The sequence below is a fragment of the Alnus glutinosa genome, chromosome 5, assembly GCF_958979055.1.
Source record: "Alnus glutinosa chromosome 5, dhAlnGlut1.1, whole genome shotgun sequence".
Classification (NCBI taxonomy): domain Eukaryota; kingdom Viridiplantae; phylum Streptophyta; class Magnoliopsida; order Fagales; family Betulaceae; genus Alnus; species Alnus glutinosa.
Genome location: NC_084890.1, coordinates 4,206,492 through 4,278,580, shown reverse-complemented (window position 1 = coordinate 4,278,580; position 72,089 = coordinate 4,206,492). Strand labels below are relative to the sequence as shown.

Here is a 72,089-nt window from a genome sequence, read left to right as displayed (position 1 = left end):
TACACACACAAAGTCAGGGTACAGACCAGTATTCGCAGATGATCACTCGAGCTACCAGTATGACATGCAAGATGAAACATTTGATCATTTGCGTCCTTTGCCGCCGACGATGAGCCAATTAGGGTTGTGTTTTCTTGGTCACGTGGAATGCCTATTTCCCTACAGCATGTCGAGTATTGATGATGGCGAGACGCAGGCTTCGAATGATATGGATGCGCAGGCTCTGAACGATAACGAGGCACAGGATTTGGAGGGCCTGTATGATGCACATCCCAAGGACGAGACTACTACACAGGCGCTATGCGAGAATTAGGTCCGAACAATAGGTAAGTATGTATTTTTATAAATCTAAAGGGTATATACATATTTATGTTTTGTAGTTAATATTCAATCAAAATGATTAACATCGGTAACTATTAATGTGTTAGGTACTAATCCGGATGGCAGCATGCACTTGTTTCGAAGTGCTGACCATTACATAGCCGCACAAGGCGTGGGAGATACTCGTGGGGAAGAGGGTCGTGATGGAGTATAATCTAGGCTGGCAACCCGTAGGATTCAGCGCCAATAAATTTAGATGACAGACCGGGAAGCTAATAAGGAGCAGGAACTATGTGCATTTATGGGACAACTAGGCATATGTACCGGCTCATACAAAGGAGGATATATAGGAAGCCTTGATGGTATGTTTACAACGTATTGTGTGTGTGTGTGTGTGTGCGTGCGTGCGCATCTATATATATATATATATATGCACATATTATTTCTTGTTATGTTTTTTTTTTTTTTTTTCTTTATATTTATCAACTTCCAACTTGTTTAGGTGGACTTTTACATCCCGCCAAGTTACAATTTAGAAAAAGTAAAACGGGATCCATTCTGGGATATGGGTGTGAAGCTCAAGAATTGGAAACACATCGCAAAAAAAGACCTGGGCATTCGGCAGGGCGATACTCCTGAGACAGTACGAGCAAGAGTAGGGGAAAGAAAACTCTCCAACTACCACCCAGAGGACTTGGCTTCGTTGTTGGATAAATGGTGTGATGATGAGTATCAAGTTAGTCATGAATTATATTCCTATTTTATGTAGTTTCATTAATTTCATTTAGTTGTGTTAGTGTTCACATATTAAGAATGTTAATTTGTGTAGGAGTATGCTAATCATATGAAGCAATTATAAGCATTGCAAAATACTCCTCATTGCACGGGAACCAAAAGTTTTGCAAGGTTGTCACATGAAGAAGTATGTGCACCAATTTATCCCGTACATATAGGTGTAAACATTATGTGTTATATATATATATATATAATCCTGTGTGTTATAATGTTTTATTCTTTCGGCAGGCTGTCAAGAATGACACTTCTCCGACGCGAGCAAAAGAGTATAAAAACTTAAACGAGGAAGGATGGAAGGTATCCAAATGACATAGTGAAGGAGAGATGTGTATGCTACTCAACTTTTGTATATTGTTTTACTTATATGTGTGATAACTTATTTACAATGCACATTTGTTTGACACACCAACATTTAATACAACACGCAGTAGAGGATGGCAGAACTAATGCCAACCGACCCTGCTGAATCGTCAAGCGTGGCACAAGGAACAATACGCTGGAGACATGATGATGAGTATGCCCAGGCGCTCAGCAATAAGCCGGAGTACGTAGGCAAAGTTCGGCAGGTTGGGCCTAGGGCTGGCAATTTTGACACGACTTGATAATCTGATACGAAATTAGCGGGTTTGGGTTTACCTTAAACAAGTTTGGGTTATAAACGGGTTGACCCGTTTATCTTGACTTGGCGGGTTGTGTCACGGGTCACCCACAAGTGACCCGCCAGAAACGATTTTTTTTTTTTAATTATTATTAGCTGAATAGTGAAAACACAAAAAAAAAAAAAAAAAAAACCCTAACTTCTTTTCTTTTTCCTTCAACGCTGCCCCCTTTTCTTCTTCTTCCATTTTCTTCTTCTTCTCCCCGTCTGTCTATTGCGCCGTCTTCCTTGTCGTCTTCAAAGCCCCACGGCCTCCCCAATGTGTCTGTCTCTGTTAACTCCCCTCGCCGGTCGTGGACTCTGTCCTCGTCGAACTCGTTCAAGCTCAGGCCCTGGTCTTCTGTCCTCGCGCCTGATTCCGATCGCGACACGAAGAACTTGGAGGTCAGAGGCTCAGGGCCACCTCGATGCCCGACAGCGCCAGCGAGAGCGTAGAATCCAACAGCTTGTTCAAGACGTTGGAGACTTGGAGCTCAGGGCGTTGTTTGGGCTCTGGAACCTCTTGGTCCTCTTTAACATCTACTTCAATATCTACAAGAAGCAAGTAAAGTTTCTAAAGGATTTTGCGATCTGATTGTCGATTTAATTTTGTTTTGATTGCTGAAAGTGAAACATTTAGTTGAAATTTGAGGTGTTGATTGTGGATTTTGATTTGGTTTTGAGATAATGGCTTGCCCTTAGCTTTGAATGTTCAAACGGGTCGTGTCGGGTCGTGCCGTCCCGATACGACCCATTATGCTAAATGGGTTTCACGGGTCGTGTCAGGTGACCTGTGAAATTGTCGTGTCGTGTCTGGAGCGCTGACTTGTTAACATAAACGGGTCATGTTTGGGTCTAGCTTAAACGAGTCGCGAGTCTTAACAGGTCATAAACAGGTCGTGTCGGGTACCCATTTTGCCAGCCCTAGTTGGGCCAAATATTTGGCCTGTGCGGGGGGCCATACGCTCATACCATACACCCTCATAACCACAATCACAGAATCAAAGGCAACCTAGCTTCTCGCAAGAAATGGTCACTTCTGAGATCAATAAAGCACTTGAGGGTGAGAAGGCACGACACAAGGCACAAATGGATGAGGTGTTGGCGGCACAGTCTCATATTATGTCCCATAGCCAAATGGAGTCATTTTGGCGCCAGTCATTATCCGTGCCCGGAGTCTAATGATAACGCAGCGCCAGACAAAAATTCTACGCATTAGATCAATGTGATATCATCTGTTGATAGGGGATCAGGTAAGAATTAATGGTTTTTTTTTTTCTTGGTATGATTACGTTTGTTTAAATTCACACATTGCTCAATGCTTAGGACTGATTATGAGTTGATCATATTGTTTGCTAATTATGTTTGTTTTATCACTCGCAGTTGCTGCAGAAAATGTTGTGCAGTTACCTGGTCATGAAAATCTTACTGACAACTGATATTGGGTAACATTTGGGGTTATTTTGTTCATATATTGTAATCTGTATAATTTGTTATGAACCACTTGACAAAGATTGATAGAGTATTTTGTTTGTTGCAACTTTTATTTTGATTGTTATGACTCTATGATATATATATATATATATATATATATATTATATGTTTGTGATTCATTTCCATCGATAAAAATGCAAATTGTTGTGATTGTGTTGATCATGGATTGATGGAAATGTAATAGATTGTTGAAACTTTTGTTTTGATTTTTTAGTAGTTGTGATTGTGTTGGTCATAGATTGATGGAAATGTAATAGAATGGATTGTAAATGGATTGGCTTGTTGTTATTAAAATGCAGGCTTTTAATAGATGGATTGTAGATTTTTTTTTTTCAAAAAAAAAAAAAATTGCCTTAATTAGTGGCGTGCCAAAACAACACGCCACTAAATCTTAAATACTGACTCCCTGATTACTGACCTTCTAGAAAGGCCAATAATTAAAGGTCACTATTGTTTAGTCACATTTCAGACATCTTAAAAGGCCACTAAAACTCAGTTACAAAAATCATGTTTTTTTGCAGTGCTAGGCAATTAAATAGTTGTCACTTTTAATAATTTATCTTATATTTTATTGAGGAAAATACACTTTATCCTCATGGAGTTGGACCCATTTTTTGATCTAGCCTCAAATATTTAGAAAGTGGCAATCGACTCTTAGAAGTTTCAGCAATCGACATGCTTGCTTATCCATTAGCCTTTTCTGTATTTTCTAATGGAAAATGACCCACGTGTGTGGAAAAAGTTAACATATATATATATATAGACAAATTTGCCAACTTGTTAATTAAAGTATGTGGGAAACAATTGCAACTCTTTAAACGTCGCCAAATCAAAAAAGGGCTCCAACTTTGAAAAAGTTAATGCTCTGTTTGTTTCGGTGTATAATGGTTTCCATCGTAAAATATTTTTTGAGAAGTAATTTTTTAGGAAAGTATTTTCCACCGAAAACATTTTTCGGTGTTTGGTGCGTACGAAAAATCACAAATATTTTTTATATTTTCATCCAATCATATTAACTTATAAAAATCAATTTTTATTCATAACATAAAAATATTGATGTAAAATAATATAAAAAAAAACAACTAAAAAATTATGTTTAACTAAGATATACATATTGACTAACAATAATCATACATTTTACAAATTGGGATTATTTTAAAATTTTATTTTTAAAGTAGCTAGAATCTTGCCCTTTGTGCCGGATTCCGGCAAAGAGGCCCGAAATCTAGCCATTTGTGTCAGATCTGGCTGGAATAGCCAGATCCCTACTAGTTCTGACTAGAACCCGGCTAGAACTAGCAGGGATTTGGCCATTCTGGCCGGATCCCGGCCATCCCAGCTGTTCTGTTAAGGATTCGACCATTTTGGCCAAATTCTAGGTAGTTTGGCCAAAATCTGGCACAGTATTGCCAGAATCTGTCGACAGTGACCAGATATCGCCGGATTCCGACCAGTGCCAGAATTTGGTGATGGTCGACTGCTTGAGTATGAAAGTCGACTGTGTCATTTAAAAGAGGGTTGACTATGTGTGCCGTCTAGGAAAAATGACTTACACTTTTAAAAAGCGTAAATCATTTTCCAAAATTTACAAAGTATTTTTGGTCAAACAGAAATCATTTTTCGGTTGACTATTATTTTTAGCCCACCAAACACCAGAAAATGCCGAAATCATTTTTGAGAAAAAATTTTATTCCGAAATAAACGGAGCATAAATGTGTTTTCCTTAGTTTATTCTGTATCGTTTTTCTTCTCATGGTAAAAGCAAAAGTTAAAAGTATTCCTTTTTTCTAACTGCTTCATGGGTATAAAGCGATACTGTCATATTTTGTTCCACGTATAACTCCAATTTATTTTATTTTTTTAGAAGAGAGTTATTTTGCAATCACCCAGTACGTACTAGTAGTAAGTATGTAGTCATTAACTATGTATTCCGTGAATTATTATATAAAAAGTAAGGCTAGAAACTGTTAAAAGTATTAATTAAATAATTAAATTACATATTTCTATCAATTTAAGCTTTTGAGATAATTGGTGGTTTAACATAAACTATATTTTTATCTCACAATTACTTAACAATATAATGTTGATGTGACAGTTTTAACCAAATATTGAATAAGTTCTTGTTAAAAAAAAAAAAAATGAAATCAAGGATTGGCCGTTGGCCGAAACTGCCATGTACATGACAGCACTGTGGAATACTTGTGGGATCAAAATATGGTTTCAAGTATTTCTCTTATATAAATATATCAATTAGGAACAAATGCATTAGCGATAAGAAATGCTATATTCAAAATTTTTATCTCATCCCAACTAGCCTTAAAATTTATTTATTTATTTTTTTTAACAATTACTAATTCAATGGTTGGTTGAGACTGTCATGTCAGTATTGTTTAGGGCTATACACCGTCCCTTACAGGCTGAGAACATCTCCAAACCCCACAGGCCCGGGTGGTTATTTTGGATATCTGCCCAAGAAATTGGTTGGGAGATGAAGGCGATTTCAAACAACAACATCAACAATTAGCTAGCTAGACGTGCTTTTTCTTAACTTCAAAGCAAGACTAAGCAAAAAAATTACGCAAAGAGTATCCACAAAACTAAAAAAGTCCTTCGATTTGAGAGTAAGAGGCAAGGCCAAAAACAGATTGGTTCCACGAAACTCAAAATAGTTATCAAATATGAGATACAAACAAAGAGAATGAGAGAGACAGACCAATTAAGAACAAATACAAAGAGAGATTGGCAGTCTGCAAAGGTGACGAGAAAGAAAGGGAGGAACGTGTATGGCTAATTTATTTATTTTTAATATGTACGTAAATGGGTATGCGGGTGGGTGGATAATATCTACACCTGCATACCCATATACTGCTATCCATCCATTAATGTGTGGATAGCGAAAGTGGCCGGTGCCCAACCGCCAAGGTTATTGGGCCAAAAATTGCCCGTAACCCTAACTTAAGTACGGCCAATAGGTAGATTCATGTGTTAATATAATGTTATATATGCTATATAGTATATACATTAGAGTCAAAATTAATATAATGGGTTTTCATGTGTAGAAATATATTAAGAAATAGAGAGCGGACTTGAAGCAGAGAGAGAAAGAGATCGATTAAAACCGTTAAAGAGTTACATCTCCACTATTGAAGTAAACCATTAAAGGGATACAGCAGTGATGAATAAGAAAACTGAATAAAGACCTAATAAAGATAACATTCTAAAATATTGTAACAATATATACGCGTTCATGCATGCATTCCAGTTTCACACTCAATATTATTAGGTCATAGATTGTTTTATCACACTACCGAGAGTGTAGATCAGTAATAGTCACTTCGTTAACAGACGATGACATTGATTTGCTTGACAATTGATCTGACTCCTGCTCCTTAAATGCTTTGTTTGGCTCGATTCTTGTATGAGGTGATGGAAGAGCAATGGATAAACTGTTTAGCATGAGAACTATTGATGCCATTGTGGGTCTGTCGGCTGGATCTTCCTGAACACATAGTAAGGCAATATGGATACATCTGACGACTTCATTACTTGAGTAAGCGTCTTCCAAAGTTGGATCCAAAAACTCCACGAGGGTTCCATTCCTCCAAAGCTTCCAGGCCTACATAATTTGTCAAAATTCTTGTCATGTCACATTCTCTTCATCTGAGTCAGGGGTGACGATTTCACTGATGAGAAAAATTACTATATTTAGTTCATACTTACATAACCTTTGAGGTCCTCAGAAATATTCTTCCTACCACTTAAAATCTCAAGAGTTAAGACACCAAAACTATATACATCAGATTTGACAGAATATTGTCCATATATTGCATATTCTGGAGCCATGTAACCACTACAAATCACCAACACAACACAACAATGTCAGTAAACTAAGGATACAATATGAAACCTCGAAATTAAATATATTACCTCTATTCGATCATATTAGAGCTTTGCATTCATGAAAATTTGAAAGAACTTCCATCACTTTGTTTATTTTGACAAATTACTTTTGAAAAACACTCTACATGCACTCATTCTTTATTCCATTAAAACATTCAATCCCATTCTTTTTTTTTTTTTTTTTTTTTTTTTTAAGAGAGATAAGAGTTGGAAGAGCTTTTTGTTAGGCTTAAAGAGAGAGAAATAAATAAAATAAAAGATGAAAGACTGTATTGGATGAGAAAGAACCGGATATATATAGAGTGATTTTAAGGTGTGGTTCTAAATTTTTTTAAAGAAAATGGTGTTTAAATGATCGTATGTGGATGCTCTTAGTTACCTAAAATATGAAATTAGCTAGCATATAGAGATATAAGAATGACCATATTTTTCTCCTTTTCTGTGATGAAGTTGTTTGGAAAAGAGAAGATCAATTGATTCAGTATCTAGATTATGCAAAAGAATAAAAAGAAACATTTAATTATGTGTTTGTGCATGTGTGCATTTGTTTTTTGTATTATTATTATTTTCTTTTCTTTTTCCTCCGTTCAAAAGCACTATCGTGTGTAAATTCCTATAGGCTAGGCATCTACTATTTTTCAAGAGAAATTATAATTTTAAATTTTCTCAACATCTCCGGTACATCTCTTTCTTAAATTAACTATGTGAATTCTACCATTCTAATGCTTAATTTAGAAAGAGATATATAGGAGATCTACATATAACATGTCTCATTTCCCAAGCCATTTCTTTAGGGCTTTTTTTTTTTTTTTTTTTTTCCTAATGGCGAATAATTCTCTGAATATAGTGAAACAAAAAAAAAAAAAAAAACATAATATAGTTTAGAACTTACTATGTTCCAAAGATCCTACTTGTATTCGCTTGAGTTTGGTCAACTTCAAAGATCTTTGATATGCCGAAATCTGAAATTTTTGGATTCATATCCTCCTCCAACAATATGTTGCTAGCTTTAAGATCACGATGTATGATTTTAAAATGAGAATCTTCATGAAGATAAAGAATTCCTCGAGCAATTCCTCTTATAATCTTGCTACGTGTTGTCCAATCCAATAGTCTTTGTTTACCACAGTCTACATATACATCAGAATCAATATTTGAGTTAGAATGAATTAATTAAAGGCACGAGATGCTTTAAGTAACTAAAATCAAATAAAAAAGACAAATACAAAAAGAAAATCCAATTTTAATTTTCTCTCTGGCATCTTCAAAAGCTACGCAATACTCAATAAATTTGTTGAGGTTAAGCAAAATGAATGAACCTTCTTAGATTACAAGAATTCATCAATCGAGTGAAAAATATATTGAAGTGAATGTTTAATAGAAATCATGACACAAGAAAAGTCATACAAATGCTTAGAAAAAAAGCATACCGTATAGAAAATGGTCAAGGCTTTTGTTGGCCACAAATTCGTAGACAAGTATCTTTTCCTCTCCTTCCAAGCAAAATCCCAAGAATCTCACAAGGTTTCGATGTTGAAGCTTGGCTACCAAGATAACCTCATTCTTAAAGTCTTTTACATCTTGTGTAGTGCTTCTCAACAGTCTCTTCACAGCTATTTTTTGTCCATTCAGAAGTATACCCTAATAATATATATGCTTGGACAATTGTTAGATCACAGTTTACTTCGTAGAATATATATGTGAAGGCTTAACATCAAAAGCTTCGGAAAATTTTCATATATAATATATCTTAAAATGTTACATAACATGAAGGAAAAAAAAAAAAAAAAAAAAACCCCCGCCTTGTACGAGTTTATACAAGTTTATCCGAGTCTAGCCGAGTTTATATGAGTATGTCTCGTTTAATATTCGAATATATTATTATGTTCATGAACGGCTCATTTATTATTCAAACAGAGATCGAATCAAATTTAACCGAACCGAGCCAAGCCGAGTTCACGAGCGGCCGAACTCATCTTACACCCATACCCTAACCCGAGCCTAAGTGTATATACTATATAAACACAAATATGTTTTAGGGTTTACATAAATTTATATAAACTCTAACTCATAAAACGACACCCTAAACCCTAACCCTAAAACTAAATCATAAACCCTAACCCTAACCCTAAGTGTATGTACTATTTATAGCCATAAACCCTAACACTAAGTATACTATTTATATATAGCACGGAACCCTAAAAATAAGTGCATTTACTATATATAGCTATAAACCCTAAGGTTATGGTATATACAAGTCATTATGAATGTATATAGTTTCTAAACCGTTTACATGCATGCATATGTTATGCATATATGTATATAGTTTTAATTATAGGTTTTTTAACTTTTTTATGTGTCTATTTTTTTTTTTTTAACGTAGAAATGTTCAAGGCAATGGTGTACAAAACCAAACCTTAATTTGGTGTTATATATATATATATATATATATATATATATATATATATATATATATATATATATATAGAGAGAGAGAGAGAGAGAGAGAGAGAGAGAGAGAGAGAGAGAGAGAGAGAGTTAGGGTATATATATATACATTAATATATATATATATATATATACTAATATATAGTGTATATATATAGCTAGGGTATATATATAGCACCAAATTAGGTTTAGTTTTGTATAATATACACTTAGGGTTAGAGTTTACTTATAAGTATACCATATATAAGGAACTTGACATGTAAACCCTAACCCTAAATGTATGTATTATATATATCCATAAACTCTAACACGAAATGTATGTACTATATATAGCTCTAAACCCTAACACTAAGTGTATGTACTATATATAGATATAAACCCTATATATAAAGCATAAATTTAAGGTTAAGATATATATAGTAATAATATTAAGATTGTAGATTTTTTTGTTTGGATTTAAAAGAAAAAAATTTAAAATTAAATATAAGAATTTATATGCATAGCGTACATTTTGAGTCATTATGTATGTATATAGTAATATTAGTATGCATAGTATACAAATTTTTTTTTTCTTCTTTCTTTTCTTTTTTATTTTATTTTTTATTTAATTTTTTTTATTTTTTTTTTTTGGGGAAAAACATTTAGAATGACACGTAGCCATTCAGCCACACACAATGGAACACGTGTTCATGTGGCCACGTGGATTACTTACAAGCGGCCACATAGACACGTGTAATAAATACACGTGTCCGAACGGCCACATGTATACAGGTGGCCAGACAGACACGTGTATAAATCCACGTGGCCAGAGACATGGACACGTGTAATAAATACATGTGCCCGAATGGTCACATGTATACATACACATGTCCGAATGGACACGTTCATAAATCCACGCAGCCATTCGGCCACGTGTAATTATTACACGTGTCCATTCAGACACGTGTATTTATTACACGTGTCCGTTTGGCCGCGTGGAGTATTTACACGCGGCCATATGGTCACGTGTAATAAATACATGTGACCTAATGTGTCCCAGATTCAGTTTGCCACGTTATCACTATGACACGTGGCTAACTATAGTGATAACATGGCAAACTGGACACGTGGCTACAGTAACTGTTACTGTAGCCACGTGGCGACTTGTATGATTTCTTGTAGTGAAAGTTAAAGTTGTAGGTTTTCGAAAGTAAATAGTGAAGAATAATATCGACCAGCTAGCTTTCTTTATTCTATATTTATATGTATTCTTAGTACTATTACTAGATATTCACATATTCATATCGTGAATCCAAAAGATAGTAATTAAAGCTAGTTAATAACTACCTTTTGGATAGCTCTGGTTTTGCATCAATTAAAATTGATATACTTATATCGAAACTATCCTTTGAAAAAAAGAAAAAGAAAAAAGAGAAAATATAATATTAATCTCTTACCTTGTAAACGTCACCAAATCCACCTTTACCTAGCTTGTTATTTTCCGAGAAGTTGTTTGTGGCAGCTTCGATCGTAGCCAAATCAAATTGCAAGGACTCTACAGGTTCCTCTACGGTTGAAACATCATTCCCAGCTGCACAAACCAAACAGTAAATGTGACGGGAGTGTAGACATGAGGAATAAAACATAATATAAAATCAATCAACTTTATTCTTTACCGATTTGAATATCCTTTCCGGCAAGTCTCTCTCTTCTTAGTAAATAGAAGCCCAGAACCAATAGCACCGCCGCAGCAGGAACGAGAGTAGTACTAACGGTGATTTTTAGAACTCTGATTTTGTGTTTTCCTGTATAATCAATAAAATGTTCGTTGACATGCTAATTAAACGAATGAATACGAAAAATACTCATATACTGGACACTCGTTATGAAATTTAGTCGTGAGAAAAGAGCTATTGACCCGAATCCTGCAGTGATGAACCTGAAGGCGGAGGAGGAAGAATTGATGGCATAGGCGTTGGTACTGTCATTGCATTAAGCGTTCGGTAAAATGAGTAGATTTCGTACCTAATTCTACAGCTAGAAAACAAAATTCTTGCCCCTGGGCGTCCACTACAACATGTCGACAGTAGCGCTATCGCTTCCTGTATGCACCTACTGCAATCAGAGCTGGATATGTCAGGTGTGCACTGCTCAAGAGTGTATAGTGTTTGAGACCCCGAAAAATTCGCTTCTTTCGTTGCAAATTTTTTGGCACCGGTTCTAACATTTGTACCCTGGCTTACCAAGTGGTCGTTTATCGTCGCCATCAATACCTCGTTAAACAGATCTGGATCAGAAATATTTTCCCGACTAGGAACGTAAACTCCAGGCAACGTGTTCATGGTGGAGAAGAAAGATTGGTCTGAGTAACGTATCATGCACTCCTCGTACCAGATCACGGCCGTTTTTTCTATGGGGCAGTATGGATTAATCACCTCTTGGGTCGCAATGTCCACGCAGTCTTGGCATTCTTGGGTGGAAAGGTCGCCACGACAGAGGAAGAGTCCGTAGACAATGTCGGAAGCGTTTTGTCCTACGGTGGTGTTGTAGAAACCATCTTCATGTCCGGCGTTGGAGGAAAGGGAGGAAAGGAGTCGATAGAGATTGGACTGATAGGTGCTGTTGGGAGTGAAAGTAAGGTTAGTACTGTTTGAACAGAAATGGTATAAATACTGAATTCCGGCAGCCTCTCTGCTCATGCAGAGCAACGTAAAGACCACAAGAGTCATGGAGACATTGACGGAAGCCATGCCCATTTTGATGATCAATTTCTTTTTGGCAAAATCTCTGGCAAACTTGCTCTTCCTTGGGGAGGTTATTAAGTATGTTACACTATAATCCTGTTCTTCATCTTATCAATATTATATTTTCAAAACTTATTATTATAGAATTGTTCTTCAGAATATATTGTTTATTATTAGAGAACTAAAAATTAAAAAGAAAACACTGTTATTTGCTTTTAACTTAGAAAAAATAAGTCTTGTAAATATCATGTTAGTATAAACTTTTTCTCTGAAAATAATTTGACGACAGGACCAAAAGAAAACCCTTGTTTTTTTCTGTGTCGGCTTTAGAAGAGGAATAATTGTGGAAAAGATTCCAGACAGAGTTGTAAAAAATAAGGATAAAGTTATAAGTCATGGACATTGGATTGATGGAAAGTCACTTGTTTTTCATTTATTACTACTAGACTTGTAGGAGTTCTTCACCTCCAGTTCGATTCTTCCCCTATGGCGCAAGGCAACAGCCAGACATCTCTCACATCCTCCTTAAGGTCAATTTAATGGAAGGAAAGATGACCCTTCCGCACATTGGTGCGCCGTTCTTAAAAAACTTTCTTAAATATTTATAGATCCTTGGTTGAAAAAATTGTTACCAGCAATTTATGGATAGCTATAGCAAAAAACTAGTCATTTGCTAGTTGAATGCCACAAATTTAATTTCCCTTGCATAAAATTAATACAAATATTAATTGTACGTAACGGCCCCTCATTATATATCCCTCCTATAAATAATTGGAAGGACCACCAATTCACTTTTTTATCTATGTTTGTACTAACATATATATAGCGGGGATAAATATCTAACATGTAGCGGAATTTAAATTTTTTTGTTAAAAAAAAAAAAAAAAAAAATTTAATCATCAACAAAAGACATTACCAAAGCACTAAGTCACAAACATATATAATTACATATCTTAAGATCGATCACATGCAAGATTTACAACGTAGTTACATGCCAAGTCTTACCATAATTTTACACGTAAGGTGACACATCGTGCTGTCTAAGTACTGCAGATACATGTCACATGAAGCTATAATCCCCAAGTCAGACCAAAATTTGTACATTCAAAATATTGTAGGGGTTCACGTCTATCTATCCCTACTTTAATTGGCCCCACATTTCTTAAGTAAGCATCTTCTGTAAAATAATATTTTAAAGGTGAAATGATAAATTTACAGCTCAGTTAAGTAATTAGCAACCCATGCAGTGCTAGTGTGTGACTGTGTGAAAATTTTATATAACTATATTTATACATACTATATATGACTTTGCTAAAACCATTTCGACATTTCTCTGACAACATTTACAACTTTTTACTAAATACATAAAAGCGTTTAACACTTTACAGTTTACTGTAAGTTTTCTTTCATAAATCACTACAAGAAATTTGATTATTAGCGGCCACTAATGATCATATTATTAGCGGCCACTTTTAAAAGTGGCCGCTAATAATACACTATTAGCGGCCAAACGCAATTGGCCGCAAATAGTTGCCGTTATTTGTAAACTATTAGCGACCACTTAATTGTGGCCGCTAAAAGTGGCCGCTAATAACTTGGAGAGGAGGTGCGGGAAACTCCGGAAAACTTTTAGCTGCGACTAATGTCGCCACTAATAATAAAACTATTAGCGGCCATATAATAAAGTGGCCGCTAATAATCAATTATTAGCGGCCACGTTTTTGGCCGCTAATAGTTTTATTATTAGCGGCGACATTAGTCGCTGCTAAAAGTTTCCCGGAGTTTTCCGCAACTCTCCGCCAAGTCATTAGCGGCCACTTTTTTAAATGGCCGCTAATAATATTTTTACTTTTTTCTTTTTTCTTTTTTTTTTTTTTTTTTTATGTTTTCAAAATTTTCACTTTTTTGTTTTTATTTTAAATATATATTTTTCATTCTTAATTTTTTTTTTTAGTTTTTCTTTAATTTTTTTAATTTATTTGGAAAAAATATTTTTTTTAAAAAAAAATTGGTTTTTTAAAAATAATAAAAAGAAAAGTTAATTCTTGGTTTTTCTATCAACAAAAAAAAAAAAGGAAAAAGAAAATCTTCTTTTTCCCTTTTTTTTTTTTTTAAAAAAAAAAGATTAATAGAAAACTAGTTTTTATTTATTTTTTTTATTTTTTTCGTTTGTTTTTTTTTTTTAAAAAAAAAAAAAAAAATAAAAAAATAAAAAAAATTGTTTTCCAAGAAGCTATTAGCGGCCAAAAAAGTGGCCGCCAATAATTTATTATTAGCGGCCACGTTTTAAATGGCCGCTAATAATATTTTTCCTTTTTTCTTTTTTTGTTTTTTTTTTTAATGTTTTCAAAATTTCCAGTTTTTTTTTTAAAAAAATTATATATATATTTTTCATTTTTATTTTTTTTTTGTTTTTCTTTAATTTTTTTAATTTGTTTGTAAAAACTAATTTTTTTAAAAAAAATTAAGTTTTGGTTTTTCTTTCAACCAAAAAAAAAAATGGTTCTTTTTTCTTTTCTTTTTTTTAAAAAAGTTAATAGAAAACTAGTTTTTCATTTTTATTTTTATTTTTAAAAAAATTGTTTTCATAATTAATGCATTATGGTCAATCAGATGGTTTATCAATCATATTAATCGATCAATCCTTCATTGTGTGAAGTCTGATTAGTCGACCTCTATCACAATCGATCAAATGATCTATCGATCCTATTGGTCTATCAAGATTGATCGAATAATCTATCGATCATATTGATCGATCACGATCAATCGGATGATTTATTGGTCATATTTATTGATCAGGATCGATCGGATGATCTATCATAATCGTTCAGATGATCTATCGATCTTATGGATCTATCACGATCAAGCGGATGATTTACCATGATTGATCGAATGATCTATCGATCTTATTAATCTATCATGATTGATCGGATGATCTACCATGATTGATCGGATAATCTATCGATCCTATTAATCGATCAGATGATCAATCAATCCTATGGATCTATCATGATCGATCATATGATCTATCGATCCTATTGATCTATCATGATCGATAGAAGAGGTATGCTTTGTATTCTAGCGGTCTTATGGATCTATCACGATCAAGCGGATGATTTACCATGATTGATCGGATGATCTATCGATCTTATTGATCTATCATGATAGATCGGATGATCTACCATGATTGATCGGATAATCGATCGATCCTATTAATCGATCGATGATCAATCAATCATATGGATCTATCATGATCGATTATATGATCTATCGATCCTATTGATCTATCATGATCGATCAGATGATCTACTGATGTGGTCTTTTGTTTACCAAAATATATCAATAATAAATAACCACTCGCAATAAGACGAATCCTTGTAGGATAAGGCTATAGAGTGGGTGTCGAACCTCAAGGACTGCAGGGGTATTACTATCAAGTTTTTCGAGATTAAATATAACTTAATTAAAAAGATGTTTGATTTGGTTTTTGTTTTATAAAAAGAAATACATAAAAGTAAAGATAGTAGGGATGAGATAAAGAATAGGGGATTGATTTTACCACTCACCGCATAACAATGGTCAATCATAAATTAACAAGGGAAATTCATACTATGCATGATATGGGGCTCGTCTCACTCGAGTAGTCAAGAAATTACCTCTAAAGAATAAGTATAATCCATCTTCGGTTGGCACGGACCGTCCACCTAACCACTAAGATGCGGTACGACCCGTCTTTCCTAGGCATGGACTAGCTACGTCTTTAATAGGATATACACACAATCAATGGAATAGTATAACCCATCTTCGGTTGGCACGGACTGTCTACCTAAATTACACTAAACTAGGGTGTAGTACAATCCGTCTTCCCTAGGCATAGTCTATCTAATCCTCTTGATCATATATCAATTAAAACCGTTGTATAACAATCATTCACATAATCACAGAAAATATGAAGGATTGAGTTCAATCAATATAAAAGACTTTCTAAGACAAGATAAGAAATTCACAATGATTGAATATAAACATTAAAATCAATTCTCACAGTTATACAACCATCATGCATAGAGAAAATCACAAACTAAAATACAATTAAACCATTGTTACTTGGAAAACGGCTACATCAACACCCTATTAGGAATTTAGCCACTCATCGTAGTGCTGGGATGGCCTCCTGCCATGTTCTTCTCCTCTTCAACTTGTTAAGCCTCCGAGAAGAATTTTCTGTCTAAATCTAAGCACAAGCCCAAGCACCAAGCACACCTTCTCTTGAAGCTTAGGGGTCTATTTTAGGGAGCACACAAGTCCTAGAAGCCCTTGGAATTCCAGAAAAATCGCTCTTGAGTCTTGTTGTCCAAGTAGGAGATTGAAACTTCAATCCAAGTAGGAAAAGGATTCCAAATTCGGCCAGAATTGCGGTATTTTATTGCGGGGCGATTTTAACATAGTAAACATTCGAATTAGAGAAAAGCTATTTCTGACATATTTGTTAAATATTTTATTAGCTTTCCAACACCACCAACTTCATTGCAATCCGATATCTGACGCAAAAGTTATGATCCAAACACTGAGACATATGCAGAATCCAAATTTGAATCCAATCCGATTTTGACTCTTAGTGGAGAAATTCCGATTTAATCATTCACTTGATTTGATTAAACTTAACCACATCATATAGGTCTTTTATTATGATTGGTTAAGCTTAAACATATCTTCCAAGTCTTCTCAAAGTGTGCTTTAAGCCCAAAATCAATGAAATTAATTGCATCTTTATTTAAAACCTGAAAACAATAAAACAACACAAAATCAAACAAATAACAATGCTAAGGAATTAACATATATAAGTTAAGGGGCTTGAATGTGCAACATTCGACGCTTATCATCTACCATGATTGATCGGATGATCTAACGATCCTATTGATCTATCCTGGTCGATCGGATGATCTATTAATCCTATTGAACTTTCATGATTGATCGGATGATCTATCGATCCTATTGATATATTATGATCGATCGGATGATCTATCGATCCTATTGATATATCATGATCGATCGGATGATCTGTCATGATCGATTGAATGATTTACCATGATTGATCGGATGATCTATCAATCCTATTGATCTATCATGATCGATCGGATTATCTATCGATCCTATTGATCGATCAGATGATCTATCGATCCTATTGATCGATCACAATCGATCGGATGATCTATCGATCATATTGATCGATCACGATCGATCGGATGATCTATCGATCATAGTGATCTATCACGATCGATCGGATGATCTATTGATCCTATGGATCGATCGCGATCGATCGGATGATCTTTCGATCCTATTGATCAATCACGATTGATCGGACGATCTTTCGATCATATTGATCCATCACGATCGATTGGATGATCTATCGGTCATATTGATCCATCACGATCGATCGGATGATCTATGGATCCTATTGGTCTATCAAGATCGATCAATAGGATCGATAGATAATCTGATCGATCGTGATCGATCAACAGGATGGATAGATCATCAAATCGATCTTGATTGGCCAATAGGATCGATAGATCATCCGATCGATCTATAGGATCGATAGATCTTATTGATATATCATGATCGATCGGATGATCTATCATGTCGATCGGATGATCTACCATGATTGATCGGATGATCTATCAATCCTATTGATCTACCATGATCGATCGGATGATCTACCATGATTGATCGGATGATTTATCAATCATATTGATCGATCACGATCGATCGGATGATCTATCGATCATATTGATCGATCATGATTGATCGGATGATCTATTGATCCTATTGATCGATCACGATCGATCGGATGATCTATCGATCCTATTGATCTATTACGATCGATCGGATGATCTATCGATCATAGTGATCCATCACGATCGATCGGATGATCTATCGGTCATATTGATCCATCACGATCGATTGGATGATCTTTCGATCCTATTGATCAATCACGATCGATCGGACGATCTTTCGATCATATTGATCCATCACGATCGATCGGATGATCTATCGGTCGATCGCGATCAATCAATAGGACCGATAGATCATCCGATCGATCGTGATCGATTAATAGGACCGATATATCATTCGATCGATCTTGATAGACCAATAGGATCGATAGATCATCCAATCGATCGTGATCGATCGATCTTGATAGACCAATAGGATCGATAGATCATCCGATCGATCTTGAGAAACCTATAGGATCGATAGATCATCCATAATCGATCGATCCTATAGGTCTATCAAGATCGATTGGATGATCTATCGATCCTATGGATCGATCGCGATCGATTAATAGGATTGATAGATAATTCGATCGATCAATAGGATCGATAGATCATCCGATCGATCTTGATAGACCAATTCGATTTTGATAGACCTATAGGATCGATAGATCATCTGATCGATCATGATAGATCAATTCGATCTTGATAGACCTATAGGATCGATAGATCATCCGATCGATCGTGATAGATCAATAGATCGATAGATCATTCGATCGATCGTGATCGATCAATAGAATTGATAGATCATCCGATCGATCTTGATAGACCAATAGGATCGATAGATCATCCAATCGATCGTGATCAATCAATAAGACTGATAGATCATCCGATCGATTGTGATCGATCAATAGGATCGATAGATCATCCGATCGATCGTGATCAATCAATAAGACCGATCGATCGTGATCGATCAATAGGATCGATAGATCATCCGATCGATCGTGATCGATCAATATGACCGATAGATCATGATCAATCAATAGGACCAATAGATCATTCGATCGATCTTGATAGACCAATAGGACCGATAGATCATCCGATCGATCGATCTCGATAGACCAATTTTTCGAAAAAAAAAAATATATTTTTTACAAACAATTTTAAAAAAATAAAGAAAAACAAAAATGAAAAAGATTTTTTTTTTAGAAAAAAAAAAAAAAACAAAAACAAAAAAACTGAAAATTTTGATAACATAAAAAAAAAAAAAAGAAAAAAGAAAAAAGAAAAAAATGGTAAAAATATTATTAGCGGCCACATAAGTGGCCGCTAATAATCCATTATTAGCGGCCATATAAATAAGTGGCCGCTAATAATCAATTATTAGCGGCCACATAAAAAGTGGCCGCTAATATCTAATAATCAATTATTAGCGGCCACTTTTTTGGCCGCTAATAATATTTTTGCTTTTTTCGTGTCGCGCGGGACACAAAATTTTTCGCGTCCCGCGCGGCCCCTGTTTTTTGGAAAAAATTTCAAACTTTTTTAAACATTATTAGCGGCCATATAAAAAAGTGGCCGCTAATAATATTTTTACTTTTTTCATGGCGCGGACACAAAATTTTTCACGTCCTGCTCCCCCTGTTTTTTGGATAAAAATTTCAAACTCTTTTTTTTTCCTCTTTTCTCTTCCTTTCTCCCTGGCCTGCCCTTTCTTTCTTGTTCTTCGTTTCTTTTCTTCTTCACTTTTCTTTCTCCCGGCTTCACATAGAGTGGGTTTGAGAAAGAGAGTGAAACAGAGAATGAGAGGGATCGAGAGAGTGAGAGATTGGAAGAGAGAGAGATGCCGAGAGAGGGAGAGTGAGAGATCGGGAGACAGAGAGAGATCGACGGGAGAGGAGAGAACCAGGGACGATCCGGCGATCTGGGGTTTGTTTGGGGTCAAATTTGTTTGGGGTTTTTCTTCTTCACGACCAAAAGGTAATTTATCACCGATCGATTTTTCATTTTCATGCATAATTTTTCTGGGCTCCTTACATCCACGAAATTTACTGTATTTTTGTTCTCTGTTCTTTTCGTTTTTGTACCATTACATCCGTGAAATTTGTTTTCTTTTTCTTGTTCTTGCTACAGAACCGAAATATAGTGTATTTTCGCTTAAAATTTCAAGATTGTAGTGATACCTCATGAATTTAGTATATACCCATGAATTTTGAGATTGTAGTGATACCCATGAATTTAGTATACACCCAGTTCTGTACCTGTTAGCAAAATGCTACTCGAGGTCTGTACATAGAAAGTGAATGGATAATGTATTCCAGTTGGAGGATAGAATATTGAGAGAGAAGGATAGAGGAACTGGGTTAGCTCTAATGAGGGCCAAAAAGAGCTTTGATTTGTTTGGCTTTCAAAGTTCACTTCAGTTTTTTCATAGACAAATCTGGGTTTGGTTAGTGAAAGATGTTTAATTGCTGCTAGCTTTGTGTTTTGGTTTCATCCAAAATTGTCTATTGTACTTTGATTTGAGTCTGCAGCTTGTTGAGCATTATTTGCTATATATTGTTGGCTTTTGTCGGTTTTCATTTCTTTGTTGCTGTCATTTGCTTCTGGTTTAAAGCATTGAGTGATGATAAATGCACTAAGTCTGTGCATCAAAGCCTTGTCATGTTGAAATGGTGTTGACTGTTGAAACTGGTATATTTGAATGAGTTGTTGATTTTTTAAAGACATGCTGTGTTCTTTATTTTTTAAAGACATGTTGTTGATTTTTTGAGAACATGTTGTGTTCTTTATTTTCTACTTACATAAAATATAAACCTGATTGTATGTATAGATGCTTTAGGATGTTTCTAGAGATGGGCATTTTTAGAATAATTTTCTTGAAACTGTTGGAGGAGATGAGACCTATTTTTTGCATCTAATTTACTTGATTCATTAGTGGAAGTGTTTCTCAAACATGCCTTTCTGCTTCAAATTTGGTCATCCTGAAAGCTTTAGTGGTGTGTTTAGCATATGAAAACCGTTGGGAGATATGGTTTGTAGTACTGAATTTTTTTTTATTAATCTTATCATTCTGGCATGTTGCCTCTTTTACATGTGGTTTCTTGGTTCACTAACTGATTGTCCACAAGCGGTTATGGGCTTTTTATATGTCTTTCCATAGGGTTTATCGTTGGGATTGTTGTGCTATTTGTCCAATGATATTTAAACTTTAGGAAGAATGCATGCAAATCACTTGGGAGAGTTTCAGGGATTTGAGTATTGGAAGAGTAAGGGGTGAGTCCAAGGATAATGCTTGTCAAGCATCATTGCAGAATCATATTGTATTGACAAAGTTTTAATGTATTGTTCATAGCTTTTTATTGTAATATTGTTGGTAGATTTTTTGACCTTTTGAATTCTAGATTGCAATTATTAGGAGCAGGTCTTGCACACCTTCCTTGTAATTGGGTATTCTCCCCTTTTTTCCTTCGATGAATTTCTTTGTTCCTAGGTGCTTGTGGAAGTTTCTTCACTTCTACTATGGTCAGCATATTATGTATCGTAGTTGGTGGATACTTTTGTTTTAGTATGATTAATTATGTCTCATGGTTGTATTATCTGCTTGTAGTAGCTATACTAACCTATGGTAGGTTCTTTATGATGTACTTGTATTTAGTTTTATTTATCACTTAACATTGTTGCGAGGATGTCTGAGCAAGGCTTCGTTAAAGACAAAGGTAGAAATGCATTGATTGCTTCAGATGATGTGCATAATATAGGAGTTAGACCTAGAAACGGAGACAAAGTACACAAACACACACACACACACACACACACACACACACACACATATATATATATATATATATATATATATATATGTGTGTGTGTGTGTTTTTTTTTTTCATTTTTTAATAGTATTAGTTGCATATAGAGATTTAATTAATGCAGTGAAGATAAATGGATCTATTTTTTTTTAATATATATATATATATATATATATATATATATATATATATATATATATATTTATTATTATTATTATTTTCAATTTTTTAATAGTATTAGCGGCCACAAATGTGGCTGCTAATAATTAAAACAATCGGGTATTATTAGCGGCCACACATGTGGCCGCCAATAATACCCGACAGTTTTAACTATTAGCGGCGATTTTAGACTCAGTTAACAATTATTAGCGGCGGATAAAATTACTTTTAGCGGCGAACTTGGTGGCCGCTATAAAACAATTATTAGCAGCGAGCAAAAAAAGTGGCCGCTAATAGTCTTTGGCGTCGGACTATTAGCGGCCACTCTTTAGTGGTCAAATTTGGCTGCTATTGCTCATAACATCATTAGCGGCCAAATTTGTTGGCCGCTAATAAGCAATTTTTTTGTAGTGAATGGTTTCTCATTTCACGGTGAACATTTCTCTTTACTTCAAAACTATACTGTAAACATTTTATCATCTCATAGAAAAATATTTTAGCTTTACCATAAAACTATATATGTTATAAACTTTCCTTTCATAAATACTTTATCATTCCATCGAAAATATCTCTTTTACTATATTGTTAAAACTCTTTTCACTATAACACACAAAGTTGTAAAATCTCCTTTTTACTATAAAAATATGTAGCTAGAATCATGTTATTTTGGTAGTAAGATCTTACACGCTTTGTTACTCTTCATTGAAATTGTTTCCATATTTTGGTAGTGCAGGTTATATGCTAGTTTATCTTAACAGCTTGATGCAGGAGAAAATCAGACACAAGATTTGAAAATTATTTCTTGAATAAGATCAGCCCGAAAATGGAAAGAATTGTACAAAATATTTGAAGAATACAAATATCTACCAAGTTGTCAATATCCATCAAGGGAATGAAGGAAAAAAGAGACTATTGACAAATCCATTGATTCATCTTTTAAAGAATTTCCATATTTCTGTTTACGTTGTCGTCAAGTAATATTATAGTTATTATATTTTCCCTAATATGATAATTCTTTGGCACCAAGTATTTCCCATTAATTTGGAGATATTCTTTGGCACCAAGTATTTCCATAATATTCTTATTTGTATTTATTTCAAGTCTTAGGAGATTTATTAGGGGTTTCTGGATTTTGCTATTTTTTGTAATTTTTCAGCTATATTAGCCCGGCTTGTGGGCGTTTTCCAGCAGTTGTTGATTATTGATAATTTTATCGAATTCAGAGTTTCTCTCTGTTTTTGGGGTGATTTTCTTGTTTTCTTCTTTGCAAACTACTTGTTGATTAGCTTACAGAATAATCGCTATTTTGTTCCGGCATCAATTGGTATCAAAGCTTCAGCACTTTCTTGAGACGAGTTCTTTAATCTGTTTCGATGGCTGGTGGTCGTGATCGTAATGGTCGTCGTGGGCAGGTTCCGAATGAGGAACCTCCGCACCATGATCGTAACGTTCAGGATGTGATGATTGAGAATTTGCAGAAGCAAGTTGTAGAGTTAGCCCAACGCCTAGAGGCGCAGGAAGTCGGCAATCGTGAGATGAACTCCGATTCCGATTCCACTTTCGACAACCGGTATAATAATCCTGCTCCATACCGGGGAACAGCGTGGTCGGGATGAAGAATTTGTTGATGAAGAGTTCCAAGAAGACGAGTTCGTTGATGAGGAGTTCATACATGGAGATGTTCATGATGATGTTGAAGATCCTTCACAAGGATTCGTGAATTGGGATTTTCAACCAATTTATGATATTGATATCAAGGATGAAGATCTTGTGAGAGATTCTTTGTCATTTGATCAAGAGGAAAAATCTGTAGTAGATTTAGATTGGGTCTCTCCAACAATTTATGATGACATTTATCCTTACGAAGATGATTTATTAAATGAGGTAAGTTTTTTGGTTGATGCAATAAATTTTATTGAAGAAAATGATGATTACCATGTGTTTGATGAAAGTCTACATAATGAGGGATTTCAGTTGAGTAATGAAGAAATTAGTTATGTTGATTTCATTGGCATTGAAAGATTTCTATCAAATTCATCTAGTAATAAGTTGGATGTTGGTTTCGGCGTGTTAGCTGACAATTTTAATTTTTGTGGTCAAGAAATAATTGATAATTCTTTGAAGACTTTTATGGAGCGTGAATTGGAGAAAATAAATGAAAGACATGAGAAGATTGATTTATTTCAATTTAGTGTGAGGCTAGTCATTGTGATGGGTTGTAACTTGTTTATCTTCTGGTTTCAAGTTACTTTGGTATTGAGAAATACGGAATGGAATGAATTGATCGGCCATCCAAAAGATCGAGGTAAAGAAGGTTCGAATTCGAGGACGAATTCTTTCCAACCCGGTGAGACTGATACAGGAGAAAATCAGACACAAGATTTGAAAATTATTCTTGAATAAGATCGGCCCGAAAATGGAAAGAATTGTACAAAATATTTGAGAATACAAATATCTACCGAGTTGTCAATATCCATCAAGGGAATGAAGGAAAGAAGAGACTATTGACAAATCCCTTTATTCATTTTTTAAGGAATTCATATATTTATGTTTACGTTGTCGTCAAGTAATATTATAGTTATTATATTTTCCTTAATATGGTAATTCTTTGGCACCAAGTATTTCCCATTAATTTGGAGATATTCTTTAGCACCAAGTATTTCCATAATATACTTATTTGTATTTATTTCAAGTCTTAGGAGATTTATTAGGGTTTTCGGATTTTGCTATTTTTGGTAATTTTTCAGCTATATTAGCCCAGTTTGTGGGCGTTTTCCAGCAGTTGTTGATTATTGATAATTTTATCGAATTCAGAGTTTCTCTCTATTTTTGGGGTGATTTTCTTGTTTTCTTCCTTGCAAACTACTTGTTGATTAGCTTACAGAATAATTGATATTTTGTTCCGGTGTCACAGCTCAAGCTTTTTAGACTAATTGGAGTTTGACTTCTGTAGATGACAACTGTGGTAATGGATCCTTCCTTTTGTCTCAAGTTTGCCTTTTTACTCATAGAAAGGAGTACGAGGGTGATACTTCACTCAGGCCAACTTCCAACAATTTGGCTGAAAGTAATAATGCACATATTCCTGGACAAATCACAGCTTCTTTGGCTAGTCGACATATAAGTTTGGTTGATCTGATACAGGTATATAATTGATTAAATTTGTGTTTTAATAATATGCATTATTTGTCAAGAAATTAGGCCTCATTTAGTTTCGGAATGTCTATTATATTAGGAAAAGAAATAACTATTCCTGAGAATAGATGGAGGTGGAATGGAATAATTATTCCTATTCTTTAGTTTGGTTGTAACGGTGGAATAGAACATTGCATATGTATTTTTTTTGTTTGGTACAATACAATACATTGGTGAATAGAATCATATTATAATCAAATTTCCTAAAACACTCTTATAATACAAATATAATTTATATTCTTAAGGACATTTTTATCTTTATTTTAGAAACATAAATAGTCATACCATGACTCTTTTATTTTTTATTTTTAGTTTCGTAGAGTTCATGGCCTTTTTTTTTTTTTTTTTTTTTTTTTTCCCTATACAATTACGCTACAAAATGATTTATAAGAAAAAAAACACACACACACACACATAATCATCATATCACCATCATAAAAAAATAAAAAGAAAAAAAATAGATCATTTGCAAAACCCTTTTTATTTTATTCTTTTTTATTTGTTTTCCAGCAACAAACATTCGTTCTTTGCTTACAAAGTAAAATGATTTATGAAAGAAAAAGAAAAAAAGAAAAAAAAAAAAACATAATCAGCATATCACCATCATAAAAAATTAGATCATCTGCAAAGCCCTTTTTATTTTATTATTTTTTATTTGTTTTCGGCAAGGCAATTGGAGTCCCCCCCGATATCAAGGGGTACTCATTTTGCTACGTCTAAGTGCATTCTGTAGGCTATATCACAGGAAGAAAAAGAAAAAGAAAAAGAAAAAGAAAAGGAAAAAGAAAAAAAATTAACCCACAATAAATTAAGTTGGGTTGGAAAAAGAGAAAGGAGCATGATAATATAATTGCAGAATAATTGCAAAGATGGAGAGAGATACTGATGGTGCATTTGAGTGTTCAATTTTTGAAATCAAATTTTTATTCTGTTTGCAAATTTTGAGGTTTGACTTTTTAGAAAAAAGTTAAATAAAATATGATTCGTTTATAAAAAGTTGAATAAAATATTATTTGTTTTTGAAAATGTTGAATAAAATATGATTTATTTTTGAAAAAAGTAGAATCAGAATTATATTTTATTTTCAAAATTTCGTATCCGAACACACCATGAGTTGAGAAACAGAGAGAGAGACAGAAAGGGATAAGAGACTTGGGTGTTGATAAGGGTTTGGGCTTTTGGGCAAAAGACGAATTTTATTTATTCTCACAGGAAAGGAATAGGTACTCTACTCATTTTTTAGTGGAATACCTATTCCTCTTCGTAAGAGAATAGTTATTCCGTGGAAATAACTATTCCCTTAAATAATATACAACCAAATAAAGGAATAGCTATTCCGTAGGAATAACTATTCCTTTCCATGGGTCTAATCCGCGAACCAAACGAGGCCTAAATGTTTATGTTGTTTCTTCATCGGTCTTCTTTGTAAGGATTTTGATTTTTAGAGAATTTCTAACTTATTGAAATTTACAAATGTAGAATCAATTAAAGCATTGACAAATCTAGATTTTAGACTTGGAGCCTATACAAATCATGGTTGGTTAAATTTTTAGATGCACCCATTCGATGTAATCTGAGGTGGAACACTCAGTATTTCAATAACTAATGTTTTATCAGATTTCATTTTGAAGATGATTGTTATGCTTAAACAATTTGGCAGTTGGGAGTGCATTTGAGTAATTTCATCTTATTCTTTCTTGTTTCTTCTAATTTAGATATATGCATTGCTTAAGGATGTGAGCCGTACGACAAACCAAAATTCTATTTTTGGTTTATTATTTTTTATGCAAATTAGGCTTATCAATTTTTGACATGACCCACGAACCCAGCACGAATACGACACGAAAAAATCGAGTTTGGGTTTGTTATTATTGGGTTCAGGTCATAATCGGGTCAACCCGTTTTAATATATTTTTTTTTTTAAAAAAAATTTTAAATGGAAACTTCAAGAAAGAAAGTTCAGAAACGCTAAAAGACTGAAAGTCTTAATCGGCGTCGGACATTTTACGATTAGAATAAACCTTAAGCATAGAATTGAAAAACTTTGCCATGACTTTTGGATCATTGCAGCAATTCCCAACTGCAGGAGCAAGAACAGAGAATGGGTACCTGGAATTTCGCCAACCGAGATAAATTTGATAGTTTTCTCAACATTTGAAAACCTTCTCTCCTTGAGAAGCCTGCAAATTAGGGTCAAGTGGGCTTCCAGGTTAGGCTTGAAGGATATGAGAGATTGATTCTAAAGGAGAAAGTCGAAGAAACGCAAGCATTTCGAGGATTTAAGATACGGGTATGTGAGAATATGGAGAAGCATGGTGGGGTTGAGATTGGAAAGGAAAGTGTTGGGAGCTGAAGGGTTTAGGCTTTTGGAGATGATTTCTGTTATTGCTTGGTTGGGTTTAGGGGATAGGTTTGGACGGTGGCTTCTTTTAACTTTGGCCGATTAGAGCTCGCAAGTCCGACGTCGACAAATGATCTGTATTTGTCGCGTTGACACGACTTGGACAAATAATCGTGTTTATCAGTTTGGGTTACCTGGTTCACAATCGGGTAGTGTTTAGGTCACATGTTTCAACTCGATTAAGAATCGGGTCGGGTTCGTGTTGGACCCGTTTACATAATTGGGTCAGTCAGGTTGACACGAACCCGACCTGTGAACCCGAATTACCAAGCCTAATGCAAATTATTAAATGTAATTTAGATAATTCATACCAAAACATTAATGGGCAAAAAAAAAAAATGCAATTGGCACCTTTTTTTAATTTTTTTTAAAAAAATTATTTATTATTAGTGACGACTTTTATCGTCGCTAATATACCAAATATCGATCAAGTCGTTGCTAATGCTCTATATAATCAGCAACGACAATGTTGTCGCTGTTGTGTGCACCATTAGCAACAACACAATGTCGTCACTGCTGTGTGCATCATTAGTGACGACATTGGCTCTTGGGAAGCATTTTTAGCACCAATTTTTGGGGCTATTAGCACTATTTAGTCTTTTACGACAGAGTATTTGCGACCACGTTAATGACAACCAAATTCATTGATAATAGTCAATAGGGACCATTTGAAGGGATGCAACGACAACCCTGAGTCAGACTATTTTTCTTGTAATGTAGCTATATAGTTGTAACGACTCATTATCAACGACACAATATTATCCGCTTTTGGCTTCTCCGAATTAGACTTCGTAGGAGGTCACCCATCCTGGTACTTTTTTATCTCGCATAAGCTTACTTAAATATGAAGTTCTAATAGGTTCATGGCCAGTCATCATGACTTTAAAATGCGTTGTATTAAGAATGATGCGAATACTTATATAATAAGCACATCCTTATTCTTGTACCCAAGCAACGTGATACGTCGCAATCACCTCCTCTTGGGATTCAGCGTCTTCGCTGACAACCTTCAAGGGATCACCCAATTTTTAATGTCCCAATAAGTGTCTGCTGGCGATCCGCATGAGCTTGTGTACGCTCCTCCAATTTCAAGCTAGGCAATGACTCTAACACTATACTGCAATGCACCAAAAATTAAGTAATTGTATTTTTTTAATTGGAAGAGCTACTAACAATTTCCTCAATCCAATTAACTAGTAATTGATTGGAGAAAATTACCCTTAACACTTATTAGAGTAAAAAGGGCATATGAAAGCAAAAATCATGATGTGAGTTTTCATTTCCAAATCAACAAAGCATATTCATATATCATCAAAAGTAAGGGTAGTACTGTTTGAACAGGAATATTGGTATAAATACTGAATTCCGGCAGTCTCTCTGCTCATGCAGAGCAAAGTAAAGACCACAAGAGTGCTCATGGAGACATTGATGGAAGCCATGCCCATTTTGATAATCAATTTCTTTTTGCCAAACTTGCTCTTCCTTGGGGAGGTCATTAAGAATATATATATATATATGTTACACTATAATCCTATTCTTCATCTTATCAATATTATATTTTCAAAACTTATTATTATAGAATTGTTCTTCAGAATATATTGTTTATTATTAGAGAACTAAAAATTAAAAAGAAAACACTGTTATTTGCTTTTAACTTAGAAAAAATAAGTCTTGTAAATATCATGTTAGTATAAACTTTTTCTCTGAAAATAATTTGACAACAGGACCAAAAGAAAACCCTTGTTTTTTTCTGTGTCGGCTTTAGAAGAGGAATAACTGTGGAAAAGATTCCAGACAGAGTTGTAAAAAATAAGGATAAAGTTGTGTAAGTCATGGACATTGGATTGATGGAAAGTCACTTGTTTTTCATTTATTACTACTAGACTTGTAGGAGTTCTTCACCTCCAGTTTGATTCTTCCCCTATGGCGCAAGGCAACAGCCAGATCGACATGTCTCACATCCTCCTTAAGGTCAATTTAATGGAAGGAAAGATGACTCTTCGGCACATTGGTGCGCCGTTCTTAAAAGACTTTCCTATATTTATAGATCCTTGGTTGAAAAAATTGTTACCAGCAATTTATGGATAGCTAAAAACTAGACATTTGCTAGTTGAATGCCACATATTTAATTTGCCTTGCATAAAATTAATACAAATAGTAATTGTACGTAACAGTCCCTAATTATATATCCCTCCTTTAAACAATTGGAAGGACAACCAACTCACTTTTTTATCTTCGTTTGTACTAACACATATATATATATATATATATATAGCGGGGATAAATATTAACATGTAGCGGAATTTATATTTTTTTGTTAAAAAAAAAGAAAGAAAGAATTAATCATCAACATAAGACATTACCAAAGCACTAAGTCACAAACTGGACATGTCAAAAAAAAAAAAAAAATTGCACCAAGTCACAAACATAATTACATATCTTAAGATCGATCACATGCAAAATTTACAACGTAGTTACATGCCAAGTCTTACCATAATTTTACACGTCAATTCATAACAAAATTAAGGTGACACATCGTGCCGTCTAAGTACTGCAGATACATGTCACATGAAGCTATAATCCCCAAGTCAGACCAAAATTTGTACATTCAAAATATTGTAGGGGTTCACGTCTATCTATCCCTACTTTAATTGGCCCCTAATTTCTTAAGTCAGCATCTTCTGTAAAATAATATTTTAAAGGTGAAATGATAAATTTACAGCTCAGTTAAGTAATTAGCAATCCATGCAGTGCTAGTGTACGTGTGACTGTGTGAAAATTTTATATAACTATAATTATACATACGTACATACTATATATATATGACTTTGCTAAAACCATTTCGACATTTCTCTGAAAACATTTACAACTTTTTACTAAAAACATAAAAATCCCTTTGCTATAAATATGTCTTTAGCAAACACTTCATATTTTTGCTAAAAACGTCTAACACTTTACTGTAAGTTTTCTTTCATAAATGCTTTCTCATTTCATGGTGAACATGTCTCTTTACTTCAAAACTGTACTGTAAACATTTTATCATCTCATAGAAAAATATTTTAGCTTTACCATAAAACTATGTCATAAACTTTCCTTTCATAAATACTTTATCATTCCATAGAAAACATGTCTTTTACTAGATTGTTAACACTCTATTTACTATAACACACTGTTGTAAAATCTCCTTTTTACTATAAAATTATGTAGCTATATAGTTGTAACGACTCACCCCCAACGACGCAATATTATCTGCTCTTGGTTTCTCTGAATTAGACTTCGTAGGAGGTCACTCATCATGGTACTAAAAAAAAAAAAAAAAAAAAAAAAAAAAAAAAAAAAAACAGCTCAAAACATTTTGAACCATTTATTTTGAGCCATTTTCAAAACTGCTCAAGGTATGGAGTATTAAAATTATGTTAGAGCAGTTTTAATGCGAAAACGGCTCTAATTAGAGCCTTTTTTTTTTTACACAGTTTGTGCCGCTTTGGTAAAAACGACTCCAATCAGTTAGAGTCGTTTTTGGCTTAAAACGACTTCAACTGATTGGAGTCGTTTTAAGGTCTAAAACAACTCTAAATAAAAATAAAATTAAAAAAAAAAAAAACAATTATTTATTTTATTAAATTTTTTTGTATTTAAATACCTAATATCAAGAATATCGTTGTTATATATGAACTCATAAACGATTACATACAATCATAATCCAAACTTCATACATGCACAAACGATCATTATGGCTTAATGTACACACCGAGCCATAAAAACAAAACAATAAGAAATAAAACGACGTATCAACATAAATAACATCACTCCACCCCAAACATATATAAACATCATTCAAAACATACGATACTTCGCCTATATTCACAATGATTCAAGATATGCTTTTTTCACAACGGTCACTCATGTGGATCATCATCCTCAGTCGTCGATGGCACGTCACTTACATTAGTGATTCGGATGAAATGTATTACACAACTATATATATATAGACACACATAAGAAACTAGTAACGATACACGTAACATTTTTAACTGTATAGACTCAAAAAATCACCCTTTGTTAATTAATTAATCATGTTAGGAGCTAACCTGGTTAACTGGCTATTGAGGATCTCACCCCCACGACGTTAGGTGACTCAATGTCGAGCATAGCCGAAGCGTTGGCCACAAGTGTTGCATTGGCCCTAGCAAGATCATCTTCAATCATCTTCTGCATCTTCTCCAGCATTTGACTCTGTGTTGCAATTCTTTCATATGTTCTTCTCCTCTCTTCATCTACTCTCCTCATCTCTTCCTCCCATTGCCTCTCGTCCTCCCATCATTCATCTGATCTTCTCCGCTCTTCCTCCCATTGATAGCCTTTTCACAGCTACTTCTAGTTCATTAGGAAATGTACCTTGAGAATGTATTTTTGAATAATTATTCTAATGCACACCTTAGAATTGATAAAAATGCAGCATCATAACCTACAGCTAAACTAGCTAGCTAAACTTAAATGAATAGGATCCTCCAAAAAAATAATAATAAAAATAAAAATAAAAGAAGAAGAGTAAATTAAGAAATAATGAAACTTAACCTTTTACCTTGTAAACCTCACTAAATCCACCTGCACCTAGCTTGTTATCTGAGAACTTGGCAGTGGTAGCTTCAACTGTAGTGAAATCATCAAATTGCAAGGACCCTACAGTTGTAGCATTCAATAGCATCTGCAGAATTTTTTAAAATGTATGTGATGATCAAAGTATTTATTTTGTACCATTTTCTTTATGTATAGCATTGTACTCTTTTTTGGCTCTCCTACAAAGGAAGTAGTAGATCATAATGAAGAGTACCGCAGAGATAGAAACCAGAGCAACAATTGGAATAATTGCGAGCAATAAGATTGATCTTTTCCCTGCATAAACAATATTCAGTTTCATTGATAAGATAAAGGATGCATGTTCTGTAATTAATGATGCTTTCCAATTAATAATAACAATAATTTTGTGATCAAATACTAGACAACAGACAATCTTGTTTAACTATTTGTGTCAAAACCATATGCTACTGGGAAGAACAGTACCGTATAATGTTGAAATTGTTAATTAGGTATTTTGTTGACTAGCTAATTTGGTATTCAAAACATTTTGGTGTGGGGAATATTTGATTGACTGAGTTCTTTACTTATGCTAGTTTTTAAAATTGTAAGTGTTGTTTGAAGAATAAGGGTTTCGTTTGCTAGCTAGTTCGGTGTTCGTCCAGACGAGATGTTTCACTAAGGCTCCAATGTTATTCAGTTGGAAGATGTGTTCAGAGACTTGACCGAACAATGGCGAACATGATGCACAAGCACTGTTCCACCGGACCATTGTTTTGTCGCTAGCTCGTTTGTTGTGGGTCCGGACGGGAGACTTAATTAATGAAAGTTCCATTGTTGCTTGGTTGAAAGACTTGTTTGGAGACTCGATCAAACGAGATTATTCCGATGCATAAAATTAACTCTTCTAGTATTGCTCAGCCAGAAGGTTTGTTCAATAAGCGATATGTTGGTTTATTTTAATTGGCTCATTCTGGCTTGACAAAAACCCTTTCATCTTAAGAAATTTCCTATTTAGAAATTTCCATAACAGGGACCTCGTTATTCTAGAAGTCTTTTGAAGATTTTTTATAGAATATTAATTCCAATATGAAAAGGGCTAAGTAAGGAAGTAATCTGCATAGAATATCTTTAAGAAGGAAAATTCCTGATGAAAGAAAGAATCTGGAAGATTTATAGCTCAGCAAGTCGGTTTTTCCTACAGACCATCCGGACGCCCAATTGCCAAGGTCCGAATGCCCAAGTTAGAAACTCAGTGTCCTATCAAGGTCCAAACGCTACAGTAGATGGTAGAGTCAGCAGCTCAAGGTTCGGAACAGGTCTGGACGGCCTAGCAAACGCTAAAGTCAGTAGATCTCCGTTGGCACAAGGTTCGGAAGAAAATGCGATGACTACCAACGAAGAAAGGATTCTCATGCACCGTCTAGGCGCTAGGGTTTCCAGAGCTGAACACACGTCAAAGAATTATTGAAGTTTCAAGTGAAGGTCCGAACACCATAAACACCGTCTGGATGCCACCTATAGAAATCCAATTTTGATTAAAATTAGGTTTTTTTGAAGCCTATTTAAAGGGGCTTTGTCCTTTTAAATTTGTAAGAATTCAATATTGAATTCCTTTGTGTTAAGAGATGGTGTTTAGGTAGATATTGTAAAATTTGCTAGCTCTCTTAACGTTTTTATTTGTGTGATTTGATCAACCCATTGAAGTTTAGTTTAGGGACGAGTCCAAAGCTAAAGGAGTTCATTGAAGAACCCTTCAGATAGGAGGTCTGGCTGGGAGACGCTCACGTATAGGTACGTGTTAGAGTTCAAGGTACAACTACTGCATCAGGTTTATGTGAGTACGACTGCTTTGTAACTAGCTATTTCTTCTGTTAGTAAATTTTATGGGTTTGGCTGTCGTAGAGTAGTTTTTCTCTTAGATAAGAGTTTTTACTTCGTCACCAAAATATCTATCTCATTTACTTTTCCTCATTTATATTTTGGTGAATTGTTGATCACACATACACACTTAAGTCACTTTATATTTTTCACGGTCGAATGTCATTGGAGATATAATGTTGCTCAATTGCTAGCTCGATTGGTACTCAACCGAATGAACTGAGGATTGCAAACAGCCACTAAAAAAAATCAATGAAACCCTCACAACGTTCGGATGAACCAACTTCCTCTTCCAAACCCCACCTTTATAAACATGGTTGTTCTCTAATTGCATTATTTATAGGGATAATTGCACCGTTAGTCCCTGTGGTATGCCATAATTATTTTTTACTCCCTACAGTTTAAAAAGTTCATGAGAGATCCCTGTGGTATGTAATAATTACAAATCGATCCCTGGCGTCAAATTCTGTTAAAATTTTTAACAGATTCCGTCAAATGCCACGTCAGCGCCACGTGTCGTCATCTTATTAGTGACACGTGGCACTGACATGTCCAATCTTAATAAAATAATATAAATTTATTAAAAAATAAATAAAAATATTTATTTTTCTTAAAAATATAAAATTCAAAAAAAAAAAAAAAAAAACAAAAATGGGGGCAAGGGGTGACTAGGCCACCCCCAGGCCATTGGGGGTGGCCCGATGGCCACCCCCGGCCATTGGGGGTGGTCGTACGCCAACCCTAGAGGCCGCCTGGGGTGGCCCAGCCACCCCAAGCCTACCCTTTCTTCTTCTTCTTCTTCTTCTTCTTTTTTTTTTTTTTTTTTTTTTTTTTTTTTAAGTTTATTTATTTATTTTTTAATAAATTTATATATTTTTTATTAAGATAGACACGTGTCGCCAATAAGATGGTGACACGTGTCGCTGACGTGTATGGCAAACAGATTCCGTCAAAATTGTAGACGGAAAATCGACCGAGGGAGTAAAATGTAATTATTGCATACCACAGGGATCTTTCATGAACTTTTTGAACTATAGGGAGTGAAAAATAATTATGGCATACCACAGGGACCAACGGTGCAATTATCCCTTATTTATATACAAAACTTGGTCAAATTTGATAAAACCCGAGCACGTTTGTTCTAAACCATTTCAATTCAATCAGGTTGTCACAATAATTGGGTTTTTTTTTGTACGTCAAGTTACTAATCTATCTTAATTATTATTTTTTTCTTTTAAAATAAGTTTGGCGTTTTGGTCTTTTTTATGAGAGATAAGTTTTTTTTTTTTTTTTGTTTTAATATATAGAACTCAATTAAAAAGTCACACTAGGTAAAGAAAAAACAAATTATCTCATATACGCATTTCCAAAATTAAATGTAATATAGTTGTGTTAATACTTAAGAGAAATTACACATATACACCTCAAACTATCACCCGGTTGTTAATGTGCGTCCAAACTGCTAATTGTGTCAATCTCCTCCGTAAACTACTAAAAAATGTTAATGTCTACTAAAAAACCAACCAAAAGACGAAATGACCTTAAAGTTTTTTTAATAAGACAAAAATGTCATTATAAATTAGGGAAAAGAAACTAAAACTGAAAAAGCAAATGAAAACAAAGAGAAATGAAAAAAAGTAAAAATAGAGACAAAATAAAGAAATGAAAAAATAATAATAATAATAATAACAATAACGAAAACCAGTTCTTTTTCCTTTTTTCCTTTTTTTTTTAATTATTTAAACTTATCTATATAAATAATTATGTTTTCTATATTTTAAGAATTTATTATTTTATGAAGTGAATTTTTGGCATTGGGAAACATTGACATTTTTTTTTTTTTTTTTTTTTTTTTTTTTTTTTTTATAGTTTAGGGGGATATTATCACAATTGATAGTTTGAGAGAACATTGACAATGAGGTGGTAGTTTGAAATAGGTACGTGTATTTTTCCCTAAAACTTATTGCGGTACCAAAAAAAAAATAAAAAATAAAAAATAATGAAGGTGAGACTTTCTGACCGCACAACTTTAAAATTCGTCTTAACAAAGCTTGCAGTCGACGACTAAATTGCAGATAGTCTGTTTGTTAATGAATTCTCTTCATCATATATATTGTCTTTCTTTGTTAAATTAATGAATCGTTTCTATCTCTCTATTGGATGGACTTCTTGATGTTTCCTTAAAAAAGGAAGAAGAAGAAGAAGAAGAAGAAGAAGAAGAAAAGATCGAAAAGAAAAGAAAAAAAAAAAAAAAACGAACTCTCTTTGACAAACCTGGAGGCGGAGGAGGAAGAATTGCTGGCATAGGCTGTGGTGTCGCTGAATTAAGCATTCGGTAAAACTGGTAAATGTCATACCTGATTCTACAACTAGGAAATAGGACTGTTGCCCCTTTGAGTCCACTACAACATTTTGCCAGATCGGCTATCGCTTCCTGAATACACGCAATGCAATCAGAGCTGGATATGTCGGGCGTACACTGCTCAAGGGTGTACAATATTTGAGACCCCGTAAAATTTGCGAACTTCTTTGTACTGTTGCCAACATTCGCAACCTGTCTTGCCGAGTCGTTCATTGTCGCCATCAATAACTTGTTAAAGCGAGCTGGATCAGAAATATTTTGCTACTTGGATTAAAAAATTTAGGGTTCGTGTTCATGATGGAGAAGAATGATTGGTCTGAATAACGTATCATGCACTCCTCGTACCAAAGCACGGCCTCTTTTTCCATCGGACACAAATTAATCACATCTTGGATTGCAGTGACCACGCACTCCTGGCAGTCTTGGGTGGTGAGGTCGTCACGGCAGAGGAAGAGGCCGTAGACAGGGTGCGAAGCGTTTTGGCCAACGGTGGTGTTATAGAAACCATCTTCAAGGTGTGGCGTTGGTGGAAAGGAAAGAGAGGAGTTGATAGAGATTGAACTGGTAGGTGCTGTTTGGAGTGAAAGTAAGGGTGTTTGAACAGGAATAAGAAGTCTGGTAAGTTGAAGTGCCAACTTCTTTGTTCAGGCTGACCAAGGTAAGGACTACAAGGGTCATGGAGACATGGAAGGAAGGCGTTAGGCGTGGCCATTTTGATGAACTATATATGTCTCTTGCAGTACTGTTGCTCTTCCTTTGGGAGGTGAAGTAGATGAATAATCATGTTTCCTTGTTCTTATATTAAAAACACTGTATCTTAAATTCATATAAATAATTTTTTTAAAAAAAAAAACAAGGAAAATGCCTTGCCAACAATATTTTCAGAATTTAATTTTTCAAAATTATTCTTAACAGCAGCTTCCTTTTAGAATATAACAAACTGATGATTTTTAAGCACTTTTTTTCAGTTTAATTTAGAAAAGCAAAACAATTTAAAACTGTTTTTACCGTCTGATCAGTAGTCATCAGCGTACCTCCACTTTGATTCTTTCCTTATGGCTAGTCAACGGTCTAAAATTTGACACACCCCCTGCTTGACTGGTCATGCGATTTCCAATTAGCCACGTCAAGTATATATTATAGTTGGCTTTTGGAAATAAGGAGAATTAAAGGCAATCGATCGGCTGAACTCTCCTGTGTATTAATATATATGTTGGAGTGGGGCTTGTTGCTCGGCACATATAGTTTTATTGTCAAAACTTTTTACTTTAATATTTCACGGGTAACAATTAACATGTCTGAAAAATAAAAAATAAAAAATAAAAATGCTAAACACATCAGCATTGTTGCATGTGCAGCTAACATATCTTATTTATATATAGGAGACTTGCTATTTTGTATTACCTCATTCATCTTTTTTAAAAATCAACAGTTAGATTTGTTGGATTCACACCTTCCTTCATGTGGGTTTTACTAATTTGCCACGTCACTAATTAGTGGCATGGCAAATTCGACACGTCATTAAAGTTTTTATTGACAACTATCGGCATCCGCACGATTATTAAATGCGGTTATTATCTGTTATCTGCATATGAGGTAATGAGCGTTTTGGATTACTATGTAAATCTATATGAAAGATTAAATAATGATGTTATTACTATATGCAAGCTTAAATAAATTAAAATTTAACTTGTTACACAATTCGCAGTTATTAGTTATTGAGGGTTACTGTCTCATAAAGTAATTGAGATTCGGATTACCAAAGAAAAGAAAAGAAGAGAAAAATATAAATGTAATGAGGTATGACTTTTGAGTAATTCTAGAAGTCTCTCATGTGTCACTCTTGTGTCCCTCCAAAAATAAGGTGACTTTTAAAATCACCATTTGATCAAAATTTAATAATGATCAATCATAAGTTCAATGGTAATTTTACGTACAAGGCACCTCATTTTTGGGGGGGAACAAGAGTGACACAAGAGAGACTTCTAGCATTACTCATGACTTTGAGATGATAATGAAAAAAACTTAACATAACTTAAATATTCTAAACTTGAGTAATTCTAGAAGTCTCTCATATGTCACTCTAAAAATGATGTGGCTTTTAAAATCACCATTTGATCAAAATTCAATAGTGAACAATCATAAGCCCAATAGTAATTTTAAAAGCTACATCATTTTTTAAGGGACACAAGATTAACATATGAGGGACTTCTAACATTACTTCCTAAACTTACTAAATTCAAAACGACTTTGTATTGGTGAATTTAATTTTATATATATATATATATATATATATATATATATAATCGCATCCGCATATGCGGCTAGCAGATAGCGGTAATAGCGAATACGAACAATTATTATCCGTCCGTATTTTTGACCCTAGTACTCTGGTTCTCAGGGTTCTCTCAAAAAAAAAAAAAAAAAAAAAAAAGAGCATGCTATTGTATTCTATTTATATAGTTAAAGATCATCTTGTTGTTAATAACAGAATTAGAGAAATTAGAAAACTCTTTCACTCAAACAATCCACTTAAAAACTAAATAATTGTACTAAAAACAGTAGAAATTTAATGATAAGATACTTATGGCCGGGCTACATATGCATTGGATTCACTGACATAATTTCAAACCATCCGAATAACAAAAAAAAAAAAAAAAAAACGGTGAGCAAACAAAAAGAAAAAAGTTCATCAACATAAGGAACGATTACAAGTCGTTACTTTGTGCCATTTAGCCCCACAAAATTATTATATAAATCACCTTGTTGATCTGGTTCAAGGCCGGTTGTAGAATATATTAGGGGACCCAAAGAAGGGCCGGAGTAACAACGATGAGAAGAAACTGTCCCCTGTTGTCGCTCGCAGAAGCATCGGCAATCATGGCAAGCTCACTAGCTTTTGCATGGGGCGTTGACGTACATGAATCCGGATGCAGCCAACCCAGCCACCGAGCCCAGGCCCGATGATGAGCCCCTTGGTGCTACGCATGCGGTTGATTTGGTTCAGAGCTGGCTAGCTAGAGGATGTTGAAGAGCACCCAAGCTAAGGCTGGAATAAGGGGAAGCAACAGAGCCAGGCCACGGTTATCACCGCCTTCGGCTTGATGCCACGTGAAGCTCATCTATTGGTTCGCATGCAGTTGCCGTAATTGATACTTCGTTTTTTCGTTATTAAATAATTAAATTTATTGTCCATATTTTGCCAGTGACATTCATTAGAACTGTTACGTTAATTCTTACAAAGTTGTAGTAAAAGCTATAAATATTCTTAAGGGCACTAAATAATTAAGGAAAAAGTTCACGTGCCTTCGTCGAACTAATTAACAACCAATTGACAATATCCTCTAATAACAAAAATACTCTTAATAAATATATATATATATAAAAAAAAAAAACTAAAAACTAAAAATTAAAAATAATGAAACCCCCTTTCCGCCATTTTGGAAACTCTTTGCATTAATTTGGAAGGTAATTCCCTAGTCACGGCAATCAATCAAGCCTACCTTTTCACTAATTGAGGTTTTGCTCCTCTCATCTCCGATTAAGGGTGGGTGCAGGCCGGAAGCCTGATTTGCATGTTTTTCACAAACCACCTCGCAGTGAACGGGTTTGAAAATCGAGATCTGCAACCCGCATAACGAATAGTCAACCCGCTGGGCCTCGGGTAGCATGGATCAGGACGGGTTCGGTATTCTCTTCTTTTTTCTTTTTTTTTTTTTTTTTGGTCGAAAACCATAATAATAAATCACAATCCTGCTTCCACCACTTACTGCCACGTAGCTTCCCTTTGCAAGACAACCCCTTATCCCTAGACTTTCTCGAAGCTTCCACATACTCCTGTTCTTCTCAAATCTCTTCTTAGCCAAGCTTCAGTAAAATGCATGTGACACAATACACTTGCGTGGTAGATTCTACCATGAAAGTCTATGAATGCTGGCAGATAAAATCTATAACCTAAATGTGCATCCGCAATGACGAGTGAAGATTTGATAACAACAAAGGACCTGGACAACGACAAGTAAAAGAAGATAAAGAGGAGGAGATTCACAGTCTGGTATACAAGATTGAAAGAAGAAAAAGAGTAGTCGTGTTAGGTTAGGGTTTCAAGGTTTTGGCCTTTGGCTTTGGGGGTAAATCTGATGCTATGGCCATACGGTTTCAGTTTTACTGAAAATTTCACTTGGTTTAAAACTTACCTCGGGGCGGGGCGGGTTTGTGGATTGGAAAAAATCCATTTCCGCAATCCGCCCTGTAAGTCATGGATCAGCAGTCCATCAATCTGCATAAGTTATTCACGCAATATCCGTGAAAATCAGGGCTGGGTGGGGAGGGGCGAATCTGCTGGTGAGGGTGGGTTCTACCCACCCCTATTTCCGATGTTTCAATTAAAGCTTCGGCATCTCATAAAATGTGTCTCTTCAAATTTAGTGTTTGTAAGCACTTTTAATTTTGAGTTTGAACATTGTTTCCCTAATTAGTAGACATACTAGCAAAGAAAGGAAGTATGCAAAAAGGAAAAAATTGACGTTTTGTCTTAAATCTCTGACATATACCATATATTAAAATATAGATATTGTTTGTATACGTAATTAATGCCTCATTGAGGATATTGTGACGATGCTTGTATTCATAATGACATGTACATGATATACACTTAATTATCTTTTGAATTTGAAATCAATGAAACTAATCTTCTAATAAGTTTGTTGCAACTATTCAAAGATACAATTTGAACTTGGAGATGATGTTATCTGATACTCTTTTGGACATGGTCTACAACTTTATCTTGATTAATTTCTTATCTTATCTTGCATGTGTACGTAGTTGAAACAATGGAAGTTATTCCAATAAGGGTTACAACTTCCCTCTTTAAAGATGTCTGAATTTCAATAAAATTTGAACATACTAATGAGTGTATTAGTGTAGGGAATCCCAATCCAAATAGATGTGAATTCTAGTGAAGCCCTTACTTCTCATACTATCGAGGGGATACATCTGTCATCGGTGTTTCATTAACAGACTCTAAAGGCATGCTTTGATGTGTTCCACTACAATATGCTGGTTGTTGAGGTGATGGATAAATAACCGATTGTGACTTGTTTAGCATGAGAACTATAGATGCTATTGTTGGCCTCCTAGTTGGATCCTCCTGAACACATAGTAGGCCAATTTGGAGGCATTTCATGAATTCTTTTGTCAAGTAAGAATCTCTCAAAGTTGGATCCAACAATTCTAAGGGCGTTCCATCCCTCCAATGCTTCCAAGCCTGCACCAATTGGTTAAGTAATGTCCCCAAATGGACCTGATTTTGTTGGAAATTAATGAATCAAGGAAAACAGAAGTCAGAATACTTGGTTCATACTCACATAGCTTAAAAGGTTTCCACCACCATCTGATTGATAGAAAGAATTAATCTTGTTGCCACTTAAAATCTCTAGAATTAAGATACCAAAACCATACACATCAGACTTAACAGAGAATTGTCCGCGTATGGCATATTCTGGAGGCATATAACCACTACATAACAGTGTCAATGATGCAGGAATGTTAGTAATTAATAAGACATGCTAACTTGTTTATGTTAAGAATGCAATGATCGAACATGGTAAATCTAAGATTACTCCACACATTCATGTTGGATGATAAGTGGAAGTAGGATGACAAAATAAATTCTCTAATCTAAATTAAAGAAATAGGCCAACATTTGAAACTTACAGTGTGCCGGCAATCCTACGAGTATGTCCTCGTGTTTGATCAATTTCAAAAAGCTTCGCCAAGCCAAAATCTGATATTTTTGGATTCATATCCCCATCTAACAAAACATTGCTGGATTTAAGATCACGATGTATAATTCTTAGTCGAGAATCCTCATGAAGATAAAGAATTCCTCGAGCAATTCCTTTAATAATTTTGTAACGTTTTGACCAATCTAGTTGTCCTTGTCTTTGAGGGTCTAGAAATTCATGAAAATTAAATATTCGGATTATATTAATAGACGAAAGCAAAATAAGAATACAACTAATACCATTAACTTTGAAGAAAAGAAAAAAAAAACATTAGACTAATATAGAAAGGAAATTTAATCTAATGAACAGATAGATTCTCGATCGTTGAATTCTTAATCCTGCATTTGTTTGGCATATAAGCAAAATAGACATTCACGCCAAGAAGGGACATACCATATAGAAAGTAGTCAAGGCTTTTGTTGGGCACAAATTCGTAAATAAGTATCTTTTCTTCTCCTTCCAAGCAAAATCCCAATAGTCTTACAAGATTTTTGTGATGAAGCTTGGCAACCAATTCAATCTCGTTTTTAAATTCTCCTTCACCTTGTCCAGACCTTTTTGATAGCCTTTTCACAGCTACTTCTTGTTTATTAGGGAGTGTACCCTGAGAATGTATTCTGACTAATTATTCCAATCCACACCTTAGAATCACTACAAAAAAAATTGTTTTTCGCCACTTGCAGTTCGCCACGTGTACGGTCACTGTACACGTGGCGAACTGTTGGCCGCGTGCAAGTGGCCACGTAAATACACGCGGTGGGTCCGGTTGACACTAACTGCACAATTGGCCGCGTGTATTAAAATACGCGCGGCCAATTGTTAGCCGCGTGTATTTTAATACACGTGGCAATATGTTATTTTTAAAAAAAAAAATTAAAAAATAATTTTTTATTTAATTTAAATCTGTATTGAATTATTTTTTAAATAATTGATTGTATTTTTAATTTAATTCTTTATTTTTAGAGGAAAAAAATATAATAACTGAAAAAAGAAAAAGAAAAAGGAAAACACAAGCAAGTTCAGTAGAGAGAGAGAGAGAGAGATACAGAGAGAGAGAGAGAGAGATAGAGAGAGAGAGAGAGACAGAGAGACAGAGAGAGAGAGAGAGAGACAGAGAGAGCGAGAGACAGAGAGAGAGAGAGCAAGAGACAGAGAGACAAAGAACGAGAGACAGAGAGAGAGAGAGCGAGAGAGAGAGAGATACAGAGAGAGAGAGAGACAGAGAGAGACAGAGAGAGAGATACAGAGAAAGAGAGAGAGAGCAAGAGACAGAGAGAGAGATACAGAGAGAGAGAGAGAGCGAGAGACAGAGAGAGAGAGAGAGCGAGAGACAGAGAGAGAGATACAGAGAAAGAGAGAGAGAGCAAGAGACAGAGAGAGAGAGAGAGAGAGAGAGAGAGAGAGAGAGAGAGCGAGAGAGAGAGCGAGAGACAGAGAGAGAGAGAGAGAGAGAACACACCGTGAGAGAGAGAGAGAGAGTGCGATACAGAGGAGAGAGAGAGAGAGAGAGAGAGACAGATCTGCATGTCTAGTGGCGCGCGGGAGAGAGAGAGCTGCTGTTTATCGATTTTTTTGAAGCAAATTTGCTTTTGAAGCTGCTGTCCAGTACTGGCGCGCGGGAACATGCATTTGAAGCAAATTTGAAACTGCCAAATTTTGGCAGCGTGTCTTTAGGCCACACGGCCAATTTCTTATACGTATATATACATAATAAAATTTGCTTTTATTAATATATATTTAATAAAAACAATTAGCCACGTGTATTTAATACACGTGGCTATATACAAAACTTAATAAATTTATTTTTATTAATATATATTTAATAAAAACAATTGGCCACGTGTATTAAATACACGCGGCCAACTGTGATGCGCATATTTCTAGCCACGTGTACTGTATACACGTGGCTAATTGGACGCATGTCTACAGTAACAGGTACTGTAGACACGCGGCCAATTGTAGAGTTTTTTGTAGTAAATTGATAAAAATGCAGCATCATAACCTTAAGCTAAACTAGCTAAACCTAAATGAATAGGATCCTCACAAAAAATAAAAATAAAAGAAGAAGAGTAAATTAAGAAATAATGAAAAGTTAACCCTTTACCTTGTAAACTTCACCAAATCCACCTGCACCTAGCTTGTTATCATCTGAGAACTTGGCAGTGGCAGCTTCAACTGTAGCGAAATCAAATTGCAAGGACCCTACAGTTGTTGCTTTCAATAGCATCAGCATAATTTATAAAATTAAATGTATGAGATCAAATTATTTATTTTGTACCATTTTCTCTATGTATAGCATTGTACTCTTTTTTGGCTCTTCTACAAAGGAAGTAGTAGATCATAATGATCAAGAGCACCGCAGAGACAGAAATCAGAGCAACAATAGGAATAATTGTGAGAAATAAGATTGATCTTTTCCTTTTCCCTGCATAAACAATATTCGGTTTCATTGATAAGATAAAGGGATGCGTGGTCTGTAATAAATGATGCTTTCAAAGTAATAATAACAATAATTTTTTGATCAAATACTAGACAATTAATAGACAATCTTGTTTAATTCGTTGTGTCAAAACCATATGCTACTGGGCAGAACAATACCCTATAAAGTTGAAATTGTTAGGTATTATGTTGAGTAGCAAATTCAGTATTCATAACATTTTGGTGTCGGGAATATTTGATAGGCTGAGTTCTGTCCTTGCGCTAGTTAGTAAAATTGTGAGTTTTAATTTGTTGAAGAACCAGAGTTTCGTTTGCTAGGTAGTTCGATGTTCGTCCAGACGAGATTTTTCAGTAAAGTTTCAGTGTTTTGGGTTGGAAGATGTGTTCAGAGACTTGACCGAACATGATGCTCAAGCACTGTTCCAGTATTGTTCGGTCGCTAGCTCGTTTGTTGTGGGTCCGGACAGGAGACTTAACGGAAGTTCCAGTATTGCTTGGTTGAAAGACTTGTTCGGAGACTCGATCAAACAAGATTATTCCAATGCATAAAATTAAGTCTTGCAGTATTGCTCAGCCAGAAGGTTCGTTCACTATGCGATCGAATGAGGAGATTTCATTGGAGATACAGTGTTGCTCGATCGGTACTCATCCGAACGAACTGAAGATCACAAAGAGGCAGTGTTGCTCGGTTGCAAGCTCGATTGGTACGAGTCCCAACGGCTACTAGAAGAAATGAGTGAAACCTATCGTTCAAACGAACCAACTTATTCTTCCAAACGCCGCCTTTGTAAACATGATTGTTCTCTAATTGGATTATTTATACATAAACCTGGTCAAATTTGATAAACCCGGGCACGTTTGTTCTTAACCATTTCAATTCAATCGGGTTTTCATAATAATCGGGTTTTTTTTTGTACGTCAAATTACTAATCTATCTTAATTATTATTTTTTCTTTTAAAATAAGTTTTGCCTTTTGGTATTTTTTACGAGGGAAAAGTTTTATTTATTTATTTTTTTAATATATAGAACTCAATTAAAAATTTAAACTAGATAAAGAAAAATAAAAATAAAAAAGTGTCTCATATACGCATTTCCAAAATTAATTGTATTAATACTTAAGAGAAAGTACACATTTACACCTCAAACTATCACTCAATTTGTTAACGTCCGTCTAAACTGCTAAATGACCATAAAGTTTTTTCAATAAGACAAAAATGTCATTATAAAAGAAACTAAAGCAAAAAAGATGAAATAAAAACAAATAGAAATTAAAAATAAAAACAAAATAAAGAAAACAAAAAAATATTAAAAACGAAATATAAAAAACGAAAAAATTAAAATAAAAAACGAAAAATAAGTTAAAACTTTTTTTTTCTTTTTTCTTTTTTTTTTAAAAAATTATATATATATATCTTAGTTTTCATTTTTCTATTATTTTAAGAATTTTATGATTTTATGAAGGTTATTATGGCATTGGGGAACATTGACTTTTTTTTTTTTTTTTTTTTTTTTATTTTTATTTTTAAGTTTAAGAGGGATATTAACACAATTGATAGTTTGGGAGAACATTTACAATGAGGTGATAGTTTGAGATTGGTACGTGTATTTTTCCCTAAAATTTATTACGGTACGTACTTACAATTTTTTTTTTTTTTTTTTTAATAGAGGGTATCATGGTCCACCTATAGCCAAACAGTACCTCTTGCTACTTAGCCCAACCAGGATTGACAAACTAATCTCTAGCCTCATTCATAGCGCCACTATAGAAATGGAGCCTTTAAATGCTGACTATGCCCGGGTAGCTGACCTCAAGAAGAAGTAGCAGCCTCAGGACTCAAACCTGAGATCAAAAGGGAGAAATGCCCTTCCGTCCCAGGTCCTGACCATCATGCCACCCCTTGGGGTTTATTAAGGTGACACTTTCTTTGTAAAAAAAAACGACCAGCTAGCTTTATTTTAGTGGTGCATACTTATGTATAACAAACATGAGTGTTTCATTTATGCACAAGGTAGTTTATGATTTTTATTATTTTTTATAGATAGGTAGTTTATGATTCAGTTGTAGGTGAGAGAGGCTATTAAAACGAACTTTCTGTGACGAACCTGGAGGCAGAGGTGGAGGAAGAATTGCTGGCATAGGCGGTGGTCTCTCTGCATGAAGCATTCGGTAAAATGGGTAAATTTCATACCTGATTCTACAGCTAGGAAGTATAACTCTTGCCCCTTGGAGTCCACTACAACATTCCGGCAGTGACGATATCGCATCCCGTATACATATGCTGCAATCAGAACTAGATACGTCTGGCATGCACTGCTCAAGGGTGTAGAGTATTTGAGACCCCATAAAATTAGCTTCTTTAGTTGCGAACTTTTTCGCACCGGTGCTAACATTCGCAACCTGGCTTACCGAGTCGTTCATTGTCAGCATCAATAACTGGTTAAACTGATTTGAATCTGCAGAAATATTTTTATGGCTAGGAACGTAAAATCCAGACAACGTGTTCATGGTGGAGAAGAAATATTGGTCTGAGTAGCGTAACATGCACTCCTCGTACCAGATCACGGCCGTTTTTTGTATGGGACAGTATTGATTAATCACCTCTTGGGTCGCAATGTCCACGTAGTCTTGGCATTCTTGGGTGGAAAGGTCACCACGGCAGAGGAAGAGGCCGTAGACAGTGTCGGAAGCGTTTTGTCCTACGGTGGTGTTGTAGAAACCACCTTCATGTCCGGCGTTGGAGGAAAGGGAGAAAAGGAGTTGATAGAGATTGGATTGATAGGTGCTGTTGGGAGTGAAAGTAACGGTAGAACTGTTTGAACAGATATGGTGTAAATACTCAATTCCGGCAGCCTCTCTGCTCATGCAGAGCAACGTAAAGACCACAAGAGTCGTGGAGACATTGAAGGAAGCCATGCCCATTTCGATGATCAATTTCTTCTAGTGTTTCTTTGCTTTTGGCAAAATCTCTGGCAAACTTGCTGTTCCTTTGGGAGGTTATTAAGTATGTTACACTATAATCCTGTTCTTCATGTTAGTATAAACTTTTTCTCTAAAAATAATTTGACGACAGGACCAAAAGAAAACCCTTGTTTTTTTGTGTGTCGGCTTTAGAAGAGGAATAAGGTGGAAAAGATTCCAGACAAAGTTGAAAAAAATAAGGATAAAGTTGTGAGTCATGGCCATTGGAGACTTGGAGTGATGGAAATGGTCCAATGGAAGTGGGAAAGTCAATTGTTTTTCATTTATTACTACTAGACTTGTAGGAGTTCTTCACCTCCATGCCAGTTTGTGTGACGTTCCACATTGCCTAAGAATGAGGATGTGTTTATATGTATAAATGCATCATTTTATGACACAACGCGTTTTAAAGCCGTGATGGTCATGAACCTATCAGAACTCCGCAGTTAAACGTGCTTCTGCGAGAGCAATCCCAGAATGGGTGACCTTCTGGGAAGTCTGATTTAGAGAGTCAAAAGCGAACAATATTGTGTCATTGGAGGTAGGTCATTACAATTTGATTCTTCCCCTATGGCGCAAGGCAACAGCCAGACATCTCTCACATCCTCCTTAAGGTCAATTTAATGGTAGGAAAGATGACTCTTCCGCACATTGGTGCGCCGTTCTTAAAAGACTTTCCAATATTTATAGATCCTTGGTTGAAAAAATTGTTACCAGCAATTTATGGATAGCTAAAAACTGGGCATTTGCTAGTTGAACGCCACATATTTAATTTGCCTTGCATAAAATTAATACAAATATTAATTGTACGTAACGGCCCCTAATTATATATCCCTCCTTTAAATAATTGGAAGGACTACCAACTCACTTTTTTATCTTCGTTTGTACTAACATATATATATAGCGGGGATAAATATCTAACATGTAGCGGAATTTATATATTTTTTTTAAAAAAAAAAAATTAATCATCAGCATAAGACATTACAAAAGCACCAAGTAGCAAACATAATTACATATCTTAAGATCACATGCAAGATTTACCAGTTAAATGCTAAGTCTTACCATAATTTTGCCCGTCGATCAATTCATAACAAAATTAAGGTGACACATCGTGCCGTCTAAGTACTGCAGATACATGTCACATGAAGCTATAATCCCCAAGTCAGACCAAAATATTGTAGATCCAAAATATTGTAGGGGTTCACGTCTATCTATCCCTACTTTAATTGGCCCCTCATCTCTTAAGTCAGCATCTTCTGTATTAAAATAATATTTTAAAGGTGAAATGATAAACTCACAGCTCAGTTAAGGAAGCAAGTTAGCCGGTGCTAGTGTGTGACTGTGAAAAGTTTATATAACAACTATAATTATACATGAGTACATACTACATATGACTTTGCTAAAACCATTTCGACATTTCGATGAAAACATTTACAACTTTTTACTAAAAACATAAAAATCCCTTTGCTATAAATATGTCTTTAGCAAACACTTCATATTTTTGCTAAAAACGTTTAACACTTTACTGTAAGTTTTCTTTCATAAATGCTTTCTCATTTCATGGTGACCATGACCCTTTACTTCAAAACTGTACTGTAAACATTTTATCATCTCATAGAAAAATATTTTAGCTTTACCATAAAACTATGTTAATATAAACTTTCCTTTCATAAATACTTTATCATTCCATAGAAAAAATGTCTTTTACTAGATTGTTAACACTCTTTTCACTATAACACACTATGTTATTAAATCTCATTTTTACAATAAAATTATGTAGCTATATAATTGTAACGACTCACCCCCAACGACGCAATTATTATATGCTCTTGGTTTCTCCGAATTAGACTTCGTAGGAGGTCACCCATCATGGTACTATTCTCGCATAAGCACGCTTAACTGCAAAGTTCTGATAGGTTTATCGCCGGCCATTACAGCTTTAAAACGCGTTGTATCAAGAAGTTCTTAAAAAAAAAAAAAAAAAAACACTGTTTTGACTCGTTTTAATGCCTAAAAAGGGCTCAAAACGTTTTGAGCCATTTTCAAAACGGCTCATGGTATGGAGTATTAAAATTATGTTAGAGCCGTTTTAATATGAAAACAGCTCTAATTAGAGCCCTTTTTTTACACAAAGCGGCTCAAACCAGTTTGAGACGTTTTGGTAAAAACGGCTCAAACAGGCTTGAGCGGCTTTGGTAAAAACGACTCCAACCGGTTAGAGTCGTTTTTAGCTTAAAACGACTCCAACCGGTTAGAGTCGTTTTTAGCTTAAAACGACTCCAACTGATTGGAGTCATTTTAAGGTCTAAATCGACTCTAAATAAAATTAAAATTAAAAAAATAGTTATTTATTTTATTAATTTTTTTGTATTTAAATACCTGATATCAAGAATATTGTTCTTATATATGAACTCCTAAACGATCACATACACTCATAAACGATCACATGCACTCATAATCCGAACTTCATACATGCACAAACGATCATTATAGCTTAATGTACACACCAAGCCATAAAAACAAAACAAAAATAAATAAAACGACGTATCAACATAAATAATGTCACTCAACCACAAACATATATAATACAAACTCTAAAACGTTCAAAGTAATTTCAAAACATGATACATAAGTTACCTACAATCACAAACCAATCAAGTCCAACCGATAAAATCATATAAACAATATTTACATCATTCAAAAAATACGATACTTCGCCTATATTCACAACGATTCAAGATATGTTTTTTTCACAACGGTCGCTCATGTGGATCATCATCCTCAATCGTCAATGGCACATCACTTACATTAGTGATTCGGATGAAATGTATTACGCAACTATATATATATATAAGAAACTAGTAACGATACACGTAACATTTTCAACTGTATAGACTCAAAAAATCACCATTTATTAATTAGTTAATCATATTGGGAGCTAACCTGGTCGACTAGTTATTGAGGATCTCACCCTCACGACATTAGGTGACTCAGTGTCAACCGAAGTGTTGGCCACAAGTGCTACATTAGCCCTAGCAAGATCTTCAATCATCTTCTGCATCTTCTTTATCATTTGACTTTGTGTTGCAATTCTTTCATCTGTTCTTCTCCACACTTCATCTGCTCTCCTCCTCTCTTCCTCCCATCGCCTCTCTTCCTCCCATTGTTCATCTGATCTTCTTTGCTCTTCCTCCCATTGATAGCCTTTTCACATCTACTTCTTGTTCATTAGGGAGTGTACCCTGATCGAGAATGTATTCTGACTAATTATTCCAATGCACACCTTAGAATTGATAAAAATGCAGCATCATAACCTTCAGCTAAACTAGCTAGCTAAACTTAAATGAATAGGATCCTCGCAAAAAAAAAAAGCACAAAAAAAATAAATAAATAAAAAGAAGAAGAGTAAATTAATAAATAACGAAAAGTTAACCCTTTACCTTTACCTTGTAAACCTCACCAAATCCACCTGCACCTAGCTTGTTATCATCTGAGAACTTGGCAGTGGCAGCTTCAACGACTGTGGCGAAATCAAATTGCAAGGACCCTACAGTTGTAGCATTCAATAGCATCAGCAGAATTTTTAAAAATGTATGTGATCAAAGTATTTATTTTTTACCATTTTCTTTATGTATAGCATTGTACTCTTTTTTGGCTCTCCTACAAAGGAAGTAGTAGATCATAATGAGGAGCACCGCAGAGATAGAAATCAGAGCAACAATTGGAATAATTGCGAGCATTAAGAATATTGATCTTTTCCCTGCATAAACAATATTCAGTTTCATTGATAAGATAAAGGATGCATGTTCTGTAATTAATGTTCCAAGTAATAATAACAATAATTTTGTGATCAAATACTAGTCAACTTAAAAGACAATCTTGTTTAACTAGTTGTGTCAAAACCATATGCTACTGGGAAGAACAGTACCCTATAAAGTTGAAATTGTTAGGTATTATGTTGACTAGCTAATTCGGTATTCAAAACATTTTGGTGTGGGGAATATTTGATTGGCTGAGTTCTTTACTTATGCTAGTTTTTAAAATTGTAAGTGTTGTTTGAAGAACAAGGGTTTCGTTTGCTAGCTAGTTCGGTGTTCGTCCAGACGAGATGTTTCCGTAAAGTTCCAATGTTATTTAGTTGGAAAATGTGTTCAGAGACTTGACCGAACAGTGGGGAACATGATGCACAAGCACTGTTCCACCGGACCATTGTTTTGTCGCTAGCTCGTTTGTTGTGGGTCCGGACGGAAGACTTAATGAAAGTTGAAAGTTCCATTGTTGCTTGGTTGAAAGACTTTCTTTGGAGACTCGATCGAACCAGATTATTCCAATGCATAAAATTAAGTCTTCTAGTATTGCTCAGCCAGAAGGTTTGTTCACTATGCAATATGTTGGTTTATTCACTACAAAAAAAAAAAAAAGCAAATTCTGAACGGTTTTAAACCGTCCAGAAATGCAAAAAAACCGTCTGGAATCAATTCCAGACGGTTTTTTGTGGACGGTTTAAAACCGTCTAGAATATGATGTCGCTAAATTAATTTCTGGACGGTTTGGGACAAAACTGTCCAGATTTACTCTTCTTTTTTTTTTTTTTTTTTTTTTTTTTTTTTTTTTTCCTGCTTTCAATTCCCTTTTTCTTTATATTAATATAATTAATTAATTAATTATGTAATGAAAAAGTAAACAGGGCGTCAACAACGGATCAGCAGGAGATGTAATACGGCGTCTTTTATCCGGCAATTTCACGTCGATTGAACGGCCACAGCGGCTCGAATCCGACGCCTCAGGCTTGCTTGGGTTTGAGCGGGACCGCTCTACCTCTGGCGAGATACGCGCCGAGGAAGGGAGGGTAGATCCAGTCGTTGGCGTTGTTGGGGTAGGGCCAGGAGGGGCCGTCACCGTCAATGACGAAGATGTAGAGGTCGAACGACCTTGGAGGGGTGTGGGAGTTGAGGAGGGTGGAGATGCGGCGGAAGGCCTGGAAGAGTGGGCTAGGGAACTGAGGCATGGACCGCGGGCCGGGTAGCCAGTGGATCCGAATCGAGGGACAGAGCCGTCACCGTCAATCTCTCCCTCAACGCCCAATCAGGTTGATCTCTCCCTCAACGCCCAATCAGATCGATCTCCTCCCTATGATTCCTTCCCTCTTCTCCCAATTCGCGATGCCGTCACCACTCTCACCCTGAAATGTGACTACAGATCCGTGAGCATCGATGATGGCCGGTTGTGATGTTTCAGGCCAACTGGGTTTATAATTTTTATGTACAATTTTTTTTTGGTTGTCAAATGAAATGGACGGTTGTGACTTTGGCTGGTAAAAAAATCAAATGGATGTGGTGAAATTTGGGGGCATCACGCGGATTGATGACATGGCGTGGGGAAAAAAATTTCCAGACGGTTTCATTTGAAACCGTCTGGAATTGAAATGTTATGGATGGTTTTTAACAAACTATAGACAGTTTCATCCAAAACCGTCTGGAAATGAAATGTTATGGACGGAAATTTATAGACGGTTTCATCCAAAACCGTCTGGAAATGAAATGTTATGGACGGTTTTTAACAAACCGTCCATAAAATTCTCTAAGAATAATATTTATAGATGGTTTGGATGAAACCGTCTATAAATTTCTAGACGGTTTCATCCAAAACCGTCTGGAAATGAAAATTTCCAGACGGTTTAGTTCAAAAAAACCGTCTGCAAATTTTTTTTTTCTAGACGGTTTTTAAAACCGTCTAGAAAAAAACCGTCCATAAATGCCTTTTTTTTGTAGTGATTTTAATTGGCTCATTCTAACTTAACAAAACCACTTCCATCTCAAGGAATTTCCTTTTCAGAAATTTTCATGACAGGGACCCCGTTATTCCAGAAGTCTTTTGAAGATTTGTTGCAGAATATTAATTCTAATATGGAAAGGGCTAAGTAAGGAAGTAATCTGCATAGAATATCTCTAAGAAGGAAAATTCCTGATGAAAAAAAGAATCTGGAAGATTTACAGCTCAGAAAGTTGGTTTTCCCTACAAACCATCCAGACGCCCAGTTGCCATGTAATGTCCAAGAAAGTATAAGTGATATTTTAGGTTATAATAATAATAAATAAGTAAATAAAAGAAAATTTGGAATAATAAAAAAGAAAAGAAAAGGAATTAGAAATGAATTAAAAAATAAAATAAACAAAGGCCTCACGGCCTTTGTTGCTCAAAAGGCCATTCGACCGTTTGAGCAAATAGCCGTTGGCCATTTTGTTTATGAAGGGCCTGATGGTCCTTCATTTAAAAAAAAAAAGAAAAAAAAAAAAAAGAAAAGAAGTTAGATGTGCTCCTCACTTAAACAAAAGGGAGAAAGAGGCCCCTGCCTCTTTCCCATCAGTACTGAGAGAAAACAAATTAAAAAAGGGGGAGAGGTTTTTTTCTTAAGTCTTTTATATACAAAAATTGTGATTTTCGAAGATCCAACAGTCCGATCTTCGATCTATCTTCGGGAACGTGATCCTTGCACTCGGATCTACATTCCTACTGTTCGCTTTGAGGTAAAACACTAAACCCATGGTTTTGTGATTTTTGGGTAAAATCTTATAAATGAGTTTAATCCTCTATGTTCTTTAGGTATTTGGGCTTGTTGCAAATTGCTTGAAGCTACCCAAACCTTGGGTTTTGGTTTGGTGATCTTGTGGTGAGTTTTCCTCAACCCTAACTTTAAGTTATTTGATTTTAGATGTATTTTAGGGGATTAACCCTTAGTAAATGATATGAGTTAATGATATTGTGATTAGGGTAGTGTTTTATAATTATGGGTTAAGTTTAGGAAACCCTAATTTGATGAGTCAAATTAAATTGTGGGTTTTGAAGTGTTTAAAACATAGATTATGAATTTATGGATTAATTGCATTGGGAGTGTAAATTAATTTCAAATCATCTATAGGTTTCATGAAAAATAGGCATTTATGGGATTAGGTTTTAAAAGTAGTAATTAGTATAAATTTGATATTTTACTTGTAAATTTAGGAATATTTCTATGTATGGATTTAGTCAAATAATGGGTAACTTCGTGTTATAGCGTTTAAGCGATTTAAAGTTCTAATTTTTATTGCTGTTGGTTAAACAGCTAAATGGTGCATTGTGTTGTGAATATAGCAGCACATTGTGGGTCAAACCTAGGATTATTGGAATCAGGAGTACGAGCAATCCAAGGTGAGTATTCTACTCACAGAGAAACTATTATTTTTATATATTAATGAATTGCAAAATATATGATGTTTTATAAATTTGAACCAACTGTATGTTAATTATAATTGTTTTGGTTGTTTTGAGTACTTTTGATTGGGATGATTAGGATGTTTAGTGTGAGTTATAAAATTGGGACATGATGCATTGCGTGCTTAACGGCACAAACTTTGGGATACGGTCCCTGTTCTTTAGGATACGGTCCCTACTCTCTAGAGTTACGGACTCGACGTTAATATGGGATACGGTCCCTTTTCTCTTGGAGTTACAGACTCTATGTTCCTTGGGATACGGTCCCTGTTCCTTGGGATATGGTCTCCGTTCACTTGGCATATGCATACATATATTGTGATGTGATGGAATGTGTTGTATGTCTTATATATTGTAATTTTGCTAAACGTATTATTTGCATGATTTAAATGCATTGACTTTGAAAGTGCAAAGATGATTGCATTGCCTAGAGTTAGAGATGCCATAGTCTATGTAACACCGCGCGAGTTGCCTGCAAAGGCAATAAGTGTACACGATTAGGCATGGTGTTATGGGATGCTAATGTTTATGTAATATCGCGCGAGTTGTCCTGCAAAGGCAATGAGTGTACGAGATTAGACTTAGTGTTGCCTAATTCAGGGAATGTGGATGTCTTAGTACAGCTTAGACGTACTTGTGTGCTTGAGATTACTCGCATACATGTATGACTGAGCAACCGATCAAAAGTAATATATTGTAGATGAGTCAATTTGTAGAAGTTTTCAAGGTGGGATGACTGGAACTTCTATATATGTTCACAACTACATAGTATGCTTTAAATGTTTTCTATTAGTCGGTGTTTGCTATATCAGCTATGGAGGTTTTCAAATAAAAGTTTATAAATTAGTAGCTGTTATAGTGTATACGATACTAAAATAAAGAAAAGTTGGTTTTTTGTGAAAACTTAGTGAATAGTATACCTCTGAGGTTTTAGTGTATTTATTTATGCTAAGACGGTGAGCTCATAATTCTACCCCTATGCGGATGCGGCAACCCTCGCAACCATGCAGATTTTGATGCTGTGACTGCATGTACTCCTGAGCTAGATGATGACCCAGTGGCTTTATATTTGGGGTATTACGATTGAAGCCCACAGTGACGATCGTAATGTGTTGGACTATGGAGTCCTCTATCTTTTGGATATTTTTGTATATGGCTTGTGACGCATGTGTCACGTATTTTTGGTATAGCCATTCTTTTGTAATCATGGTATATGTTGTAAGCCTCAAACAGATAGACGTGGGTAATTGGCTCTTTTGTGTGGACCACAGACTAGTTATAGATCTGCTTTCTGTTATGACTGATTGGTATCATAATATATTCCGATGTGTGAGATGATAATCTAAATATCCAGTACAGGTTATGGAACGTGTACTATATATTGGCTGAGCGACAAGTAGTCGTGCCACTGTGGGGATCCATTTTACGCTATATGCATGTTTTCAAAAAAAAAAAAAAAAGGGTCGTCACATGCCAAGGTCCGAACGTCCAAGTTAGAAACTCAGGTCCTATCAAGATCCGAACGCTACAATAGACGGTGGAGTCAGTATCTCAAGGTTCGAAATAGGTTCGGACGGCCTAGCGAACGCTGAAGTCAGTGAGTCTTTGTTCCCACATGGTTCGAAATAAAATGCGATGACTGCCAACGAAGAAAGGATTTTCATGCACCGTCCGGACACTAGGATTTTCAGGTCCGGATGCACGTCAGAGAATTACTCAAGTTTCAAGTGAAGGTTCGGACACCACAAGCACTGTCCGGACGCCACCTATAGAAATCGGATTATGATTAGAATTAGGTTTTCTAAAGCCTATTTAAAGGGGGTTTGTGCTTGTAATTTTATAAGAATTCAGTATTGAATTCCTGTGTGCTAAGAGAGGGTGTTTAGGTAGAGATTGTAATATTTGCTAGCTCTCTTAGAGTTTTTGTTTGTGTGATTTGATCAACCCGTTGAAGTTTAGTTTAGGGAGAAGCCCTAAGCTAAAGGAATCCATTAAAGAACCCTTCAGATAGGACGTCTGGTTGGGAGGCGCTCACGTATAGCTACGTGTTAGAGTTCAAGGTACAACTATTGTATCAGGGTTATGTGAGTACGATTGCTTTGTAACTAGCTATTTCTTCTGTTAGTGGATTTTATGGGTTTGGCTACCCCGAAATGGTTTTTCTCTTAGATAAGAGTTTCTACTTCGTCATTAAAATATCTATTTCATTTACTTTTCCGCATTTATATTTTGGTGAATTGTTGATCACACATACACACTTAAATGAGAAGCCACTTTATATTTTTACGGTCAAATGAGGAGATTTCATTGGAGATACAGTGTTGCTCAATTGCTAGCTCGATTGGTACTCATCCGAATGAGCTGAGGATTGCAAAAAGGCAGTGTTACTTGGTTGCTAGCTCGATTGGTATGCATCCAAACGGCCACTAGAAAAAATCAGTGAAACCCTAACAACGTTCGAACGAACCAACTTACTCTTCCAAACGCCACCTTTATAAACATGGTTGTTCTCTGATTGCATTATTTATACACAAAACTTGGTCAAATTTGATAAAACCCGGGCACGTTTGTTCTAAACCATTTCAATTCAATTGGGTTGTCAAAATAATCGGGTTCTTTTATGTACGTCAAATTACTAATCTATCTTAATTATTATTTTTTCTTTTAAAATAAGTTCGGCATTTTGGTCTTTTTAATGAGAGAAAAGTTTTTTCTTTTTCTTTTTTTGTTTTAATATATAGAACTTAATTAAAAAGTTACACTAGGTAAAGAAAAAAAATATATTATCTCATATACGCATTTCCAAAATTAAATGTAACATAGTTGTATTAATACTTAAGAGAAATTACACATTTACACATCAAACTATCACCCAATTGTTAATGTGCGTCCAAACTGCCAATTATGTCAATCTCCTCCGTAAACTACTAAAAAATGTCAATGTCCACTACAAAACCAACCAAAAGACGAAATGACCTTAAAGTTTTTTTAATAAGACAAAAATGCCATTATAAATTAGAAAAAAGAAACTAAAACTAAAAAAAAGCAAATGAAAACAAAGAGAAATTAAAAAAAGTAAAAATAGAAACAAAACAAAGAATGAAAAAAATAAAAAAAAAAAAAAGAAAACCAGTTTTTTTTTTTTTTTTTAAACTTATCTATATAAATAATTATTTTTGTCTATATTTTAAGAATTTTATAATTTTATAAAGTGAATTTTTGGCATCGGGAAACATTGACATTTTTTTTATAGTTTAAGGAGGATATTAACACAATTGATAGTTTGAGAGGACATTAACAATGAGGCGGTAGTTTGACATGGGTACGTGTATTTTTCCCTAAGACTTATTGCTGTACTTAAAAAAAAAAAAAAAATCTTATTAAGGTGAGACTTTCTGACCGCACAACTTTAAAATTCGTCTTAACAAAGCTTGCAGTCGACGACTAAACCGCAGGTAGTCTGTTTGTTAATGAATTCTCTTCATCATATATATTGTCTTTCTTTGTTAAATTAATGAATCGTTTCTATCTCTCTATTGGATGGACTTCTTGATGTTTCCTTAAAAAAGGAAGAAGAAGAAGAAGAAGAAGAAGAAGAAAAGATCGAAAAGAAAAGAAAAAAAAAAAAAAAAACGAACTCTCTTTGACAAACCTGGAGGCGGAGGAGGAAGAATTGCTGGCATAGGCTGTGGTGTCGCTGAATTAAGCATTCGGTAAAACTGGTAAATGTCATACCTGATTCTACAACTAGGAAATAGGACTGTTGCCCCTTTGAGTCCACTACAACATTTTGCCAGATCGGCTATCGCTTCCTGAATACACGCAATGCAATCAGAGCTGGATATGTCGGGCGTACACTGCTCAAGGGTGTACAATATTTGAGACCCCGTAAAATTTGCGAACTTCTTTGTACTGTTGACAACATTCGCAACCTGTCTTGCCGAGTGGTTCATTGTCGCCATCAATAACTTGTTAAAGCGAGCTGGATCAGAAATATTTTGCTACTTGGATTAAAAAATTTAGGCTTCGTGTTCATGATGGAGAAGAATGATTGGTCTGAATAACGTATCATGCACTCCTCGTACCAAAGCACGGCCTCTTTTTCCATCGGACACAAATTAATCACATCTTGGATTGCAATGACCACGCACTCCTGGCAGTCTTGGGTGGTGAGGTCGTCACGGCAGAGGAAGAGGCCGTAAACAGGGTGCGAAGCGTTATGGCCAACGGTGGTGTTATAGAAACCATCTTCAGGTGTACGTGGCGTTGGTGGAAAGGAAAGAGAGGAGTTGGTAGAGATTGAACTGGTAGGTGCTGTTTGGAGTGAAAGTATTAAGTATGGGTGTTTGAACAGGAATAAGAAGTCTGGTAAGTTGAAGTGCTAGCTTCAATTCTTTGTTCAGGCTGAGCAAGGTAAGGACTACAAGGGTCATGGAGACATGGAAGGAAGGCGTTAGGCGTGGCCATTTTGATGAACTATATATGTCTCTTGCAGTACTGTTGCTCTTCCTTTGGGAGGTAAAGCAGATGAATAATCCTGTTTCCTTGTTCTCATATTAAAAAAACTGTATCTTAAATTCATATAAGAGAGTTTTGTTACGTTCCTTGGGGGGGTTTCCACGCCTCCCTCCCTCGATGCTGTTTTTCCCCCCCTCCTTGCCCTTTTAGGCTGGAGATGGTCTTTTGTTCCTCCCTGGCTAGTGCCAGTGAAGTGTTTGTTTTCCTCCAACCATTAGGATTTTTGAGTTTTTTGTTCCCCGGGTTAGATCTGGTAATGATTGTTGTTTCCCGACAGAAGACTAAAACGGGATTTGGGTTGGGAAGCGACTCTCTGGTGTGTTTTTTCCAGCGGAGTTTCTGACTTGATTGTCTTTGTTTGGGTTTAATTCTTTGGTATCAGATCTGCCCACTTTAGCGGGTTCTTCCAAGACACGCGCCTCACCACAGTGGTCGCCGGCTTCTTCAGGTCTAGCAGCCTCCAGCCACGGCAGTGTCGGTCCTTCACGCTCGGCGTGTGGCCTACACGCGCCAGGGAAGTCTCTCCCTGAACCGGCGCGTGTGGGTCACAGCTTGTCTTCCAAGGCGAGGTTGGGGGTTTTTCGGTGGATCCGAGATCTTCTGGCGGATTTCTGTTGTTGAGGAGGTCTCCGGTGGCGGCGCATGTGGTACACACGCCGTCGCCGGCGACGGCGCCACCCGATGCCGATCCCGATTTGTGCTTCTGGTTTAGGGTGTTTTATTTCGTTTTTTAGTGTTTTTTTTACAGTTTGCCTTTGTGATGCTTAAAAGTTACTAGACTGTTTGTTGGCCTAGGTGCTAGATCTGCCCTCTTCTATTTGTGAGTTGTGCTTTAAATGTAAAGAGTGGCTCATTGTTGTCCCTATAACGATTTTGTATTGTTCAGGTTGCTGTTTCAAGTCAGATTTATCTGGTTTAGGGTATTGGGGGTCTTGAACCTCTTGTTTTTGTCCTTGCCCCGAGACTTTATTCAGTAATATATGATGGCATAATTCTATTTGTTCCAAAAAAAAAAAAAATTTCATATAAATAAATGCCTTGCCAACAATATTTTCAGAATTTAATTTTTCAAAATTATTCTTAACAGCAGCTTCCTTTTAGAATATAACAAACTGATGCTTTTTAAGCACTTTTTTCAGATTAATTTAGAAAAACAAACAATTTAAAACATCATGCTTATAAACTTAATTTTTTTTTTTTTTCTTTAATATGATTTTGTTTTGTATGTCCGCATTAAAAGAAGAATAAGGTGGAAAAGATTCCAGCGGCCGGAGTTGAAAAAAATAAGGAATAGAGTAGTAAAGTCATGGATGGATGGATGGTAACGGCCGAATGGGAAAGTTGGTGTTTTTCATTAAATTATTATTACCGTCTGATCAGTAGTCATCAGCGTACCTCCACTTTGATTCTTTCCTTATAGCCAGTCAACGGTCTAAAATTTGACACACCCCCGCTTAACTGGTCATGCGATTTCCAATTAGCCACGTCAAGTATATAATATAGTTGGCTTTTGGAAAATAAGGAGAATTAAAGGCAATCGATAGGCTGAACTCTCCTGTGTGTTAATATATATATGCTTTTCTTACATCATTGGGATGATTCGGAACTAATTTATTAAATAAAATAGGATTCCTTTTAAGGAAGACGAGTTGCCAATTTGTATTTAACCCTGGCCTTATCATTCTTTTGTAAGATTTATAGAAGTTGCTGGTGCTCTAAGCAAAAATAAGATGTAATAGTTTTTAGGGTTAAACACATTTTTAGTTCCTGAATTTTGGGAACTTTATTTTTTAGTTCCTAAGTTTCAATTTTCATCACAGATGATACCTCAGTTTTGGGAAATGACCGAATAAGTAACTCGGTTAACTTCTCTGTCCAAAAACTAACGGACCGCCACGTGTCAACCTCAGACGTTGACACGTGGCACTATATAAAAAAAATTAAAAATTAAAAATCTTTAAAAATGAATTAAAAATAATAATATTAAAAAAAAAATTTGAAAAAACAAAAAAAAAAAAACAAGGGGTGGCTGCCACCCCCCTTGGCAACCATGACAAATAAAAAAAAAATTCAAGATCGGTTTTGGCTCTTGGGGGTGGCCGAACCATCCCCCATGGGGTGGTTCGGCCACCCTAGACCGGCCAAGGGGGTGGCTCAGCCACCCCTTGTTTTTTTTGTTTTTTAATTTTTTTTAATATTATTATTTTTTAATTCATTTTTAAAGATTTTTAATTTTTAAAGATTTTTAATTTTTTTTATATAGTGCCACGTGTCAACCTTTGAGGTTGACATGTGGCGGTCCGTTAGTTTTTGGACGGAGAAGTTAACTGAGGTACTTATTCGGTCATTTCCCAAAACTGAGGTATCATCTGTGATGCAAATTGAAACTCAGGGACTAAAAAATAAAGTTTCCAAAATTCAGGGACTATATGAGTACTTAACCCTAGTTTTTAAAGGTAGTTCAATTGGTTGGGGACCACGCTTCATGAAACGGAGGTCACTAGTTCGAATCCCCCCTTCTCCTCTTGTGTGGACATGTCAAAAAATAATAATAATAAGATATAATTTTAAAGTGTTTGTATTAGAGCATTAATTAATAAAAACTTTCTTTTGATTCTCTTTAAATTTAAGAAATCAAACTACATTTTCATTTCCTATTTCAATAAACTCCAGAATAACTTCTCATCCATATTTTTAAAAATTAGAGAAATGTTTGGTCGTTGTACACTTCCATCCCACTTTTGTCTACGTGGACCAATAATGTGAGAGATAGTAAAAAGAGTGTAGTAGGACCTTGATTTTTTTAACAAGAGAAATGCTTGGTTGTACACTCTCATCCCACTCCTATCCCACCCTTGTGTACTTGGACCAATAATGTGAGAGATAGTAGAGAGAGTATAGTGGGACCCTATTTTTTTAACAACATTATTGGTCCACGTAGACAAAGGTAGGATAGGAGTGGGATAAGAGTGTACAACCAAGCATTTCTCTTTTAACAATATTATTTGTCGACGTAGACAATAATAGGATAGGAGTAGGATGAGAGTGTACAACCTAGCATTTCTCTAAAAATTAACTGTTAGATTTCATGGATATATCCACACCTTCTCACTCATGTGGGTCTTACAAATTTAATTTTTGTTTTCTTTTTTGTTAAAAAGAATAAAAAAAAGAGATGGCTGAAAAAGAAATGGAAAAAATAAAAAATGACACTTATGTTAGAATAAGTGCAAAACTATAATGCTATTTAAGCCCAATGACGGAGGCATGGGAAGGTCGATAGGGGCCCTGGCCTCCCTCAACTCTTAAGAAAAAAAATAAAAGAAAATAAAAATAAAATATACTAAATGAAACATCATTAAGCACCTAATCATGAAGCGTATCATCCTCGTCCCTACCAGTTGAAGATGCAAGCATATGCGAACCTTCGGGTGCTGTTTTATAATTAAATCATAAAAAAATTATAAGGTTTTTGCCTATTGGCCATAGCAATAAATTTTTATGGCCCCTTCCCTTTTATCATCTCTTCAACTGGTTTCATCTCATTTGGAACGATAGCTTCATTATCAAAACTTTTTACTTTAATATTTCAAGGGTAGCAATAAACATGTTTGAAAAATAAAAATAAAAAAATAAAAATGCTAAACACATCAGCATTGTTGTGCAAAATTGTTGCATGTGCAGCTAACATATCTCATTTATATATAGGAGACTTGCTATTTTGTATTATCTCATTCATCTTTTTAAAAATCAACTGTTAGATTTGTTGGATTCACACCTTCCTTCATGTGGGTTTTACTAATTTGCCACGTCACTAATTAGTGGCATTGCAAATTCGACAAGTCATTAAAGTTTTTATTGACGTAGCACTATTTAGCACGTCACTATTTAGTGACGTGGCAAAAAGTGAATTGCTGTAGACACGTCAAAAAAACCTTTTTTTTTTTGGTAGTGTTCGGTTATTAGCAATATTCACATCTATATCTGCAAAATGCAATTATCACTTTTAGATATCCACATCCACATTATATGATTATTATTGTGACGTTCCACATCGCCTTAATATGGGAATGAGTATGCGCTTTTATGTATATTCGCATCATTCTTGAAACAACGCGTTTTAAAGCCGTAATGGCCATGAACCTATTAAAACTCCGCAGTTAAGCGCGCTTCTACGATATTAGTAACATGATGGGTGACCTCTTGGGAAGTCTGATTCGGGAGAGCCAAAAGCAGACAATATTGTGTCGTTGGGGTAGGTCATTACAAATAGTATTAGAGCTATTGCCCAACCTGAGATGAGGGAGCGTGCACAAGCTTATGAGGGTCACCAACGGGCACTCGCTAAGACACCAAAAATATGAGTGATCCCATGAGGGTCCTCAGTAGGGACGCAGGATCCCAAGAGGGGGTGATTGTTACATTCCACATTACCTTGGTATGGGAATGGATATGTACGTGCTTATATGTATATTTACATCATTCTTGACACAACGCGTTTTAAAGTCGTGATGGCTATGAACCTATCAGAACTCCATAGTTAAGCGTACTTTTACAATAATAGTACTAAGATGGGTGATCTCTTGAAAAGTCTGATTCGGAAGAACAAAAAACGGACAATATTGTGAGGTTGGGGTGGGTCGTTACAACTATCCTCATCCACACGATTATTAAATACGGTTATTATCCGTTATTCGCATATGAGGTAATGAGCGCTTTGGATTACTATCTAAATCTATATGCAAGATTAAATAATGATGTTATTACTATATGCAAGCTTAAATAAATTAATATTTAACTTGTTACACAATTCGCAGTTATTAGTCATAGAGGGTCATTGTCTCATAGAGTAATTGAGATTTGGATTACCAAAGAAAAGAAAAGAAGAGAAAAAATATAAATGTAATGAGGTATGACTTTTGAGTAATTCTATAAATCTCTCATATGTCACTCTTGTATCCCTCTAAAAATGAGATGGCTTTTAAAATCATCATTTGATCAAAATTTAATAGTGATCAATCATAAGTCCAATGATGATTTTACATACAAGGCACCTCATTTTTGGAGGGAAACAAAAGTGATACAAGAGAGACTTCTAGCATTACTCATGACTTTGAGATAATAGTGGAAAAAAAAAAAAACCTAACATAACTTAAATGTCCTAAACTTGAGTAATTCTAGAAGTCTCTCATATGTCACTCTAAAAATGAGGTGGCTTTTAAAATTACCATTTGATAAAAATTCAACAGTGATCAAAATTCAATAGTGATCAATCATAAGCCCAATAGTGATTTTAAAAGCCACATCATTTTTTAAGGGACACACAAGTGATATATGAGGAATTTCTAGCATTACTCTCTAAACTTACCAAATCCAAAACTACTTTGTTTTGGTAAATTTAATTTTATATATATATATATATATATATATATAAATTAACCGCATCCGCATTCTCTAAAACTGGTAATCGCATTCGCATGTGCGGCTAGCAAATAGCGGTTAAGTGCGGATAGCGAATAAGGACGATTATTATCCGCCAGCATTTTCAACCCTAGTACTCTGGTTCTCATGGTTCTCTAAAAAAAAAAAAAAAAAAAAGAGATATCCTGCTATTGTATTCTATTTATATTGTTAAAGATCATCTTGTTGTTAATAAAAGAATTAGAGAAATTAGAAAACTCTTTCACTCAAACAATCCACGTAAAAACTAAATAATTGTACTAAAAACAATAGAAATTTAATGCTAAGATACTTATGGCCGGGCTATATAAGCATTGGATTCACTGATATAATTTCAAACCATCCGAATAACAAAAAAAATAAAAAAAAATAAAAAGGGTGAGCAAACAAAAAGAAAAAAGTTCATTAACATAACGAACGATTACAAGTCGTTACTTTGTGCCTTTTAGCCCCACAAAATTATTATATAAATCACCCGGACCTCATCTTGTTGATCTGGTTCAAGGCCGGTTGTAGAATATTGTAGGTGACCCAAAGAAAGGCCGGAGTAACAACGATGAGAAGAAACTGTCCCCTGTTGTCGCTCCCAGAAGCATCGGCAATCATGGCAAGCTCACTAGCTTATGCATGGGGCGTTGACGTACATGAATCCGGATGCAGCCAACGTACCCACCGAGCCCAAGCCCGATGATGAGCCCCTTGGTGCTACGCATGCGGTTGATTTGGTTCGATCAGAGCTGGCTAGCTGGAGGATATTGAAGAGCACCCAAGCTAAGGCTGGAATAAGGGGAAGCAACAGATCGAGCCAGGCCACGGTTATCACCGCCTTTGGCTTGATGCCACGTGAAGCTCATCTATTGGTTCGCATGCAGTTGCCGTAATTGATACTTCGTTTTTTCGTTATTAATTAAATAATTAAATTTATTGTTCATATATATAATGCCAGTGACATTCATTAGAACTGTTACGTTAATTCTTACAAAGTTGTAGTAAAAGCTGTAAATATTCTTAAGAATAATAAATAATTAAAGAAAAAGTTCACATGCCTTCGTCGAACTAATTAACAACCAATTGACAATATTCTCTAATAACAAAAATACTCTTAATAAATATAAAAATAAAAAATTCTAAAAAAAACTAAAAACTAAAAATTAAAATAATGAAACCCTCTCACCCCCCCCCCTTTTTGGAAACTCTTTGCATTTGGAAGGTGATCCCTTAGTCAAGGCAATCAATCAAGCCTACCTTTTCACTAATTGAGGTTTTGCTCCTAGCTATCATCTCTGATGTTTCAATTAAAGCTTCGGCATCTCGTAAAATGTGTCTCTTCAAATTTAATGTTTGTAAGCTTTTTTGATTTTAAGTTTGCACATTATTTCCATCGTCAATAGACATATTGGCAAAGAAAGGAAGTATGCAAAAGAAAAAAATGACATTTTGTCTTAAATCTCTGATATATACCATATATTAAAATATAGATATCGTTTGTATACGTAATTAATGCCTCATTGAGGATATTGTGACGATACTTGTGGTCATAATGACATGTACATGATATACACTTAATTATCTTTTGAATTTGAAATCAATGAAACTAATCTTCTGATAAGTTTGTTGTAACGTACTATTCAAAGATACAATTTGAACTTGGAGATGATGTTATCTGATACTCTTTTGGACTTGGTCTGCAGCTTTATTTTGATTAATTTCTTTTCTTATCTTGTGTACGTAGTTGAAACAGTGGAAGTTATTCCAATAAGGGTTACAACTTCCCTCTTTAAAGATGTCTGAATTTCAATAAAATTTGGACATACTAATGAGTGTATAAGTGTAGGGAATCTCAATCCAAATACATGCGAATTCTAGTGAAGTCCTTACTTCTCACACTATCGGGGGGATACATCAGTCATCGGTGTTTCATTAACAGACTCTAAAGGCATGTTTTGATGTGTTCCACTACAATATGCTGGTTGTTGAAGTGATGGAAAAATAACCGAACGTGATTTGTTTAGCATAAGAACTATGGATGCTATTGTTGGCCTCCTAGCTGGATCCTCCTGAACACATAGTAAGCCAATTTGGAGGCATTTCATGAATTCTTTTGCCGAATAAGAATCTCTCAAAGTTAGATCCAACAATTCTAAGGGCGTTCCATCACTCCAATGCTTCCAAGCCTGCACCAATTGGTTAAGTAATGTCCCCAAATGGACCTGATGATGTTGGAAATGAATGAATCAAGGAAAACAAAAGTAAGAATACTTGGTTCATACTCACATAGCTTAAAAGGTTTCTACCACCATCTGATTGATAGAAAGAATTAATCTTGTTGCCACTTAAAATCTCTAGAATTAAGACACCAAAACTATACACATCAGACTTTACAGAGAATTGTCCGCGTATGGCATATTCTGGAGGCATATAACCACTACATAACAGTATCATTGATGCAGGAATGTTAGTAATTAATAAGACATGCTAACTTGTTTATGTTGAGAATGCAATGATCAAACATGGTAAATCTAAGATTACTCCACACATTCCTGCTGGATGATAAGTGGAAGTAGGATGACAAAATAAATTCTCTAATCTAAATTAAAGAAATAGGCCAATATTTGAAACTTACAGTGTGCCGGCAATCCTACGAGTATGTCCACGAGTTTGATCAGTTTCAAAAAGCTTCGCCAAGCCAAAATCTGATATTTTTGGATTCATATCCCCATCTAACAAAACATTGCTGGATTTAAGATCACGATGTATAATTCTTAGTCGAGAATCCTCATGAAGATAAAGAATTCCTCGAGCAATCCCTTTAATAATTTTGTAACGTTTTGACCAATCTAGTTGTCCTTGTCTTTGAGGGTCTACAAATTTATGAAAATTAAATATTCGGATTATATTAATAGACAAAAGCAAAATAAGTATACAACTAATACCATTAACTTCGAAGAAAAAAAATATAAAACATAAGACTAATATAGAAAGGAAATTTAATCTATTGAACGGATAGATCCTCGATCGTTGAATTCTTAAACCTGCATTCATTTGGCATATAAGGAAAATAGACATATTCACGCCAAGAAGGGACATACCATATAGAAAGTAGTCAAGGCTTTTGTTGGGCACAAATTCGTAAATAAGTATCTTTTCTTCTCCTTCCAAGCAAAATCCCAATAGTCTTACAAGATTTTTGTGATGAAGCTTGGCAACCAATTCAATCTCATTTTTAAATTCTCCTTCACCTTGTCCAGACCTTTTTGATAGCCTTTTCACAGCTACTTCTTGTTTATTAGGGAGTGTACCCTGAGAATGTATTCTGACTAATTAGTCCAATCCACACCTTAGAATTGATAAAAATGCAGCATCATAACCTTCAGCTAAACTAGCTAAACTTAAATGAGTAGGATCCTCGCAAAAAATAAAAATAAAAGAAGAAGAGTAAATTAAGAAATAATGAAAAGTTAACCCTTTACCTTGTAAACCTCACCAAATCCACCGGCACCTAGCTTGTTATCATCTGAGAACTTGGCAGTGGCAGCTTCAACTGTAGCGAAATCAAATTGCAAGGACCCTACAGTTGTAGCATTCAATAGCATCAGCAGAATTTATAAAATTAAATGTATGAGATCAAATTATTTATTTTGTACCATTTTCTTTATGTATAGCATTGTACTCTTTTCTGGCTCTCCTACAAAGGAAGTAGTAGATCATAATGAAGAGCACCGCAGAGACAGAAATCAGAGCAACAATAGGAATAATTGTGAGCAATAAGATTGATCTTTTCCCTGCATAAACAATATTCGGTTTCATTGATGAGATATATAAAGGGATGCATGGTCTGTAATTAATGATGCTTTCCAAGTAATAATAACAATAATTTTTTGATCAAATACTAGACAATTAATAGACAATCTTGTTTAACTCGTTGTGTGACTTGTGTCAAAACCATATGCTACTGGGCAGAACAGTACCCTATAAAGTTGAAATTGTTAGGTATTATGTTGACTAGAAAATTCAGTATTCAAAACATTTTTGTGTCGGGAATATTTGATGGGCTGAGTTCTGTCCTTATGCTAGTTTTTAAAATTGTGAGTTTTGTTGAAGAACCAGGGTACGTTTCGTTTGCTAGCTAGTTCGATGGTCGTGCAGACGAGATTTTTCAGTAAAGTTTCAGTGTTTTGGGTTGGAAGATGTGTTCAGAGACTTGACCGAACATGAGGCACAAGCACTGTTCCAGTAATGTTCGGTTGCTAGCTCGTTTGTTGTGGGTCCGGACAAGAGATTTAATGAAAGTTCCAGTGTTGCTTGGTTGAAAGCCTTGTTCGGACACTCGATCGAACGAGATTAATTATTCCAATGCATAAAATTGAGTCTTCCAGTATTGCTCAGCCAGAAAATTCGTTCACTATACGATCGAATGAGGAGATTTCATTGGAGATACAGTGTTGCTCAATCGTTGGCTCGATCGGTACTCATCCAAACGAACTGAAGATCGCAAAGAGGCAATGTTGCTCGGTTGTTAGCTCGATTGGTATGTGTCCAAACGGCCACTAGAAGAAATCAGTGGAACCCTAACCCTAACAACGATCGAACGAACAACTTACTCTTCCAAACGCCACCTTTGTAAATAGGGTTGTTCTCTAATTGGATTATTTATACATAAACCTGGTCAAATTTTATAAAACCCTGGCACATTTGTTCTAAATCATTTCAATTCAATCGGGTTTTTTCTTGTACGGCAAATTACGTACTAATCTATCTTAATTATTATTTTTTTCTTTAAAAACAAATTTGGCCATTTGGTCTTTTTCAAGAGGGATTTTTATTATTATTATTATTTTGTGTATATAGAACTTAGTTTAAAAGTTACACTAGCTAAAGAAAAAAAAAAAAAAAAAACTATCTCTTATACGTGTTTCCAAAATTAAATGCAACATTACTTAAGAGAAAGTACACACCTCAAACTATATATCACCCAATTGTTAATGCCCGTTCAAACTATCAATTGTGTTAATATCTTACATAAACTACAAAAAAAATATCAATGTCTCTCCAAAACGAACAAAAAGATGAAATGACGACCTTATATAAAGTACTTTTAATAAGACCAAAATGTCATTATAAATTCAAAAAAAAAAAAAAAACCTAAAACTAAAAAAAACAAATGAAAACAAAAAGAAATAAAAAAAAAATACAAAAATACATAATAAGGAAAACGAAAAAAAAATAAAATAAAATAAAAGCCTGCTTTTTTTTTTTTCATTTTCTTAAAAACTTATATATATATATACAGCTTGAGAGAACATTGACAATGATGTATTAGTTTGAGATGGGTAAGTGTAATTTTCCCTAAAATAAAAAAAATAATAAAAAAAAATAATTATTAAGGAGACACTTTCTGACCTTACAATTTTAAAATTCGTCTTAATTTGGCTTGCAGTGGACGAATAAACCGCAAGTAATCTGCTAATGAATTCTCTTCATCATATATATATTATCTTTCTTTGTTAAAATATTGAATCGTTTCTAGTTGTCCCTATTGGATGGAGTTCTTGATGTGTGCTCAATCCTTAATTTCATGTTTCCTTTGGGATTCTCCTCATAATTTCGAGATTCATCTTTTACTAAATTTAACTCAAAAGATCGAGTTTATGAACTTGTTCTTACACCATTGTTTTGACCTTCACTTTGTACAAGTTCTAGATCGTTACCGATATTTTACAGCTTGATTGATTCGATATTTTGAAAAAAAAAAAAAAAAACCAACCAGCTAGCTTTCTTTCCTTATTTTAGTGATGCATACTTATGTATAACAAACATGAGTGTTTCATTTATGCACAAGGTAGTTTATGATTCAGTTGTACGTAAGAGAGAGCTATTAAAACGAACGATCTTTTTGACGAACCTGGAGGAGGAGGAGGAATAATTGCTGGCATAGGCGGTGATGTCCTTGCATTGAGCATTCGGTAAAACGGGTAAATTTCATACCTGATTCTACAGCTAGGAAGTAGAACTCTTGCCCCTTGGAGTCCACTACAACATATCGGCAGTACTGATATCGCATCCCGTATACATATAATGCAATCAGAATTGGATATGTCTGGCGTGCACTGCTCAAGGGTGTAGAGTATTTGAGACCCCATAAAATTAGCTTCTTTAGTTGCAAACTTTTTCGCACCAGTGCTGGCATTCGCAACCTGGCTTACCGACTCATTCATTGTCAACATCAATAATTTGTAAAACTGATCTGGATCAGAAATATTTTTCCGACTAGGAACGTAAATTTTAAGCATTGTGTTCAAGGTGGAGAAGAAAGATTGGTCTGAGTAACGTATCATGCACTCTTCGTACCAGATCACGGCCTCCTTTTCTATCGGACACTGATTAATCACATCTTGGGTTGCAGTGGCCACACACTCTTGGCAGTTTTGGGTGGTGAGGTCGCCACGGCATAGGAAGAGGCCATAGACAAGGTTCGAAGCGTTTTGGCCAACGGTGGTGTTGTAGAAACCGTCTTCACGTGTGGCGTTGGTGGAAAGGAAAGAGAGGAGTTGATAGAGATTGGACTGGTAGGTGCTGTTGGGAGTGAAAGTAAGTGTGTTTGAACAGGAATAAGCAATCTGGTAAGTTGTAGTGCTAACTTCTTTGTTCAGGCTGAGCAAGGTAAGGATTACAAGGGTCATGGAGACATGGAAGGAAGGCGTGGCCATTTAATTTTGATGAACAATATTCCTCTTGCAGTGTCGCTCTTCCTTTGGGAGGTTTAAGTAGATGAATAATCCTGTTTCCTTGTTCTTATATTAAAAAGACTGCATCTTAAATTCATATAAATAAATTTTTTTTTTTTTTTTTTTAAAAAAAAACAATATTTTCAGAATTTAATTTTTCAAAATTATTCTTAACAGCAGCCTCCTTTTAGAATATAACAAACTGATGCTTTTTAAGCACTTTTTTCAGTTTAATTTAGAAAAACAAAATAATTTAAAACATCGTGCTTATAAACTTAATCTGTTTTTATTTAAAATGATTTTGTTTTCTATGTCCGCATTAAAAGAAGAATAAGGTGGAAAAGATTCCAGTGGCCGGAGTTGAAAAAAATAAGGAATAGAGTACGTATAGTAGTAAAGTCATGGATGGATGGATGGTAACGGCCGAAATGGGAAAGTTAGGTGTTTTTCATTAAATTATTATTACCGTCGGATCAGTCCTC

At 35.0% G+C, this 72,089-nt stretch overlaps 3 protein-coding genes, 4 long non-coding RNA genes and 1 pseudogene across 17 annotated transcripts; 4 read left to right on the top strand and 4 right to left on the bottom strand.

The window, feature by feature from the left end:
- The first annotated feature begins 241 nt into the window (after positions 1-241).
- On the top strand, positions 242-1,445 carry LOC133868001 (uncharacterized). Its single transcript, XR_009900266.1, has 5 exons — positions 242-326; positions 429-683; positions 824-1,057; positions 1,151-1,243; positions 1,345-1,445. It is a non-coding gene; the product is annotated as an uncharacterized LOC133868001 (long non-coding RNA).
- Positions 1,446-6,359: 4,914 nt separating this feature from the next.
- Positions 6,360-12,464, bottom strand: LOC133868300 (cysteine-rich receptor-like protein kinase 10). 3 transcript variants are annotated; one of them, XM_062305117.1, is made up of 7 exons: positions 11,514-12,458; positions 11,251-11,379; positions 11,032-11,165; positions 8,578-8,788; positions 8,040-8,277; positions 6,968-7,097; positions 6,360-6,863 (listed from the first exon to the last, which is right to left on the bottom strand). In XM_062305117.1, the coding sequence occupies exons 1-7, from the start codon at positions 12,328-12,330 to the stop codon at positions 6,552-6,554; spliced, it is 1,971 nt and encodes a 656-aa protein (XP_062161101.1). In that variant the 5' UTR covers positions 12,331-12,458; the 3' UTR covers positions 6,360-6,551. The 3 variants fall into 3 exon arrangements, with proteins under 3 accessions (XP_062161101.1, XP_062161099.1, XP_062161102.1); XM_062305115.1 differs by having other exon boundaries at positions 11,493-12,455; XM_062305118.1 differs by lacking the exon at positions 6,968-7,097 and having other exon boundaries at positions 6,792-6,930; positions 11,493-12,464.
- Positions 12,465-41,336: 28,872 nt separating this feature from the next.
- Positions 41,337-51,374, bottom strand: LOC133868301 (cysteine-rich receptor-like protein kinase 10). 6 transcript variants are annotated; one of them, XM_062305122.1, is made up of 7 exons: positions 46,798-47,744; positions 44,533-44,679; positions 44,359-44,468; positions 42,648-42,858; positions 42,184-42,280; positions 41,835-41,985; positions 41,337-41,734 (listed from the first exon to the last, which is right to left on the bottom strand). In XM_062305122.1, exons 1-7 carry the CDS (start codon positions 47,612-47,614, stop codon positions 41,447-41,449), a joined length of 1,821 nt encoding a protein of 606 aa, XP_062161106.1. In that variant the 5' UTR covers positions 47,615-47,744; the 3' UTR covers positions 41,337-41,446. The 6 variants fall into 6 exon arrangements, with proteins under 6 accessions (XP_062161106.1, XP_062161103.1, XP_062161105.1 ...); XM_062305119.1 differs by having other exon boundaries at positions 42,184-42,421; positions 46,798-47,743; XM_062305121.1 differs by having other exon boundaries at positions 42,184-42,421; positions 44,359-44,429; positions 46,798-47,743.
- Positions 46,466-47,290, top strand: LOC133868302 (uncharacterized). Its single transcript, XR_009900312.1, has 2 exons — positions 46,466-46,607; positions 46,754-47,290. It is a non-coding gene; the product is annotated as an uncharacterized LOC133868302 (long non-coding RNA).
- Positions 51,375-53,938: 2,564 nt separating the features above from the next.
- LOC133869661 (uncharacterized) lies at positions 53,939-56,251 on the top strand. The gene is made up of 4 exons (XR_009900491.1): positions 53,939-54,180; positions 54,257-54,323; positions 54,756-54,841; positions 55,915-56,251. It is a non-coding gene; the product is annotated as an uncharacterized LOC133869661 (long non-coding RNA).
- Positions 56,252-58,438: 2,187 nt separating this feature from the next.
- LOC133869662 (uncharacterized) lies at positions 58,439-60,429 on the top strand. Its single transcript, XR_009900492.1, has 3 exons — positions 58,439-59,211; positions 59,308-59,422; positions 59,805-60,429. It is a non-coding gene; the product is annotated as an uncharacterized LOC133869662 (long non-coding RNA).
- Positions 60,430-65,264: 4,835 nt separating this feature from the next.
- LOC133868829 (photosystem II reaction center proteins PsbY, chloroplastic-like) lies at positions 65,265-65,736 on the bottom strand (annotated as a pseudogene).
- Positions 65,737-66,742: 1,006 nt separating this feature from the next.
- Positions 66,743-71,663, bottom strand: LOC133869400 (cysteine-rich receptor-like protein kinase 10). 4 transcript variants are annotated; one of them, XM_062306389.1, is made up of 7 exons: positions 70,785-71,663; positions 68,527-68,664; positions 68,353-68,450; positions 67,972-68,182; positions 67,506-67,743; positions 67,157-67,307; positions 66,743-67,056 (listed from the first exon to the last, which is right to left on the bottom strand). In XM_062306389.1, the coding sequence occupies exons 1-7, from the start codon at positions 71,587-71,589 to the stop codon at positions 66,769-66,771; spliced, it is 1,929 nt and encodes a 642-aa protein (XP_062162373.1). In that variant the 5' UTR covers positions 71,590-71,663; the 3' UTR covers positions 66,743-66,768. The 4 variants fall into 4 exon arrangements, with proteins under 4 accessions (XP_062162373.1, XP_062162375.1, XP_062162376.1 ...); XM_062306393.1 differs by having other exon boundaries at positions 66,918-67,056; positions 67,157-67,224; XM_062306391.1 differs by lacking the exon at positions 68,527-68,664.
- Between the last annotated feature and the right edge of the window lie 426 nt (positions 71,664-72,089).

Bases quoted from the DNA above. Each gene is read 5' to 3' on its own strand.
- LOC133868300 (XM_062305115.1), bottom strand. From the start codon at position 12,330: ATGGGCATGGCTTCCGTCAATGTCTCCATGACTCTTGTGGTCTTTACG. The intron at 7,098-8,039 runs GTAAGTTCTAAA...GGTGATTTGTAG, and splicing joins AGTAGGATCTTTGGAACATA to TGGTTACATGGCTCCAGAAT. The intron at 6,864-6,967 runs GTAAGTATGAAC...CAAATTATGTAG, and splicing joins CTGAGGACCTCAAAGGTTAT to GCCTGGAAGCTTTGGAGGAA.
- LOC133868301 (XM_062305119.1), bottom strand. From the start codon at position 47,614: ATGGGCATGGCTTCCTTCAATGTCTCCACGACTCTTGTGGTCTTTACG. The intron at 44,469-44,532 runs GTACAAAATAAA...TGCTATTGAAAG, and splicing joins TGCTATACATAGAGAAAATG to CAACAACTGTAGGGTCCTTG. The intron at 42,859-44,358 runs GTAAAGGGTTAA...ATACATTCTCAG, and splicing joins GATTTGGTGAAGTTTACAAG to GGTACACTCCCTAATAAACA.
- LOC133869400 (XM_062306389.1), bottom strand. From the start codon at position 71,589: ATGGCCACGCCTTCCTTCCATGTCTCCATGACCCTTGTAATCCTTACC. The intron at 68,183-68,352 runs GTAAAGGGTTAA...ATACATTCTCAG, and splicing joins GATTTGGTGAGGTTTACAAG to GGTACACTCCCTAATAAACA. The intron at 67,744-67,971 runs GTATGTCCCTTC...ATAAATTTGTAG, and splicing joins CCTTGACTACTTTCTATATG to ACCCTCAAAGACAAGGACAA.